This window comes from Aotus nancymaae, unplaced genomic scaffold (genome assembly GCF_030222135.1).
Source record: "Aotus nancymaae isolate 86718 unplaced genomic scaffold, 86718_ANA_hifiasm-v0.15.2.pri h1tg000016l, whole genome shotgun sequence".
Lineage (NCBI taxonomy): Eukaryota > Metazoa > Chordata > Mammalia > Primates > Aotidae > Aotus > Aotus nancymaae.
The window spans coordinates 38967977-39040065 of NW_026988428.1; the positions used below are offsets into that span (position 1 = coordinate 38967977).

Here is a 72089-nt window from a genome sequence, read left to right on the forward strand (position 1 = left end):
TGGAGCTTCAAAAATTGTTTCTAAAAAAAAAGAAAGAAAGAAAAAGGATACACATGGAGGATCTCCATTTCTCATTTCAGTGGCCCATTTCAGCTCCAAATTAACTTATACTCTTTTGTATACAGTAGGCTCCAAGATTCAACCGTCTTTTTAAGATCAGGAGGGAAGCAAAATTCTAAGCACCAGAGATGAAGGAGTAGGAAACTAGAACTAGAGATTTCAGGTCAAAGCTTTACAGAGAATGATTCAGGAAAGCTCAATGGGAAATGGCAGTGACTTTCAGTAATTTCTGAGAAAGCTCTAATCAGTAGTCTTAGCAGTAAAGTATGTAGTTTTTAAACAGTGAGAAGTTACTGTGGATCTCACCTTGCTCTCCAGTTTGACTATAATACCTCTGAAAAATAACAGCCTCTGCTTCTCTTACAACTTCCAAATTTTAAGCAAAGTACTCTCACTGAAAAACTTTACGTTAGAACTATACTGATGAGATTCTGGAAAATGGCCTCCCAGTATCTCCTCTGCATTTACAGAACAATTAATAAGGTAAAATATGGGAATACTATGCAATCATTAAAAAAAGAATTAAATCATGTCTTTTGCAGCCACACAGACTCAGCTGGAGGCTGTTATCCTAAATAAACTAATGCAGGAACAGAAAATCAAATACTGTATGTTATCACTTACAAGTGAGAGGTAAACATTGGGTACACATGGACATAAAGATGAGGTCAATAGCCACTGGGGACTACTAGAGAGGGAAGGGGGAAAAAGGAGTGAGGGTTGAAAAATGACCCCTCAGATACTATGCTCTCTACCTGAGTGATATGATTATTTGTACCCCAAACCTCAGCAACATGCAATTTACTCATGTAATAAACCTGCACATATACCCCCTAAAACTAAAATAAAAGTTGAAAGAAAAAGGCATATGTGGTATTGAGTTGGCAATACACAATTCAAAGCAGATTCTTTGAAAAGAACCAAGGTCATAGTCTCAGAAATTGTATTCCATGATATATATGAACCAAGTTTTCTTTATCCAGTCTATCATTAATGGGCATTTAGATTGATTCTATGCCTTTGCTATTGTGAATAGTGCTTCAGTGAACATACACGTGCATGTATCTTTATAATAGAATGATTTATATTTGGGGGGTATATACCCAGTGATGAGATTGCTGGGTCAAATGGTATTTCTGCCTCTAGGTCTTTAAGGAATCACCACACTGTCTTCCACAATGGTTGAACTAATTTACACTCCCACCAACTGTGCATAAGTGTTCCTTTTTTCTCCACAACCTTGCCAGCATCTGTTATTTTTTGACTTTTTAGTAATAGCCATTCTGACTGGTGAAAGATGGTATCTCATTGTGGCTTTTATTTGCATTTTTCTAATATCAGTGACGTTCATATGCTTGTTGGCTGCATATATTCTTCTTCTGAGAAGTGTCTGTTCATGTCCTTTGCCCACTTTTGCTTCTTTTCCATTTGATATTTTATTTGGTAAATTTACTACTTAAATATTTGCCCATTTTTATGTTTTGAAAAATGGTTAGTTATTTTTTGACATTTTTAATGTATTCTAGATACATGTTCTTTTTCAGATATGTGATTTGCAAATATTTTTCCTAGCCTGTAGCTTATCTTTTCATTCACAAAGCAATGTCTTTTGAAGAGCAGATGGATTTTTATAAATCATGCTTTCACCTTGCCCAGGGTCAGGAGTATTTTCTCTTATTTCTTTTTCTAGGGTATTTATACCTGTATGTTTATTTGTATATCTATGACTCACTTGGGTTATGTTTTATATGTAGTATGGGATATGAATGGTGCTTGATAACTTTGTACACAGTCATTTTTTTTGTCAGCATCACTAGCTGAAAGACAGCAAATAAAACAAGAAAATGTCCATAGCATTAGGATGAGAAACTTCAATCTACACACACTAGGTTTTTTCAGCTAAAAGCATTTTCAAACTTATACAAGCATGTAATCTGTAGAGCCCCTAAAGCCTTGGTTGTCTTTCAACTAACAAATTCTATCTGAGCGTTTGCAAGGTCTAATCTAAATCAAAACTACCTCATGTATCACCAAGGAGAGAGAGAGAGAGTTACAGATCTGCTATTAACGCTTTCATTCTCAGCAATTATGCTATTGTACAATGATCATTCCCTTTCAAAACTGATAATTTGTTATATGGAAAAGTTACATTTGGAACCATTAGAAACATTACAATTGAACACTTAATTTTTTCTTTAATTTTCAAGATGCCAGTTTGATTCTGTAATTGAAACAGATCCATAAAAATATTTTATTAAATGTCATCATCTATATGATTAAGATGTTATCATATCACTTCATAATTTGATAGCAATGCATTATTAAAACTGAGTGGTAGAATAAAGGAATTGAACATAAATTAAGATTTAATATAGTGTTGTGGTAAACAGGAATAGCTTTTGCTTGCTTTTGTCTACATACATGAAACCAAAGAATGAATAAGGATGATAACAACGTTTTTTATGTCAATAAGAAATATAAATCAGTTCTGTTCACACATTTGAATGTCTTAGTTATGAGATCACAACAATGATGACAATGACAAAGAAGATGAAGATGGTGATGAAAATGAAGACACAATGATGGCCCTGGGGATGAAAGTCTTACATCATTAACCAATTACATCATCTGAGGAAAGTTATCTGAGATCATGAGGCCTCAGTTTCCTCAGAGATAAATGAATACATGAAAGGATATTTTCACACTGAAAATCAAAGATACTATAATTTTGTATTATGAAGATATATTATAGGATTTCAGAAAGTGGAGATGAGATTTTTTAAAGAATGAGAAGAATTAATACCTGTTAGAATTAGGCTGTTTCAGAATTTCTGAAAAAAATCTCATTTAGTTGGAGTCAAATTTCTCTCTCTCTCTCCCTGTGTGTGTGTCTCTCTCACTATCTTCCTCTTTCTCTCCCTCCTTATCTCTCCCTACACTTTTTTATCCAGATACATGAATGTAATAATAAGATTAAAACTTGTGGGCAAATTGTTTCTCTGGAGGACATGAAAGGATTCTCTTAATTCAAAAGCAAAATACAATTGTCAGAATTTCTATATACTGTGGAGTGAAATGACAAAGGTCAAAATAATGAATGATCTGAGATCTCATGCAATTCTCTTTTGATATTTGGAATATAGTGTTGCAAAGTCCACTTGAAAATGTACAGTAGTGAGCAAATTTACTGAGGACGTGAAAATATAACTCTCCTAATCAATTTAACCAGGCAATACTCCTTGATAGAGTTACTGGGAAATTAAGTGGATGAAATCCCAGGGCCTGAGATACAAGAACAACAGTATTCAAGGTTCTCACTTAAACAGAGTAAAGATTCTACGTTGTAGAGAAAGACTTCAAAGATTTAGGACTGAGAAGCAGGAAGCTCTGATTATTATGTTACAGTAGTTAATAAAATATTTAAAAATAAAAATCTGGAACATTTATAATTAATTACTAGTTACAGACCGGTGGCACAATTCCCAATGCTTATATAAAATAACATATGAAATAAAATATGAAATCAGGTAAATATTTTAAAGGCTTGCATCCATATAGATTTTTTTTAACATTAAACTAGCACCCTAGAAAACTGTACTGATAGGAGGGGAGAAAGTCTGTAAGGAAGAGGGAATATGAGAGGTTGAGGGTAAAATATGACATTGGAACATTTTCCTATGGGATAAGTGGATGACTTAAGAAACTGTAAAAAACAAAAAAGAAATGAAATGAAATCTAAGTCATATCTATCAAGCCAGAAATGCAGCAGATAATAATTACAACAACAATAAATCATCCTAAAATATTTGTGTCTTGTTTCATCTTGATTTAACTAGACTCTCTATTTGTTTGTGAAATCTGGTTCTTTGGATAACTATTCATTTCAGTGATTTCTGTGTGCCTGAAAATTTTTATTAGATGATTATAGAACACTTCCTTAAAATCATTTACTGTGTATGTGCTGGGAGTAAAACTGGAAAATTAACCCAATCTCACACATTCAATTATTCTCACAACTCAAAAATTTATTAAAATCTCTTCTTTATTCTAAATATCTTTGACTCTTTACCTGTATTCTAAACCCACTGTCACATTTATACACTAAGATTCAAAATTTATAAATAGTTTAAAGCAAAGTTCCCCTCACCTGCTCCCTGATAACACAGCCTATATTCCATATCATTTCCAAGAGTAATCTCCCTAAAAACAAAAGGTTAACATTAAATTTTTCATCTTAAATACATTTTCAATGGTTTCTCTCTAGTTGGAAATGTCAGTGAGATTGTAGTCTTTACTTGACATTTAATGTAGAGGTTATCTACGATAACCTGGGGTTCATATTAAACAAGGGCTACATTAACACTATCTAAAAAATATTGACTCAAAAGCAGTAAGAATGATAACTCAAAATTACATTTACAAAACTATCTAGGTCAAGCTTGTCCAACACACAGCCATGGGCCATATTTGGCACAGGACAGCTTTGAATGTGGCCCTACACCAATTTGTAAACTTTCTTAGAATATTATGAGATGGTTTTGCGATTTTTTTAAACTTCATCAGCTATCATTAGTGTCAGTGTGTATTATGTGTGGCCCAAGATAATTCTTCTTCTTCTAGTGTGGCCCAGGGATGTCAAGAGACTGGACACCCCTGATCTGGATGATTCTTGAAAAACTGAACCTTTGAAAATTACTGATATGATAGATTTAAGTCCAAAATACTATTCTGGCAAACAGGGCCCTTTATGCTTTCACCCTTCAACCTCCCCAAACTTATTGTTGACTTGACTTTCATCAGCACATCAAAAATATTAGTTGTACCACATTCTTGAATTGTTCAAAAATGTAAGTGCTATCTTTTATTGAATGGCAAATAGTTCTAACAGCATATATTCACTGAGCAATGAAGTATGGGTTTCATTTTTCCCACTTTACATATGAAGAAACTGAGGCATAAAAAGTGTGTATGATCTGCACAGTGTTCCAGAGTGTGTAGCAAAGCTTTTACTGAACTTAAATGAATAACTTGAAGGTATTTTCTAATAATGAGATATACTAATTCTCCAAATGCATGTGGTTATCTAATACTTCTGTGTTATTTACATATATTTGTTTCTCAGTCATCTTTCCTTATGCATATTTTTAGTCTTAGAATAATTATTACTTTCTCCTGAAAGGCCTCCCTTATCTCCAAAATTTCACAGAAGCCATCCTTTCTGCCCCATAAATGCTTTTGTAGCCCTTTATTACAGTACTAATTCCACACTGTGTGTCAATACAGTCATGTGCCACATAATAACATTTTGGTCAATGACAGACCGCATGTACAACGATGGCCCCATAATATTATAATACCATATTTTTACTGTACCTTTTCTGTATTTAGGTATGTTTAGATGTATAAATACTTACCATTGTGTTCAATTGCCTACAGTATTTAGTACAGTAACATGCTGTACAGATTTGCAGCCTAGAAACAATGGGCTATAATATGTGGCATAGGTGTGTAGTAAGCTATGCCACCTAGGTTTCTGTAAGTACCCTTGGATATTTGTACAACAGAATTGCCTAGCCATACATTTCTCAAAGTATACCCATTGTTAAGCAATGCATGATTGTATTTTGTTTATGTGTTTGTGGCCTTTAAAACATGAAAACTTCTTAAAGGTAATGACTGAACCCTTCACAATGTCTGTAATAACATAGATTACAATAAATATCTGGTGAATAGTTATCGAATTACATACGCCAAATTACATTTATACAAGTCATATTTTATTCAAAATCATGGTTTCTGGAAACTGATATGCTATAAAGAGATGTTATTTAAAAGTTGGATTAAAGAATCAAAGAAAGTTATTGTAGTAATGTGAAACATTTCATGAGAAAGAATATGATGTAAGAGTGGAATGGAGCTATCAGGTTCTTCAAGAGACTTTCCTATATGAGATAACTGATAAGGTAGGAAAACATGATCAAAATAAATGTATAAAACATGTTTTCCAGTTTTTATGGTAAAGTTGTAACTTGTAGCAGATTCTTAAAATGGTCTTTTAGAAAAACACAAATTCTTTTGTAATATATCCCAGAAGACCTCTTTTACCTGCTGGTTTCTGAGAGTATAAATGAAGGGATTTAGTAAGGGGGCAATTGAGGTATACAACAAAGCTACGCCTTTGGATACAGTCACTCTTTCTTTTGCAGATGGTTTAATATACATAAAGATACAGCTACCATATGTCATGGAGACAACAATCATGTGGGAAGTGCAGGTGGAAAATGCCTTGCTCCTTTGCTGCGCAGAAGAGAATTTCAGAATGGTCTTTATAATGCAAGTGTAAGAGAGAATCACTAATACCAATGTGATCACAAGTGTCACCACAGCTAAGATAAAAGACATCAATTCTAGGACATGTGTATCTGTGCAGGAGATCTGAAGAATAGGAGAAGTTTCACACATAAAATGGTCAATAGTTTTGGAAGCACAGAAATCCAGCTTGAGTCCCATGACCAATGGGGGAAATATTATTAAGAATCCAGTTACCCAAGAGCTGAGTACAAGTTGGTAGCACACTTTGCTGCTCATAATGATTGGATAACGCAGCGGTTTGCAGATGGCAACGTAGCGGTCATAGGACATGGCAGCCAGGAGGTAAAACTCAGTAACTCCCGGTAAAAGAATAAAAAATAATTGAGTTACACAATTATTATAAGAAATGGTTTTGTCTCTAGTCACAATGGTTATCAAGAATCTAGGAATGCACACTGTTGTGAATATTATTTCCAAAAAGGAGAAATTACGGAGAAAGAAATACATTGGAGTCTTGAGCCGAGGATCCAGCAGGGTGAGGATGATGATGACTAAGTTCCCCATCAGGCTCAAGGTGTAGTTGAGAAATAGAAATAGGAAAATCACAATTTGCAATTGTGGGTTATCTGTCAGTCCTAAAAGAATGAACTCTATTTCCATCGATCGATTCTTCATTTCTTCTTTGTAATCCTTATCAAATCTTCATAGAAAGGGAAAAACAAAATTTATACATATATATACATATATGTATTCCTAAAGCAAAATATATATATATATATTTAAATGTATCCATGTGCAAACAGTTTCTCCAGCCTGAAGTTGCAGATGACATACATGCCACAGGTAAATTCAAAATTTGTTGTAATCTACTAGTTCTCTTTATAATATTCCTCACAAATTTTCTTCCAGAACTTGAATAATATATACTTTTGGTAAATATGAATTTTAGCTTGTTACTGTCAGACAAACTCTACTCACCATGTGTAATTTAAACTATATCATATTAATATTTTAAAATTTATTTCTCTATTATTTCTATCATATGTGTACAAGTTATATAGTAAGTTAGTTTGTATTTTTATAATGAGTATGAGGATAGTGAATCAAAACCAAGATTTAGGCTTACATTACAATTCATGTGCTGATCAATGATCCAATAAATAGTTAAAGATGTTCATTTCATTAGTTTTGAAATTTTCTTCGCACTGAGAATACACCATATTATTAACAGTTTTTTTATTGGCCCTTTGCTACATTCAAATGAACAGTTATTTACAAGCTTATGGGACAAATAAATAAAAACATGATAAAAATGAACAAGTTATATATTTTAATTTAAAAATTGTGTTTTCTTTTCAATTATCCTTTTTGAAATGTCATTTTATTAGTGTGGCTACATAATTTTGGCTATTTTTTTACTTCCTCCATATTCTTCATAAAACCATTGAAAATCCCTTTCTATCATTTCTATATATAAGAATTCTATTTAGTCCCAGTTTGTACTATTTTTCTGTTATCTTTAACATGTCAGTCTACTTCATTATACTGATGCAACAGTATATGAATAAAATAGATTACTTACTAGTATATAACTATGAAATTAATGTACTATTAAAACACATTTATAAAGCATGAAATTTCAGTAGCCAAATTTAATTACCTGAATTTCATTTACTGTGCACTTGCCTTAATTTCTGATTTTAGACTAAGTTACAATTACAGTTGACTTACCTTTTCGGATCTATTATTCATTTCTTTCTGTGTGCATGGAACAGATACATGCTAGCATAATTAATGACAATTTTACTCATTTATGACAATATTTTATTATCCAATAGGCAGATTTATTTCCAATGATTTTTGTGGGGAGAGGCAATGTGTACATACTGTGTTTCTGTAGAGAATTTCCACATTTCCTCAAGTTAGTCCTCACTATGAAGATTGAGACTTAGGTATTAATAATTTTAATGGACTTCTATCTTTCATTCCATGTAAGTTAAACTTGCAAAATTCTGTCATTGCAATTGAGATTGCCATCACTTGAAGCCTCAAACTAGATAGATATATATTCTTTAAAATAAAATAATATTGGGAAATGAAAATTAAAATCAAGGAATTATTTGATGAAAGATAACTCTTACAAGAAAGAGATATTGTATCACCAATTGTACATTTATAAAATGCTGCAGTTTTATCGTTTTTTACTTAGTACAGATTCAAGGGCATCTACTGAGATAAAACAAAGACAAATTTTTCTCTAGGGATCAGTGTTACAAAGGCACTAATTATTGGCAATAAAAGGCACCACTCTAGGCTACTTTGAATAAAAACTGAAGAGAAGGTATCCCAGAGGAGTATTGTAAGTGATTTAGGAAAATCAATGAGATATTTAACAGTAACATCAGCAGTTCACTGTCCAGGGCAATATCGGACAATCATAAACTGATTTACACATAAAATGAAATAAACTACTGTTACATAAAAAACATGAATCTTAAAAATGGTATGCTAAGTGGAAGAAGCAGATACAAATGATTTATAATCATATAAAAGTACCATATGGTTTCACTTATATGATTCTGGAAAAGACCAAACTACAGGAACAGATATTTGATCAGTAGTTCCAGAGGCAGAAAATACAGAGATTAGCTGTAGAAGTGTCCTAAGGGATGTTTTTTAAGATAATGAAAATTTTTTATATCTTGATTGTGGTAGAATTGCACAACTATATATATTTGGCAAAGTGCATCAAATGATGTACTCACAAAAGGTGAACTTTTTCATTAAATCCAACCTCAATCATTAACCATTGAAATTGTTTTGATATTATTTGTCTCTTTTTTAACAGGCTATTTAGAAGACTACTTAGGTCTACACTGGCCCATAAGATAGATATAGATTAGATATAAATATGTAGATATAGCTATATGGAGAGACAGAGAAAGAAGAGAGTTAATTTTATACATGCTATATAAACAGTGGTGCAATGAACATGAGGGTGCAGCTATCAATTTGAGATCCTGGTTTCAATTCTTTTGGATGCATACCTAGAAGTGGGATTGCTGGATCTTATGATAGCTCCATTTTATTGTTTTTCCCCATGGCTGCACTGTTTGACATTCCCACCAAGAGTGTACAAGAGTTCTAATTTCTACACATTCTCATGAACAATATGTTTTATTTTTTTAAATATTTTATTTTAGGTTCAGAGGTACATCTGCAGGTTTGTTATACAGGTAAATTGCATATTATGGGGGTTTGGTGTACAGACTATTTTGTCACCCAGGTAATAAACACAATACTCAATAGGCAGTTTCTCAATTCTCACCCTCCTCCCACCCTTCACCCTCCAGTAGGCCTTGGTGTCTGTTGTTCCCTTCTTTGTGTCCATGTGTACTCAATGTTTAACTACCACTTCTAAGTGAGAACATAAGGTATTTGGTTTTCTCTTCCTGCATTAGTTCGCTTAGGATAATGACCTCCACCCATGTCGCTGTAAAGGACATGATCTTGCTCTATTTTTATGGCTGTGTAGTATACCATGGTGTATATGTACCACATTTTCTTCATCCAGTCTACGTTAATGGGAATTTGGATTGATTCTGGTATTTGCTGTCAGAAATAATGCTACAGTGAGCATACACATGCATATGTCTTTATGGTAAAAAACAGTTTGTATTCCTTTGGGTATTTACCCAATAATGGGAATGGTGGGTCAGTGCTGGGATAACTGGCTAGTCATATGCAGATGGAAACCAGATCCTTTCCTTACATTATATACTAAAAACCACTCAAGATGGATTAAAGACTTAAATGTAAAACCTAAAACTATAAAAATCTGGAGGCTAACCAAGGAAATAACACTTTGGACATAGACCCTGGCAAAGAATTAATGATGAAGACACCAAAAGCAATTGCAACAAAAACAAAAGTTGACAAGTGGGACATAATTAAATTAAACAGCTTTTGCTTAGCAAAAAAAAAAACCTCTCTTGCTCTTTAATAATAGCCATCCTAACAGATGTGAGGTGATATCTCATTGTTGCTTGGATCTGCATTTCCTGATGATTGTGATGCTGAAGATACTTTCAAATATTTCTTGGTTATTTGTGTGTTTTCTTTGGAGAAATGTATAGTCAAGACCTTTGCCCATTTTTAATTGAGGTTTTTTTTGGGGGGGTTTCTACTATTCAATTGTAGAAGTTTCATATATTTTTTGAAGATTAATCTTTTATCAGGGTTTTACAATTCACAAATAGTTTCTCCAATTCCATAGGTTGCCTTTCCACCTTATAGATTGCTTTGCTGTTCAGAAGATTTTTATTTTGGTGTAATTCCACTTGTCAATTTTTTCATTTTAGCACCTGTGCTTTTGGTGTTATATCTAAGAAATTATTGCCAAGACCAATATCACAAGCTGTCTTCCATGTTTTCTTCTAAAACTTTCTTCTAAAAGATTCAGGTTTTATGTTTACATATTTAATTTATTTTGAGATGATTTTTGTGTATGGTGTAATATATAACTAATTTCATTTATTTCTATGTGGATATTCACTTTTCCCAACACTATTTTTTGAAGAAACTATCCTTTCCACATTGTGTGTTTTTGACACACTTGTCAAACATTGACTGTATATGTGTGGATTTAGATCTGGGCTCTCTATTCTGTTCCATTGTCTACATATCTCATGTCTGTTTTTATGCCAGTCCAGTACTCTTTTAATCACTGTAGTTTTGTAACATATTTTAAAATCAAGAAGTGTGATGTCTCCAGCTTTGTTTCTTTTTTTCAACAGTGCATGACTATTTGGGATTCTTTGTGGTTCTGTATAAGTTTTAGGATTTTTTTTTTTTCTATTTCTGCAAAAACTGTCATTGAAATTTTGATAGAATTTGTTTAGACTGTATAAATAATTTTGCATTAGTATAAATTGTATGATGAAATTTTCCAGTGAAGTTATCAGGCCCTGACCTTTTTTTCATTGGAAGAGTTTTGAATACTGATTCAATCTCCTTAATCATTACTGTTCTGGTCAGGTTTTCAATTTGCACTAAAAAACTATGATGAAATTTACATGGGCAATAAGCACATGAAAAGATGCTCAAAATCATTAGTTATTAGGGAAATGCAAATCAAAACCACAATGACATACATACCACTTTACAGCCACTAGAATGGCTACTACACAAACACACACACCCATATATATGTCTTGTGTGTGTACATATATATATACATATCTATATATACAATTTCTCCACCAACGATATATGAGGGTTCCAATTTCTCTGCATCACAAATGCGTGCACACACACAAATATATTTCTCTACATCACCAATGCATGCACACACACAAATATATACAAATATATATCACATATATGATTATATATATGTTTAGCCATATAATATATGACCATATATTATATATATGATTATATATACCTGTGTGTGTGCACGCATTGGTGATGTAGAGAAATTGGGACCCTCATACATTGCTGGTGGGAATGTAAAATGGTGTCAATGCTATGGAAAACTGTTTAACACCTTCTTAAAAAGTTAAATATAAGGGTCAGACATAGTGACTCACACCTGTAATCCCAGCACTTTGGGAGGACAAGGCAGGAGGATTACTTGAGCACAGGATCTCAAGACTAACCTGGGCAACATAGCAAGACCTCCATCTCTACAAAATATAAAAATAATTAGCCAGGAACAGTGACATGAACCTGTAGACTGTTACTCAGAAGGCTGGAGTGCGAAGATTCCTTGAGCCAAAAAGCTTGAAGTTGCCAGGAGCTCTGATCACACCACTGCACTCCAGCTTGGATGACAAAGTGAGACTCTGTCTCAAAACAGAAAAACCAACAAAAAGTTAAATGTAATCTTACCTGTGTCCCACAAATTGTATTTCTAGAAATTGAAAACATAGGTTCACACAAACATTTGTACATAAATATCAATATTAGTATTGTACATAATGGCCAGAAAGTGGGAACACCCATCAAGTGATGAATGAATAAAAATTCTGGTGTGTGTATATGTATAGATATATATTCATGCATATACACATAATGGAATAGTTTCTACCCATCAAAGGAAATATACTAAATATACTAAATATTGTGAATGTACTAAAAACCACATATTTTACATTTGAAAATAATCAAATGCTGAATTTTATGTCACATGAATTTTATCTCAGTTAAAACAAAAAGTGCTGCCAAAGGGAAATAATCAAGCTTCCTCTTTACTATGGTATTCCCAAACAAATATTTCAGGACATTGAAACAAAACAAAAAACAGAAGAATATACATAAAAAATTTTTCTTGCTTGGTTCAGGAGAATTTTTAGCCATAAATGGGTTCTCAGTGTACATCTTTCTTATTTATTACACTCTACAAAACTCATCTCATTCTCTCTTTTAATGGTGTTAAGTTTAGCCTAGATTTAAATCCTTAATCCATCTTGAGTTGATTTTGTATAAGGTGAGAGATGAGGATTCAGTTTCATTCTCCTACACGTAGCTAGCCAATTAGCTCAGCACCATTTGTTGAAAAGGGTGTCCTTTCCCCGCTTTATGTTTTAGTTTGCTTTGTCGAAAATCAATTGGCTGTATTTGGGTTTATTTCTGGGTTCTCTATTATGTTCTGTTGGTCTATGTGCCTATTTTTATACGAGTCCCATGCTGTTTTGGTGACTATGGCCTTATAGTATAGTTTGAAATCAGGTAGTGTGATGCCTCCAGATTTTATCTTTTTGCTTAGTCTTGCTTTGGCTATGTGGGCTCTTTTTTGGTTCCACATGATTTTAGAATTGGTTTTTCTAATTCTGTGAATAATGGTGGTGATATTTTGATGGAGATTGCATTGAATTCGTAGAATGCTTTTGGCAATATGGCCATTTTCACAATATTGATTCTACCCATCCATGATCATGGCATGTATTTTCATTTGTTTGTGTCATCTATGATTTCTTTCAGCAGTTTTTGTAGTTTTCCTTGTAGAGGTCTTTTGACTCCTTGGTTAGGCATCTTCCTAAGTATTTTTTGCAGCTATTATAAAAGGGATAAAGTTCTTGACTTGATTCTCTGCTTGGTTGCTCTTGGTGCATAGGAGAGCTACTAGTTTGTGTACATTAATCTTGTATCCAAACTTTGCTGAATTCTCTTATTAATTCTAGGAGCTTTCAGGAGGAGTCTTTAGGGTTCTCAAGGTAAACAATCATGTCATCAGCAAACCGTGACAGTTCGACTTACTCTTTTCCTATTTGGATGCCCTTTATTTCTTTCTCTTGTCTGGTTTCTCTGGCTAGAACTTCCAGGACTATGTTGAAGAGGAGTGGTGAGAATGGGCATCCTTGTCTTGTTCCAGTTCTCAGAGGAAATGCTTTCAACTTAAATCTAAGGCCTGAAACTATAAAAATTCTAGACGATAACATTGGAAAAATCCTTCTAGACGTTGGCTTAGGCAAGGATTTTATGACCAAGAACCCAAAAGCAAATGCAATAAAAACAAAGATAAATAGTTGGGACTTAATTAAACTAAAAAGATTTAGTTTAATTAAGCAAAAGGACCAGTCAGCAGAGTAAACAGACAACCCACAGAGTTGGAGAAAATCTTCACAATCTGGACATGTAACAAAGGACTAATAGCCAGAATCTACAACAAACTCAAACAGTAAGAAAAAAATCCAATCAAAAAGTAGGTTAAAGACATGAATAGACAATTCTCAAAAGAAAATATACAAATGGCCAACAAACATATGAAAAAAATGACCATCAATGATAGACTGGATAAAGAAAATGTGGCACATATTCACCATGAAATACTACGCAACCATAAAAAAGGATGAGTTCATGCCCTTTGCAGGGACATGGATGAAAATGGAAACCATCATTCTCAGCAAACTGATACAAGAACAGAAAACTAAATACCATATGTTCTGACTCATAAGTGGGTGTTGAACAATGAGAACACATGGACACAGGGAGGGGAACATCACACACTAGGTCCTGAGGTGTGGGGGGCCAGGGGAGGAATAGCAGGGGGTGAGGGGATTGGGGAGGGATAGCATTAGGAGAAATACCTAATGTAGATGATGGGGCAGTGGATGCAGCAAACCACCACCGTGGTACATGTATACCTGTGTAACAAACCTGCATGATCTGCACATGTGCCCCAGAACTTAAAGTATAATAAGTAATTTTTTTAAAAAAACTGTGCTCAAATAAGGCAAAAGTTGACTGTAACCAATCCAGCTGTTTCTGTACCCTGCTTCTATTCCTTTTTCTGTCCATTAATTTTATTCAACCACCCAGAAGTGCTCTGAACTTATTCTCATTCTGGGGTTTACCCAATATTCAAGTTATTCTTTGCTTAATTAAATGCTGTTAAATTCAATTAATGTAAAGATTTTTTAAAAAATACTAGAAACCATTGGCATTTTAACCCATGCCATTCTTTCCTTCACTAAGTGTTGCTATACCCTTGGACATGGTCACCTTAGCTCCTTCCTTGCTCGATGACTCAAAAAAACTAATTTTTTTCATATTTTGGTCATAATAATCAATGGATAAAGTCACAAGGAAGTTATAAAGCTTAGAAAGTATATTTCATTTGTTATGAGAAATATCTGTGAGGTCATCCTGAGATTGCCAGTTAAAATCTCTGTGCCTCTTTTTCTTCATCTGTTTAATGGGAGTAAGTGATAAAATTACCAAGTTCATGTCACTTAGAAAAGTGCCTGGTGCATCTAAATATGAAGAAAATATGTAGAATATAAATATAGTTTTCACAATGTTTGGCACATTGTCAGTGGTTACTAAATGGGAGCAACTTATGTTGCTGTAATTTATTTCTTAATTGACATAAATCTTGAAATGTCTTCGCTCATGAAGAAAGTAACAGAAATTTAAAAATAATTTTATTTGACCATTTTTTATTATTCCCCATGATACAATCTTTCTCGATAATGATTTGTATGTATGGAAATAGTAATCTTTGCTTTTTATTATAAATGGCATTCAGGGTGTATTATTTTTATCTGAAGTATAATTTCCCATGTTCTTACTCTGGTAAATACTTAATTTTCTTTTAAACCTGTATGACACTCTAAAACACAGTGACTAAATCCTTTCCCTGGGGTCTAATTAATTATATACCATATCTGTATATAAATGTCAAATGTAATTTATTTACTGTAAAATTAAATGATCTATACAATTTTAAGATGACTTTCTTACTTGTATTTACCCCAGTGTACACTTGGGCATCTTGCAGAATATATATATTATTTATAATTTAATAATTCAACATAATTTATTATCATATTAATAAAGTAATAAAATGAAACTACAAATCTATGAATACCCTTACTACCAAATAAAAATATAATGGAATTAATCAATGATTAAATGAAACTTTACCACCTTTTAGTCTATCACCCTAAACATTTCCACTGATGTGACATAGGTAACGTTCCCAGAAAACAATTTACTTAAAATACATGGATATAATTAACAATTAATTATAATACTTAATTATCATAAAAATTATTTTTATGATAATTAAAATAACAATTAATTATAATATATTTTTATAAGTAATGTAATATTACTTAATTATATGATATAGTTAGGCAACCATTAACACGTGCTTCAGTCTTTAAATTAGTTTGAAATAAGGTGCTATTAAAGTTGTTTAACACTTTTAGGCAAAATGACTGAGAAATTAGTGAAATTTGAGATTAATTAAAATGCTTAGCCATTACCAATAGAATAGAATAAAATCAGAGTGCAGGGAAAGTAACAAAGTTCTTTATTCATTTCATGCACTATATGACTTTATGATAAAAAATGTATATGTGTTTTTACATGTGTATATAAGAGATAGTGATGTTAAGTTTATTATATAGTGAATGGGGATCAAATAAGTTTGAAATTATAGACTATCAAGATTTGCATGATTTTACATGTTATATTTTGAATAAAGTTGGAACTCTTCATAAGGGCAAAAAAATAAATTACCTTAGTCTATAATTCCTATGCAAAACAGGAAAGGGACTGGTCAAAAGAAGAAAAGTATTTTCTATTTTGTATAAAGACGGCTATATATCCTAAATTCTTATGGGTTTTGATAGTAAATAAATAATCAAGGATGAAATATTTGATAATGAAATTGTAATGATAAGAAGAATGTGTCAGCTGTCTCTGTGTATTTTAAGAAATTTTAGTGTAATCCCAGCACTTTGGGAGGCCGAGGCGGGTGGATCACGAGGTCAAGAGATTGAGACCATCCTGGTCAACATGGTGAAACCCCGTCTCTACTAAAAATACAAAAATTAGCTAGGCATGGCTGCGCGTGCCTGTAATCCCAGCTACTCAGGAGGCTGAGGCAGGAGAATTGCCTGAACCCAGGAGGCGGAGGTTGAGGTGAGCCGAGATCGCGCCATTGCACTCAGCCTGGGTAACGAGTGAAACTCCGTCTCAAAAAAAAAAAAAAAAGAAAAGAAATTTTAGAGCTTTAGTCATTGTGAATTTAGGAATATGATTCTACACAATTCCATCATGAACAGATGACCCTGTTTTGAACAATACAAAGAGAAATATACATCTTACCATTTCACCAAAATGTTTGATTGTAATAAAAACAACCCTGGACTTTCAGTCAATGAACTCAGTTAAACATATTGATTCCCCAAATTTTGGTGGGCAATTATTACTAAAGTTAAGACCATTTCCTATAACAATTGTTTAGCTCAATTATTTTTCTTCATCTTCGTGGGTGCATCTGAATTTTTTCTTCTGGCTGCCATGTCTTATGATCATTATGTGGCCATCTGCAATCCTCTCCATTACACCACCATCATGAGCCAGAAAATTTGCACCCTGACTGTCTTTAGTTCGTGGCTGGGGGGATTTCTGACCATTTTCCCACCACTCATGCTTATCCTCAAATTAGGTTTTTGTGCTTCCAATGTCATTGATCACTTCTCTTGTGACTATTTCCCCATTATATATATGTTATTGTATTTTAGGTTTTGGGGTACATGTGAAGAACATGCAAAATTGTTGCATAGGTACACACATGGCAATGTGTTTTGCTGCCTTCCTCCCCGTCACCTATATCTGGCATTTCTCCCCATGTTATCCCTCCCCAACTCCGCACCCCATGGTGTCCCTCCCATAGTTCACCCCCACAGACGCCAGTGTGTGATGCTCCCCTCCCTGTGTCCATGTGTTCTCATTGTTCAACACCTGCCTATGAGTGAGAACATGCGGTGTTTGATTTTCTGTTCTTGTGTCAGTTTGCTGAGAATGATGGTCCCCATTTTACAACGCTCGTGCTCAGACACATGGCTTTTAGAGATGACTGGTTTTTACTTTGCCTTTGTTACTCTGCTGTTCACCTTGGCATTAGTAATTCTGTCCTATGTATGCATCATTTGAGCCATTGTGAGAATCCCATCTGCCAGTCAGAGAAAAAAGGCTTTCTCCACTTGCTCCTCTCATATGATTGCCATCTCCATCTCTTAAGGGAGCTACATATTCATGTATGCCAAGCCTTCAGCAAAAGAAACAGCATCATTGACCAAAGGAGTAGCTATTCTCAACACTTCAATCGCCCCCATGCTGAACCCTTTTATCTACACCCTGAGAAACCAGCAAGTAAAAAAAGCTTTTAAAGATTTGGTCCACAAAGTAGTGTTCTATAGAAACAAATGAAAGTATTTACTAACATGAATGAATGTCATCATAAAGATACAATAAAGGAAAAATAAAATCTTAACTTGTCCACTCTCCTCCTATACCCGTCTCACAACTACCTGCAATGCTGAGTTCATTTGCTTCAGTTTTCTTTCTAACTTGAAAATGACTATGTTGTGTCTTCCTTTAAAACTCTATAGGTTTCTTGTAACCATTGATTTCCAATTTTGGTTTAAAAACCAGTGGCTATAGCACATAAATCACCTTGTTGATTATTCTGAATAATAAAAATGGTTTATACCTTAATGACTTAAAGAAGTAAACAGTTTTAATCAACTTACTCTTAAAATTTGTCTTCTTGGTTACTAATATAACAGTTTCTTTTCAAATGTTCTATATATGATATATTAAATGATATGTGATATAAATTAAATATCTACAAGAAACTTTTTTTGCATTCAGTATCTGTCCAATTCTTCCCACTCATCTGATGGACTTAAGTACATATTTTCCTACTCACAAATAATTTGAGGTTCATAATATATTCTATTTTCTAGTTATGCTGAAGGTACGCACTATGTCTAGTTTATATGTTCTCCTTATTCATCATGTTTTTGTTTTTGAAAATGTATGAAAAGATAAATATTTAGGCAGCCATCATTGTTCTTAGGCACCCTGAGAGTCTGATAGAAATTTCCTAAATAGTAATAGCTCCTCTATAGAGAGTACTTATTCTGTTCCATATGCTGGGGTAGGTATGTTCTATCCCGTATCTTATTTAATCATTATAGCTACCTGGCAAAACAGACATGGTTATCTGCTTTGTACAATTGTGTAAATTGATGCTCGGAAAAGTTGTATAATTTGCCTAAGGTAACAGTTACAGTAGATAACATAGTAGCCTACTTTAAGAAACAAACCAAAAAACTAGTCTTTGCTCTATATTTACACATAGTGGAAACTCCACTAGGGTCTGAAAATTTTGCATAGCTTTTACTAAGAATCTACACAATTTTATTTCCTTTTTCAGTAACATTATCTCATTTGGGCATGATTATACTATTATAGTCTAGAACGACACTAACTTCTAAAAACATATTTGGTATATAAATTGTAACATTAATCAATCAATGCAAGAAACTCTTCAACTGCCATTGCTGGTGAGCAATACAGTGAGCAGAGGAAAAATAGTGTAAAGTGTGAGCAGTATTACAGTAGTAAAAGTTATTGGAAGGCAGATTAAAAATAATGGGGGTAAGGAACGTATTTAGAACAGTGTAGTAGTTTCCCAGTTTTAAAAATGGCATAGAGTATTGAGTAGAGATCTGCATTAGGAATTAAGATACTTGACTGCTATCTCTATATGACAAATAATGTCAAGGGGGAAAGTCTTCAAACTTAGCATTATTTGTTTGTTGTTATTTTGTTTTCTGTCTCATTGGACACTGTCCCCCAAGCTTCTTTTTCCACTTTAAATACTAATGTGTATTATGTTTCATATTCCTTAGTGTTTTGTGTGTATCTCTCTTCCAACAATTTTGATTCATGGAATTGGTCCCCTTGAGCCAGTGGCAGAGAGACTAGATAAAACATTCAGTACCTTGTGCCATCTAATATCTACGTAGAAAGCATGCCAGACAGTTCTAAAACACTTTCAGTTACTTTTTCTATTTTATATCTTTGCTCTTTTCTCATTCTCTACTATCAAAGAAACATGTCCCCTCCTGATAAAATGGGAAAATTAAGACAAAAACATTGAAAATAGGAAGAAAATGTGTTCAGTGAGAAAGTTAATGTTTTCAGAAATCCTGGTTTTAGTGGATAGCAATGGCATTTGCTAACACCTTTACTAATCCAGCCATTCTGAATGCTAGTGAAACTATATGAAAATCAGAGGTAAGTAAAACTTTTATGGAGGTCTCTCAAATCATAGCATTGAATCATTACTTAACAGCTCAACTTTTAATCAAAGTACATAGGTGTTATACTTTGAAGTTTGACGTATTAAAATGTATAAAAAGGATTAGCATGTCCTATTATATCAGTTTATTCATTCTCTACTAATTAAAAGCAGGAAATTACTATCTATGTCTCTGTGTTTTTAATCAAATATAGCTATATAGTACTGTGCTTAAGAGAACAGATTTTAAGCCTAAGTAGTCTGAGATTATATTTAATGTTTGCTAGCCACATGTATTAAGTTACATAATTTCTTTGAGCCTCAGCTCTACATTTGGGAGGAAGGATAAAAACTTAACAAGTATGTTACAAAGCCTAAATGAAATAAAGAAAAGAAGCCCCTAGTTTAGAATAGATAGTGCCTGTAATAAATCACAACTACTATAAATATTTTCCCCAAATTAATTTCTAGTAAAGAAAAAATAAATAATATAGCTATTCCTAGAGACTACTAAATGATGCGTGATTTATGGAACACTTATTTATAGTATTTCAATTAATTCTCAAAAACACCCTTGAAATTTCGCCTCTGTTTTAAACAGAGAAAGCTGAAGTTTAAAGAAATTAAGTAACTAATCCAAAGCCACAAATCCATTAAATGTCTTATTTGTATCTGTCTAATGTTAAAGCCCATATACTTTCTGTGATAATAAATTGGCTTTATAAGTCATAAATAAGAAATTAATAGTGTGTTAATACCACAATTTTCTGTTAATTTATTTCCTTTTCCTATCTTGTTTAAATTATAAATGGGCTAGTTAATGAACTGAAGGCATGAGCTTATGAGTGTTTATTTTCCAGAAACCTTTGCAGAAATCAGTGTTACTATTTATGAATTATTATTAAGTGTGATTTGGTGACATCTCTTTTCCTTTTATTTGCTTTTGTACACACTTGTATGAAGGTTGAGAATTAAAGCTGTCCATCATTATTGAAATGAAGAAATATAAATTATTCATATTTCTCCAGGGAAATAGTTGTTTATAATTATTATAAAAACAGTAAAATAAATCTAATAAAATAATTATTTCAGTCACTTGATGAATTTTCCTGAAGAGCTTCTGTTTTATTCAGGCCTACAGAAGTTCTCAAAGTAACCCTTGTGTCATGGCCCACAGGCTGGAATGACTGAATAGTACCAAAGTGTATTTTAGTATAATTATAAAACTGAGCTATATATTGCCCACAACATTGAACTAGACAATTTTCTTTTTCATTAGTATATTAACCTAAACTCCAAAAAAATCTTAAAATTTGTAAAGTTAAAAAAAAACAGGATGATACGATTAACATAGTTTTTGATGATACACGCTGCGAATTTTTTTCAGTTATTTCTATTAAGGTGAAGAAGAAAGAACTGAGTAAACATAGAAAAATTTAAAAACTAGATTTTCAAAGTATTTGCATTACTAAGGGAGGTCTCAACTCGGTGTAACAATACCTTATTAAAAAGCACACAGACACACAAACAGGCACATACATACACACACAGTGAGAGAGAGAGAAAGAGAAATAAAATGGAACCAGTCAGTCTCTTATCTCAGTCTCTTAAAGGCACCTTCCTAGATTCTTCAAACTGATTTACTCACTAATAGTCCCTTTCTTACCATGTACATCAAATAACCGCCAATATTTAACCTGGTTTATTTAAAGGGTCATCATTAATATTTACGTGATGGCAGGGCAAGATATGTGGTTATTTTAGAAAGCTCTGAAGATGCTTTGTAGCCATTTTATTTAATAAATATTAAACATCACTGTCAATTTTCATTTTAAATGGCTCAAAGAATCTGTTGCAGGAATCTTTAGAAGACAAATAAGTAATTTTGTTGAAATGGTGGAAGGAAATAAAAACTTAACAACCTAAGCCATATTCTCCCAAGAGAAAATAGGGATTTGTATTCAGATATGAAAGTCCAAGATGAGTTAAATGCTTGGAGCTATTCCTCATTATCTGTATAATATGTCCTGAGATCTTTAGATTCTCTAGGAATCGCTTGTAACTGGTTAAACATTGAGGTTCAATCCTCTCAAAGGACTATGGCTTCTGATAAATTTTATCAAGCTTATTTTATGTTGACAAATGAGCACAATTCATTAAAGTTTCATAACATTTCTACATAAAAGCATAATATACCACACCCAGTTCTTATTATTGGATCACATACTACTAGAGTTTCTTTAAGCCTGTTTCCATTGTCTTTGAAGACCAGCTATAGAAGTGTCTATTTTTTTGTGAAGTCCCTCATGAACCCTTTAAATAATGAATTATACCTTCCCTCATAGCTTTTCCTACGTTTCCTCACAGCTTTCATCTGAAGCAGAAGAATGAGTCATGGTATTGTTATTGACTAAAGAGTTAAAAATTAGCAGAGAATTTAAGAGAAAAAATAGATATACAAAAAAAGTTGAAATAAGGTGAATAATACAGTGCAGTGATACGTCATTCACTGTGGACCAGTAATAATATAATATATATTTTTAAAAGCCTGAGTCTCTCGTGTCGGTAAGTTGCTGAATAAACATCAATCTTCAGATTGAACCCAAATCTTGTATATTTGATATGAATGTATTTTGTGACTTCAAAGTATTACAAAAAAACTCATACTTTTAATAAAAAAAAAAAAACCCTGATGAAATAAGAGTGATGTTGCTGGAGCTGGAGTAAAGTAAATTGAAATGATTAATAGTAAAAAAATTTAAAGACAGTAATACAGAAATACTGATTCATGAAGTTTTCTTTAAACTTATGTATCAATGAAGTGTTGTTCCCTTGACATGTCTTAGGTTTAAAATTTAGTCAATACAGGAAATTTAATCCAAATACGTAAACGGTAAAATATGTAAGAAAATACATCTTGTGAAACAAAGATAAAAAAACTAAGTAACATCCAGGCTAGAATATCAGCATAAAATAGCAAACTGCACTGATGGCAGCATAAGATGCAATAACAAACTCAACATTAATTAATTAATTAACTGGATGAGTATTTCCTTTAAACCTACATAACTATACTAAATACTGGACTATGTTGAAATAGCTTTGAAGATGATACTCTTCTAACTCTCTAGAATTCATAGAGTAATGTAGGTGTTAACAGGAGATTTCAGCCTGTTGTAACCATGATGAGTAGGGAAGAATGAGCATAAGATTCTCATGGAATGCAACAATGGGTATTAAACCTAGTGTTGTAGAAATAAGGACAGAGGTAATTTGAGATGTCATTACAATATATTACCCACAATGCTAGTGTGCTAGTATGTTTATTTATGTAAATATGTATATACACACACACATACACACATAAATACACGTGCACATTTATATGTAATATATATGCACATACAATTTACTGCAGGCTTCAATCACTTTCAGGAGGGTTATTACTAATGAAGAGCAAGGAAAATAACTGGCTATGAGTAGCAATGTTGACAAGCTATGATCACAACGATCAAATCCTGGTTGAAGATAAGAGAAGTGGAGCGTGTGTGTGTATGTGTTTGTGTGCATGTGCACGTGTGTGTTTGGTGGTGGTTATGTGGTGGAAGAGGCAGATACACCATGGTGGGAGAGGTCAGCACCATGTTGACAAAGAAGAGCAAAGATTTACTTGCCTAGAATGCCTGACAGGTACTATGCAACCCGGTGACTTTTTTCCTATTTTGTTGTTGTTGTTGTTGTTGTTGTTGTTGTTGTTGTTGTTATTGTTCTTATGTGACTCTCTTGGTGCCAAATATAATTATTACTATTTATTTAAGATATAACCTTTCGAACAGGACACCATCCCATTCCCAAGGATTTTCAGCTCAATGGTTAGGAAATACTTTCTCCATAGAACAAAGCCTCACAAAGTTTTCACTTTAGCATTTAGAAAAGTTGTAAGTAAGTTTATATATATTAAATTATATAAAAATTATTAAGTTAATATATATTAACTTAATGCTCAAAACAACTCTATAAGATAGACTTGTATACAGTGGAGAAAACTATTTATAGGTGAGGATACTGAGACACAGAAGTGTTAAGTGATTTTCAGACGTAGTAAATAGATTGGATTCAAAACTAGATAACCTCACTCTTTTCTACAGAAATGTTTATGATAATATCATTTGAACTTTATTTTTAAAAAGAAATAATTAAAACTGACTATTTCAAAGTATGAATAAACAAATCTTCTTAGAGAATACTTATCTATCATCTCTTTAACTGATGGCATCCTTCTCAAGTTAATAATATTTTATTATTTATTTATTTCAACTAGAAATCAAAATGGCTTCTATAGAAATAAAAGTCATAAAATGACACATAGGTAGGCTGAAGTATCATGAAATATTGCAAGGGATTCACACGCAATAAACTTCAGTTTTGGGCTCTTTCAGCTTACATTATTCTATACTTCTTCCTCTCCTCTATTCCAAACATCTGAAGTTGTTCATGGCAACGGCTTAAGTATTTCTGACTTCCAATAAAGTGGACATGGGAGTTGGAAAATCTGAAAATTCACAGAAGTTAATTGATGGCATTAAGGTTAAATAAAATATGAAGACAAATCTCTAAAATTTTAAAACATCTTAGTTGGTAAGCAAAAACCTCAACTCAAGGCATACACACAGACTGAGTGGTTTTTCAGTATTTCCAAAGAACAAAGAGAAGGTCAGAAGTTGTTTAGTGGAGCTGGCAAGTTTTGATTGGTAAGTGAAGGCATGAGTAAAACTATCCACAGGATCACAGCAGGTGATTTCAGCAGCTATTAGATAACATTGATTTCAGGTTACAGCAGGCAACTTCAGCAGTCAGGCTTACACAGAATTACATTCTTAGGGAAATATTATGTGCCCTGTGTGCTTTTTTGCCCCTGGCATCTTGACCCTGTGTTAGTTGGGTATGACAAAAATGACTCAGCCCAATCCATACAATCAACTTTCACAATGGCTAAGGACAAAGCAGTCACTTTAAAAAAGAAAACTAGTCCAGGCTTGGTGGTTCACATCTGTAATTCCAGCACTTTGGGATGGGTGGATCACCTGAGGTCAGGAGTTCGAGACCATCCAGGCCAACATGGCGACACCCCATCTCCACTAAAAATACAAAATTTAGCCAGGCATGATGGAAGACACATGTAATCCCAGCTACTCAGGAGACTGAGGCAAGACAATCACTTGAACCCACGAGATGGAGGTTGCAGTAAGCCAAGATCGTGCCACTGCACTCCAGCCTGGGTGACAGACTCCACCTCAAAAAAAAAATAAAACAACTAAAGTGTCTTCCCCATATTGAGAATTATCAAGGTAATCAAACTTTTACATAAACAGAAACCTTATATAGGGATTGATGTAAGGACACAAAGATGGTTCTGATTAGGAAGGAAACTTGTAGGCATGTCTCTGAAAGATAGCAGGTATTACATGGAGTCAGAAAAGTCTGGTGTCAAACTCCTCCTTACCAATTCCAACTGTGATACCAAATTTTTTTTTTAACCTGCCTAATGTGAAGAGTTTTCACCTGTAAAAGAGTGGAAATTAAAGGACCACTGTTAGCATCAGGCGGCATTAAATTTCCCCTTGAAGTAGAAATGGCATACTATGTCAGCCAAACTCCAGCTCCGTATTTGGATATTTGTTCATCCACAACTCTTCAAGTTTGTTCTTTGTGCTTTCTCCTATAGGTCTGGTAGGAAAAAAGTAATAAGCAACTGAAGAATGAGAAACCATACGGAAATAACAGAGTTTATTCTTCTGGGGTTGACAGATGACCCAAAGTTTCAGGTTGTGATCTTTGTCTTTCTGTTCATCACCTATATGCTCAGCATCACTGGGAACCTGACCATTATCACCCTCACCCTGCTGGATTCCCACCTGCAGACTCCCATGTATTTCTTCCTCAGAAATTTCTCCATATTAGAAATTTCATTCACGACTGTCAGTATACCCAAGTTTCTGGGTAACATTATTTCAGGAGATAAAACCATTGCCTTTAATAACTGCATAGCTCAGTTATTTTTTTTCATTCTCTTGGGAGTCACAGAGTTTTACCTTCTGGCTGCCATGTCCTATGACCGCTATGTGGCCATCTGTAAACCTCTGCATTACTTGAACATCATGAATCAAAGGGTCTGCACACTGCTTGTTTTTACTTCTTGGCTGGTTTCATTCTTAATCATATTCCCAGCACTCATGTTGCTCTTAAAGCTTGATTACTGTCGGTCTAATATTATTGACCATTTTACCTGTGATTATTTTCCCCTGCTGCAACTTGCTTGTTCAGACACAAAATTCCTAGAGGTGATGGGATTTTCTTGTGCTGTGTTTACTCTAATGTTCACATTGGCATTAATATTTCTGTCCTACGTATACATCATCAGAACAATTTTGAGAATTCCTTCTACTAGTCAGAGGACAAAGGCCTTTTCCACATGTTCTTCCCACATGATTGTCATCTCCATCTCCTATGGCAGCTGCATTTTTATGTACATTAAATCCTCAGCAAAAGATAGAGTGTCCTTGAGCAAGGGAGTGGCAGTACTAAACACCTCAGTAGCCCCCATGCTGAATCCCTTTATTTACAGCCTGAGAAATCAGCAAGTCAAGCAAGCTTTCATTAACATGGCAAGAAAGACTGTATTTTTCATAAGCACATGAAATGGTATGTAGTGATGAATTAGTCAATAAAAAAACTGAAAATCATTATTTTTAAAAATCCAGTTACATTTCAAGATGTATAATTAGTTTTGATTATTTGACTTTGGGCAAATATTAGTATTTCATCATTACAAATGCATTAATTGTTTTAAAATTCCTGAAAAATGAAACATAAGTGAATTTAACATAATAAACTGTGTATTAAGTTGGTGAAGTAATCACCTGAACAGAATTATTCCAATTGGTTTTAAATACATCAATTGGTCTGTACTTCCGTGTGGGATTTAATCTAAGGGCACAAAGAGAAGAGCTGAAAAAAAATCTGAAACTGTTCTCAGGAATGACATTGTGGGTGGCAGTGGCATCATTGTTACTCTAATAATGTTGTATGTGCAATGTGAGGAAAAGAAAAAAAAATGAAAATTTATGTGATAGCCAGGGTTCTCAATATGAGAGAAAGAAGATACAAATGGATGAAAGATAGAAGGGATTATGTAAAAATCATGTAGTCCTAAATTCGAAAATATTAACATGTTTTCATGATACAGGACCTAGAAAGAAATTATTTAGGTAGTGGGAGTAAGAGAGTCCTTGGCAAGTTTCCCTTTTAATAAAAAGCAGCCCCCAAGTCATTTCTTTTCTCACAAAGAACAGCCTGAAAAATCAAGCTGCAGACATAGAAACTCAGGCTCCATGCCTGAACAGGTGAATGCCAGCCACTGTGCCAATGGGAAAAGGCTACCTGGGGACCAGGCATATTGAGCATGGCAGCCCCATCTTCCCTTTTGTTTGTCAACCACATGTACAGTAAAGAAGCAGGCAACATGGCCAGATAGAGAACCCAGCTGCATAATAAAAGATTAGGATGGGGAGGCCAGTTTCTTTGTGCGCTATGCAAATGACATATGTGGTCTGACCAATTTCTCATCCTGTATGTAAATCAGACACTGCTTCCTCAAGCTCATCTGTAAAACCCTGTGCATTTCACCATGAGGCCAGAAGACCCATTCCGGACCCCCTCTCTCTGCGGAGAGGGAGCTTTTCTCTTTCACCTATTAAACCTCCACTCTTAATCTCATGCCTTATGTGTCCACATCCTTGATTTCCTTGATATGAGGCAACAAACCTCTGGTATTATCCCAGACAAATAATGTTGTTTCATTAGTATGGACTTGTAAAGATTTTTTAAATAACCTGTTGTCCAAAGAATATTGTATGTTAAAAAAATAAGTGTGCTTGTCCTTTCCACTGAAAATACCTAGAAAAGATGATCAAACTTCCTGGAAGTTATAACTAGTGCTCAGATTCTTATCTTGATTTAATATTTTCCAATCAATGCAAAGAGGACTTTTTGGAGAAATGATTGATTCCAGATGCAATACAGGAACGTATAAGTAACATGAGCCTGTAAAAATATATTACTTAAGAAGGAATATTATTCAGCCATCAAAAACAATGAGTTCGTGTCAGTTGTAGGGACATGGATGAACCTGGAAACCATCATTCTCAGCAAACTGACACAAGAACACAAAATCAAACACCACATGTTCTCACTTATAGGCGGGTGTTGAACAATGAGAACACATGGACACAGGGAGGAGAGCATCACACGTTGGGGTCTGTTGGGGGGAAATAGGGGAGGGACAGCAGGGGGTGGGGAGTTGGGAAGAGATAGCATGGGGAGAAATGCCAGGTATAGGTGAAGGAGAGGAAGCCAGCAAATAACACTGCCACTTGTGTACCTATGCAACAATCTTGTATGTTCTTCACATGTACCCCAAAACCTAAAATGCAATAAAAGAAAAAAAGAAAAAAGATTTTTGTGTAATACTGAGAAACAGTGAAAGATTTTCGTTTGCCTTTTGAGTAAACCCCCACTCCCCCCCGCCCACACACACGAAAATGGAGGGGAGAGAAAAGAGACAGATTCAGTTGGCCTCATGCTATCTTCAAGTCTTGTTTGGAAAGTTAAGTCCTCTATCATAATAAAGGTTTTTATTTTTTTTTAAAAAAAAAAAAAGAAGGAAGCAATCTAAAAATATAATGTCCATTAGAGTCAGAAGCCAACTTGAAGACTTTCTCCCTGACTAGATAACTCCAAAGAGGTAGGGTTGTTAATTTAAATCTTCCTTGAAATACATATGTCAAACACTAACGTGACCTAAAGCTAATACAAAATTGTGATTCTGACCGGGTGCGGTGGCTCATTCTGGTAATCCCAGCACTTTGGGAGGCCAAGATGGGTGGATTGTGAGGTCAGGAGATCGAGACCATCCTGGCCAACATGCTGAAACCCCATCTTTACTAAAAAAAAAATCCAAAAATTGGGTGGGCGTGGTGGTGCATGCCTGTAATCCCAGCTATCCAGAAGGCTGAGGCAGGAGAATCGTTTGAACCTGGGAGATGGAGATTGAAGTGAACCAAGATCGTGCCACTGCACTCCAGCCTGGTGACAGAGTGAGGTTCCTTCTCAAAAAAAAAAAATGTTATTCTGTGAGTTTATAATGATATCAACAAAAAGATACTGGAGAATCAATTTGGAATACTGAATGAAGAACAAAGTAAACATTTATCTGAGATTTTCTATATAATTGTAACAATGTACAAGGAAATGGTAAACGTTAGATTAAGAAGATAATCATTTTGTAGCACATAGTGAACAAATGAATCCAGCCATTGGTCACCAATGAAACCACCACTGCAGGATTATAACTGAGACAGTGAAGCAGATCTGACCTACACAATGCCATCTTGCTTTTAACCTCCAGGCTGTCCTTGTTCATTCTGGGCAACTCAACTGACTTTGGGAGGAACTTGGTTTTCCAGAGCAGATCTTCTGCTTGCCTGGGGACTAGACTGCCTTTGTAGGACTTACGAATTAGCCACAAGATTAGCAATTATGTTTAGGAGTCATGGAGCTGGAGGCTACAGGATTCGGACCCTCTCTAAACTACTCCTAAGATAGTGCTTGAGATATTTTGCAGACCCTGCACTTGATAGATCAGCTGGCACCACCCAGATCTATAAAGTGGCTCATCTGATCTTGTGGTCCCCACCCAGAAACTGACTCAGTGCAAGAAAACAGCTTCGACTCCCTGTGATTTCATTTTGATCCTGACCATTCAGCACTCCCAGCTCACTAGCTTTTCCCCACCCACTGAGTTATCTTTAAAAACTGATTCCGCACCAAGGCAGGGAGATCACCTGAGGCCAGGAGTTTGAGACCTACCTGGCCAAAGTGCTGAGACTCAGTGTCTACTACAAATGCAAAAATTAGCCTGGCGCGGTGGTGCGCACCTGTAGTCCCAGCTACTTCGGAGGCTGAAGCAGGAAAATCGCTTGAACCCTGGAGGCAGGAGGTTGCAGTGAGCTGAGATCCTGCCGCTGCACTCCAGCCTGGGTGACAGAGGGAGCCTCTGTCTCAAACAACAACAGCAATAACAACAACAAAGAACTCTGATCCCTGAATCCTCAGGGAGACTAATTTGAGTAATACTAAAACTCCGGTCTCCTGCACTGCCAGCTCTGCGTGAATTACAGAATTTATTCTTTGGCTATTGCAGTTCTCCTGCCTTGATACATCGGCTCTGTCTAGGCAGCAGGCAGGTGAACCCACTGGGTGGTTACGCTAATAGCTGCTAATTATTTTGGATTAGTTTTGAAAGGGAAAAAAAAGCCTAAACCTAAACCTCAATTAAGCCTTTAAATCTAAATAGCAACAACAGAATATTAATAGGACAAGGAGGCCATCAAGCGAGGCATCATTGCATGTTTCCCTCCATGAATAATGATAAAATTTCCTGTGTATTAGTTGAGCTTTTATAGTAAAAACATAACATCATTTTTACAATAGTGACAAGTGATCAATAAAAATTAAGTGGTTAAGGGTAACACTCCCTATGATGTGGAAACATATCTGCCAAAATGTTCTTTACTAAATGCGCCTTTATAATAGTAAAATAATTCACAAATTTGCATCCCAGCTGTGATTGATATAGTTCTGTATTGGCTAGTGTATTATTTTTTAATGCAAAAAAAAATTTATATCAAAAATCACATTGTATGTCTTAAGTATACAGTATTTTTGATTTCTTAATTATATCCCAATAAAGATGGAAAAGATAAAATAAAACATCATTTAATTAAATAAATTTATTATTGTGTTTTATACATTAAATATACATTTTATAACTGTATTAAAACATATAATGTTTATTTTGTGTTAAATAATCTGTATTATGTAATATGCATTGTTAGTTTAAATTATATATTAATTAAATATATGGCTTATCTGATTACATATTTTTATGCCAAAATATTTGGGAAACATAAAGAAGAATATTAAAGAGAATAATTAGTTATAATTCACTCACCAGAATTTCACATAAATAAGAGCATAGTTTGTGGTATTTCTTATTAGAACATTGAAGGGATAATAAATATAAAGGCCAAGATGAACAATAAGATGGACAAATTGGCACCAAAATTAAATGTTGCAATTTATAATGAAAATTGAATTAGTTAACCTGATAGCATTTTTTAAAAACTTGTGAGCACAATACTTGCATTATAACAGTTATTTTTTACTTAGCATTATGAAATAACTTTTTGCTTCTTTACGCCCTAACACTTAAGGTGCCTTAACACTTTATGCCCTAACACAAACCCTAAAGATAAAAACAAAACCTATATAACAAACCTGCACATTCTGTACATGTACCCCAGCACTTAAAGTAAAATTTTTTAAAAAATGGGATATGTAGAGAACTTTCTATCTTAAAAAGATGATTAAATACCTCTTAGATTGAGCTCTAGTTTTGTAAGAAAGTAGATGTCATAGCTATTTTTATTACTCATGCAATATTAAGTATGCATAAAATATTGATTACAATAATGGAAGTAAATATTTCACAGAAGACAATGTTTGAGGTCCCCTTTGGACTGAAAGATGAACCTAATCACTCTCAAGGGAGATCAACTATAGATAAGAGTTAGGAGGCTACTGAGAAATCCAAAGGCAGCTTCCAGAAATCTCTCATGGTCTATAACACAGCAGAGATGTGGCCTGGACTTTGCTTTGTTCCCAGGAGATCAAATCTTTCAAGGTCAAAACAAAAAACTTGAAATATTTTAGATGTAAGTACAACCAGAGGAAAGCCAGATACCACAATCTAACTTATAATACTCAATGTGTCATGCATTTACCTGTTTTTTCTTTAGATGTTATTTTTTGAACTTCTAGCTCAACATTATTGCAGAGGAATATAATGTATTTCCACAGCTTCCAAAGGTTTCCAGCATTCCACTTTTATTTTTCAAAATATTTCCCTTAAACCATTATAAAATAGAAAAACAAATAAAATAGAATTTGATTAGTGTGAATTTTGGTAGTGCCCAGAGGAGAAGCAATAATTCTATATTCTATCCTTTATAGCAGAAATTTGATTATCTAAAATATGGAGGAGATGACTTTCAGGATTTTAGCAGAATCCATCTGTAGAATAGAATATCCAGCAGTGTTTGAATAGCTGGAAATTGACTGGGTTAGAATGAGAGAGGGTTTCCTATAAAATTCTGGATATCCTTATGAATGAATGATTGCATAAGGATGAATGGTCTTATGTGGGACAAAATTTACTAGGAAATAAAACTTTTTTTTGTAAAGCATAATAGCTCAGGAAGGAAGATTTTTCAAACAGAAGATGCACTAAGCTATAATCCAAGTGAGAGAGCTGCTGAGATCTAAGGCAAGTAGTTACTTTTCCAATTTATGCTTCAGAGCAAAATGAAAAATAGATAAATACCATGTTTCCTTAAGCTCAAAATTAAAAATGTCTGTATATATGATATATATATGTACATATATGTACACACACATTTCTTATGAGTCATAGAAAACATCAAACATTAAAGATTTTGATGGAATTATGAGACAAACCAATAAGTAAGTGAACACGTTCCCTATTTGTTAAGTAAAATAGTTACATTATTTACTCTATCTTATAGTAAATATAATCATATATATAGGATGTTCTTATATTATCTTGACAATTAGATCAAAATATTAATATTAAAAATAAAATAACATTATTAAAATAAAATGTATATTTTATTTGCTAAAAATCTTTGTTTCTTATAAAAAGAATAATGGGTTATTAACAATGTTCTAATTTTCACTTTTATCTTTTGATGCAATTAAGAGCACCCATTTTGTTTTTAGGTGGTAATACCCTTTAATGTATAGATGATGGAAAAAAAGAAAAATGTATGTTTCAGGTGATTGTTTCAACAAAAACGATAATGATATTTTGCATTAATGGGACATGAAGCAGGAATTACACATTTTATTAGCTGTTTCTCAATGATGTGGCTTACTGTATAAAGATATAGTAACTTCTAGATTTAAAGAAAGAGGACTAGTAAATAGGCTGGATTTAGAAAAAAATACTAAAGCATAGTTCAAACAAGGTAGTCAAAATAAAACAGTCATTGTAGAAGATTTTTAGAATTGTATTAATGATGATTATATGGGTCAGGATGATTATATGGATCAGGATGAATTATATCTTTTATCTATTTTTCTTAATTACCTTTCCACCAAAATATCTTTAAAAGAAGAAAAAAGGAGAGTGGAAGAGGGAGAGAGAGAAAGGAAAAGGCATGAACCACACAATGGTCACCGAGTTTGTCCTCCTGGGCCTTTCTGATGATCCTGACCTTCAGATTGTGATTTTTCTCTTTTTATTTATCACGTATATATTAAGTGTTAGTGGAAACATGACTATCATCACCCTAACCTTTGTGGATTCCCATCTGCAGACACCTATGTATTTCTTCCTCCGGAACTTCTCTTTCTTAGAAATCTCATTTACAACTGTGTGCATCCCCAGATTTCTGGGGGCAATTGTCACCAGGAATAAGACTATTTCCTATAACAACTGTGCAGCCCAACTCTTTTTCTTTATCTTCATGGGGGTGACTGAATTTTACATTCTCACTGCCATGTCCTATGACCGCTATGTTGCCATCTGCAAGCCCCTTCATTACACAACCATCATGAACGGGAAACTCTGCACCTTACTCGTGCTGTGTGCCTGGCTAAGTGGGTTTCTGACCATTTTCCCACCCCTTATGCTTCTCCTCCAGCTGGATTACTGTGCTTCCAATGTCATTGATCACTTTGCATGTGACTATTTTCCCCTCTTACGACTGTCTTGTTCAGATACATGGCTCCTGGAAGTAATTGGCTTTTACTTTGCTTTGGTTACTTTGCTGCTCACTTTGGCATTAGTGATTTTATCTTACACCTACATTATCAGGACCATTGTGAGAATTCCGTCTGCCAGTCAAAGAAGGAAGGCTTTCTCCACTTGTTCCTCTCACATGATTGTCATTTCCATTTCTTATGGAAGCTGTATATTCATGTATGCTAATCCATCTGCAAAAGAAAAGGCATCATTGACAAAAGGAGTAGCTATTCTCAATACATCTGTCGCCCCCATGCTGAACCCCTTCATTTACACTCTGAGAAACCAGCAAGTAAAACAAGCCTTCAAAAATGTGGTCCAAAAAGTTGTGTTTTATGCAAATAAATGAATTTTTTGGTCAAAAATAAATAACACTATTAAAAAGCAATTAAGTGAAATTTTGATATTTCTGAATATCTCTGTAAGTAGCCTTGGTCTCCTAGATTCTTTATATGCTGCGTTATAGTTAATTTTATATTTTGCCAGTCCATTTCTTCCACTGCTATACAAGTTTCTCCACTGCATTGTTTATTGACTTACTTAAAAATAAAGTAAAATTTATTTTCTTTACAAAACTATCTGGAAATTATATATATATTTGTTTAAAACTGAATTTGTGTATAATTTTATAGTAATTTTACTATAGTAAAGTAATTTTAATTCTGTATATCAGTTCCTAAAAGGCATATATGTCATGTTATACTTCAAATGTAGTTTCAAACTTTAATTTCTTCTATATTTTCAAGATAAGTATCAATAATGTCATAACACTTTTAGAGTCTACATGCTCTCTGTCACTGTTCATTAAATTCAGTCCCTAGAGGTATTATGTTCTATTGCATTGTACTTTAAATGTAGAGCTTTACTTTATGAAATTTAGTGCATTCCACTTTTATTTTCTTTGTAAATTAAGTTCCTTATTTAAAATACAAGAATAAATTTAAAAAGCACTAAAATTATTTTATTTATACAATTATCTATTCAATTGTTAATCATTTGGCTTGATGTATGTGATCGATGGCTGGACTACAGGGGAATGGCATCCTCAAATTTAATTTTACTTTCATATTCTCCCAAATAATGTTGATAAGAAAACTTTTGGTAGCACACTTTATTTGTAAATTTGTATACTGCTGTAACTTACAAAGTAAAATGTAAAAAGAAAAAGATTTCAAATATTTGTAAAATAATGAAAACTTCAATTTGACAGATTTTAATATATTTCAAATACTGTTCAATCTTTTACTGCTCAATGATTTGCTGGTAAGATCTGGAAACCAAAACCTTCCAATATGAGCGATTAACATGGAGACATCTCTGAGGAACTTAATCTTTAGGAATCTGTGCTACTTTAAAAGTTAACGTGTACCTATGTTTTAAATAATTTTAAATACCTTTCACATGTGCCTTTTTAAAATTCATTTATTTATTTATATATGTGTCTACTAAAGAAATGATTCAGTGATTGAAAAGATTTGTTCTTGCTTTCACACAGATCTAGTAAGAGAAAAAAACATAAGCAAATAGATGATCACACTGCAATTTTATTTATGTCTCTATGAAGAATATGTTGTATAGATATGTACATATGTATAGATATGTACATATGTTGTATAGATATGTACATATGTATAGATAATAGACTTACAACATTAATGATATTAATAATTTAAAAAGACATACTAATAAGTAAGTTAGAATAATCGTTATTTTTATTTCTTACATCAGGATAGCCATGATGAAGATAACAGGTAAAGAAAAAATACAATATCAAAAAGCCTCAGATAAATAGATATGCCACACAGATCTAACAGTTATTACTTACAATGTCAGACATATTACAAAGTGCATAAACTTGATTATTTCTTTGCACTCTTATGACATATACAGTCCTATTTTTTTCAGTTACTAAATGACTTGATCGATGTTGTCACATCAATTATATCAATAGATTTTATTCTTTTAAACTCTCCTGGCTTATCCAAACAAAAGCTGTAATTCTGATCAACTTCATTACATTACAATATTTTTATAAGTGTAATATTTGGTCTGTGCAACTCTAGCAAAAGGAAAAAAATAATGTTTATATATGTGTATTTTGGTGCCATCAAAATACTAGATTTTAATATTGTGGATTCATATCTATAATTACCCAATGAATTATAACCAATGAGAAACATGTTTCTCTTTGGTTAAATGAGTTGAGGACTAGTTGTTGAATTTTTGGGTTATAAGGCTTGACCTTCAATTTGCCATCAGTAAGAATTTAAGAAAATTAGACATGCTAGCTTTTTGAAGCTAATTCTTCAATTTTCATATTATTTTCTAATTGTGAGATAAATTACAAAATACATGGAAACTATTTTATTTTTACTAAGAACTGTTATTCAAATGCAACATTAGTATCTGAAGAGCCTGTGATAGGAACCTCTTAGATTTTGTTGCAAGTCCATGGCTTTGTTTGGCTGTCAGGAAGGTGGAACTGCCTCTCTAACAGGTAGAGACAGTACTCCTTGCAAGCAGTCATCAATCAAGTTGCCAATGAAATTTTTGGATAAAATAAATATTAACAGTAAAGAGAATAGTGCCAATTAAATTCATATTGATGCAATGTGTCTTCTTTTCCATTTATTTGGGTATATACCAAGGTAATTTGCCACTCAACAAGGAATTGAGACTAGATGGATTCATAGTGAAAATGATGGCTTCACTCTCGTGGTGTGGGTGTTTGACGTTAACATGTCGAGTTACTCCTGTAATAAGAATTTTGGCTACAGGAAAAACTCTGTCTCTGAGAAAGTTATTTTCTGTGTCTCGTTTTCATCGTAAACATGAATGTTTCATGGCCTAATACATATAGGAAGCTTCCCCCTTGTATGCAAGGCAGGGTGGTTTTTCTGTTGTTATCGGTTTTTTGGGGGTTGTTTTTTGTCAGGATCCGGCTCAGTCCCCCAGGCTGGAGTGCAGTGGCACGATCTCAGCTCACTGCAACCCACGTCTCCCCGACTGAAGCGATCCTCCCACGTCAGCCTCCAGAGTAGCTGGGAATACAAGTCTGCCCGAGCCACCCACCTGGCTAATTTTTGTATTTTTTGATAGAGACCAGGTTTTGCCATGTTGCTCAGTCTGCTTTTGAACTCCTGACTCAAGGGATCCACCTGCCTCGGCCTCCCAAAGTGCTGCGATTACAGGCGTGAGCCACTGCACAGAGCATCAACTTTTAGTCCTTTCCTTTCTTTTTTTTTAGGTTTTGGGGTACATGTGGAGAACATGCAAAATTGTTGCATAGGTACACACATGGCAGTGTGATTTGCTGCCTTCCTCCCCTTCACCTATATCTGGCATTTCTCCCCTTCACCTATATCTGGCATTTCTCCCCATGCTCTCTCTCCCCACTTCCCCACCCCCCATTTTCCCTCCCCTATTTCCCCCCAACAGACCCCAGTGTGTGATGCTCCCCTCCCTGTGTCCATGTGTTCTCATTGTTCAACACCCACCTATGAGTGAGAACTTGCAGTGTTTGATTTTCTGTTCTTGTGTCAGTTTGCTGAGAATGATGGTTTCCAGGTTCATCCATGTCCCTACAAAGGACACAAACTCATCGTTTTTGATGGCTGCATAATATTCCATGGTGTATATGTGCCACATTTTTCCTGTCCAGTCTATCATCGATGGGCATTTGGGTTGGTTCCAGGTCTTTGCTATTGTAAACTGTGCTGCAATGAACATTCGTGTGCACGTGTCCTTATAGTAGAACGATTTATAACCCTTTGGATATATATCCAGTAATGGGATTGCTGGGTCAAATGGAATTTCTAGTTCTAGGTCCTTGAGGAATTGCCACACTGTCTTACACAAACAGATTTACAAGAAAAAAACAAGCCCATTCAAAAGTGGGCAAAGGATATGAACAGACACTTTACAAAAGAAGACATACATGAGGCCAACAAACATATGAAAAAATGCTCATCATCACTGGTCATTAGAGAAATGCAAATCAAAACTACATTGAGATACCATCTCATGCAAGTTAGAATGGCAATCATTAAAAAATCTGGAGACAACAGATGCTGGAGAGGATGTGGAGAAATAGGAACACTTTTACACTGTTGGTGGGAGTGTAAATTAGCTTTTAGTCCTTTCTAAAACGAGACTAAAGAGAATCTGAATTTTAAATTCTTGCTAATTTTGTGGATTTTATGCTATCTTTAATTACTGAAATAAATCCAGTATACCAATCAAAAAAAAGAAATCTTCTTGAAAGTAGATCCTTTTCAAAAATTAGCACCATTACTGTTATGGGCAAATAACTTCAAATAATTCTTGAAAAAGATTAAAGTGTTCAGTGGCTTCTTAATAAAAACATTCTCATAACTTTTAATAGGAATTCACTGAGTATTGAACTCTATCTCATTCTGGTTTTTATTGCTGTATAATCAGTGCTTTTGAATAATTGTTTGATAGATAATAGTTTAGTCACTTTTATGAAAACATTTTTTTGTGTGTGGGGAAGGAAAATGTAATGGTTACATATAAAAGAAAATCATCGAGTATTTTACTCAGAAAAAAAAAAAAAAAAAAACTCAGCCAAAAAAAAAAAAAGTCTATTCTTCCCAGAAATACTGATTTAGGAAATTCAGGAACCCTCTCCTAAAACCTATCCACATTTAGACTTTTTAAAATTTGGGAGTATTGTATCTTCTTTACCCTCCTGACCTACCTCCTTTCTACAGCTTTGGACATTGTCCCGCAAGTTTCCTGTTCCAATTTTGGTACAAATGTTGATAACGTTTTTGTAAACCTTAGTATATTTTTCTCTCAGCCCTTACTGGCATGTTTGTTTTCCATGTGAGCCTTAGGTATATAGTGTAGATAAAATGGCATGTGGCTTATGCTGGTTAAAATCCATGTAGAAACCAAGCCTAGAAAGGTCCGAAGTGACTCTTGCTTCTCTTCACTATTTTCCAAAGGATATCTGATACTAACAGATCTCTAAGAAAAGAAGTTGAACTTCAAAATATGTATCCAAACTAATTCTTCTATTTAATGAATGTTGATGAGTTAGGGAGGAGTCCATCCTCCTCAATTTTTAAAAATAGTTTTGGGAGGAATGGTACCAGCTCTTCCTGGTACATCTGGTAGAATTCAGCTGTGAATTCCCCTGGTCCTGGGCTTTTTTCATTGATAGGCTATTTGTTACTCACTCAATTTCAGAGTTTGTTATTAGTCATTTCAAGGATTCAATTTTTTCTTGATCCAGTCTTGGGATGGCATATTAGTCCAAACATTCATCTATTTCTTCCAGGTTTTCTAGTTTATGTGCATAGAGGTATTCATAATATTTTCTGATGGTTTGTATTTCTTTGGGTCAGTGGTAATATCCTCCTTGTCATTTTTAATTATGTTATTTGAATCCTCTTCCTTTTCTTCTTTATTATTCTAACTAGTGGTCTATTTTATTAGTTTTCCCATAAAAACATCTCCTGGATTTGTTAATCTTTTGAATGGTTTTTCATGTCTCAATCTCCTTCAGGTCAGATCTGATTTTGGTTATTTCTTGTCTTCTTCTAGCTTTGGAATTTGTTTGCTCTTGGTTCTCTAGTTCTTTTAGTTGTGATATTAGGTAGTTAATTTGAAAACTAATTTCAAATTAGAAGATGTGGACATTTAGTGCTACAAATTTTCCCATTAACACTGTCATAACTGTGTCCCAGAGATTCTGATATGTTGTATCTTTGTTCTCATTCATTTGACAGAACTTCTTGATTTCTGCCTTAACTTCATTATTTACCCAAACATTATTTAGAAGCAGGTTATTGAATTTCCATGTAATTGTATGCTTTTGAATGAATTTTTTAGTCCTGATTTCTTATTTTATTGCACTATAGCCTGAGAGATTGTTGTGATTTCAGTTCTTTTGCATTTACTGAGGAGTATTTTATGTCTTCAGTTAATTATAAAAGTGATTAATTTTAGAGTATTTGCCATATTCTGTTGTTTTGGGGTAGAGAGTACTGTAGATATTTATCGGGTGCATTTGATCCAGTGCTGAGTCCAGGTTCTATATATCTTTGTTAATTTTTTGTCTTTATGATCTGTCTAATATTGTCAGTGGCATGTTAAAGTCTCCCACTGTTTTTGCATGGGAGTCTCTCTTTGAAGATCTTTAAAATCTTGTTGTATAAACTGAGTGCTTCTGTGTTGGGAGCATATATACTTAGGATAGTTAGATCTTCTTGTTTACCATTATGTAATGGTACCTCTACTATTACCTTTTGTCTTTTTTTTAATCTTTGTTGATTGAAAATCTGTTTTTTCCGAAACTAGGATTGCAGCCCCTGCTTCTTTGTTTTCCATTTGCTTGGCAGATTTTTCTCCATCACTTTATTTTGAGTCCATGTGTGTCACTGCAGTATTAATCCTTCTGCCATTTGCCTTAGTTTCATTGTTCATATCATAGAATGGTTCATGTCTTAAAATAAGTCAATAGAATTATTGAATAATCAGAACCCTTCTGCCAGATTGTCTAATGTCAATTTGTTTTCTGGCACTACTTCTTCTATATCTTCTTCTTCATCATCTGGCACTGGTTTGGCAGTGTTTATCTCCATTGAGTTATCAGCTGTTTTCTCCTTTAGTATGGTGTCTATTAGCTTTTGAATCCTCCAAGATGCATATCTGGAAATCTTTCACCCGCCTCCTTTTTTTTGTTTTTCCATACACACAGTCCCTTCCATGATTTTCTTGATTGGTTCTGCCTTAAATCCTGTAAAGTCATGCACAACATCTGGACACAGTTTTCTCCAGCACAATTTTCTTGCTTTGGGTTTGATGGCTTTTCCACCTCTTTCTATAACAATAACGGCATCTTAAATGGTGTAGTCTTTTCAGACTTGAATGATGTTCTCAGATTCTCTTCTATGGTATTGACAATCCTTTCCATAGAGTACCATGAATAATGGGCCTTTACGACCCCTAATCTAGAGGCTGAATTGGAGACTTGTGTTTGGGGTCAAGTAGATTACTGCAATGCCTTCTGCACTGAACTTACAGGGTGTTGGTGGCCAAGGGCATTGTCCAATATCTAAAGAACTATAAAAGACAGTCTATTACTGGCAAGGTACCTCCTGACTTCAGAGACAAAGCACTGACAAAACTGATCTAGAAAAAGGGTTCTTGTTCACTCCTTCTTGTTGTACAACCAAGACTGGCAGCTGGTGTTTATCTTTTTCCTTCAAGGATCAGGGATTGGAGGTTTTATAAATAAGAGCAGTTCTGATCATAAATCATACTGGATTTGCACAAAAATTAGAGTTATCCTTCTTGCCTTAAATCCTTGTTCTTATTTGTCTTCCTAATAAATGCCTTTTGTGAATTTTTTTTTTTCCAGAATAGTGCACTTTTGTCTGCATTAAGAAACTGTAAAGGCAGCCAGGCGTGGTGGCTCACTCCTGTAATCCCAGCACTTTGGGACGCTGAGGCAAGCAGATCACGAGGCCAGGAGATCGAGACCACCCTGGCCAACATGGTGAAACCCCTTCTCTACTGAAAATACAGAAATTAGCTGGGCATGGTGGCGTGCACCTGTAGTCACAGCTACTTGGGAGGCTGAGGCAGGAGAATCACTTGAACCCAGGAGGCAGAGGTTGCAGTGATCCGAGGTCAAGCCACTGCACTCCAACCTGGAGACAGAGCGAGACTCCATCTCAAACAAACAAACACACACAAAAAAAAAAAAAGAAAGAAAGAAAGGAAAGAAAGAAGAAAGAAAGAAAGAAAAAGAAAAGGAAAGAAAGAAAGAACTGCAGGGACACATGTCTTTTCTCCTCAATAATTTTCTTAATAGTGTCTGGGAACTCGTCTTTGGCCTCTTGATCAGCAGAAACTGCTTCTTCTGTTGATTTATTTATTTATTTATTTATTTATTTTTTACAATGGTCCTTACATTGGATTCATTTATTTTGACTAGTGGGCCACCACAGTGCAAACTTCAATCTCTGGTACATATTAAGCAATTCAAGTTTTTCTTGTAATGTCATGATTTATTTCTACTTTTTGGGAGGACTTCCACCATCACTAGTGACACTTCTCATGGGTCTCATGGTGTTATTCAAGCTTTACAGTATTGCACTAAACATGTTGCAAAATAATGAGAACTCCAAGAGATCACTTTTCTCTGTAATGGGCAATTTACTGGAGAGACAAAATGCTCACAAAGAGAGGGTTAGAATCAGCTGGCATTTTAAGGAGATACTTCCAGCATTTTTGGGCTCACAGCAAAAACAAGAGGGGGTGGCTATAAAATTAATACAGTAGTACAATATTAACTACAGTCAATTTTAAACAGTTATGATTTAATACTGATCTTTACATATGTTTATATTTCTCTCAACTGGTAATAATACCATGTATGGTTTGTGTTTGTAAGTTTGATAAATTTTAACTCTTTATAGTAGATTTGTATATATTTAATGGTAGTAAATGGTAAAACAGAATAATATCTACATATATTTTATGCATTCATAATATGCCTAATTTTTTCCATGTTTCTAAGCCACATAGATTATCTGCAAGTTTTTTTTAATTGTTGCAAATCTCAAAAAGTTTTACCAGTATAGTTACTGAAAAGAAGTTCATTTAGAAGTAGACCTGTGTGATATTGGCTGTGGGTTTGTCAGAAATAGTTCTTATTATTTTGAGATACATTCCATCAATACCTAGTTTATTGAAAGTTTTTAGCATAAAGGGTTGTTAAATTTTGTCAAAGGTCTTCTTGGCATCTATTAAGATAATCGTGTGGTTTTTGTCTTTGGTTCTGTTTATGTGATGGATTACTTTAATAGATTTGCACATGTTGAACCAGCCTTGCATCCCAGGGATGATGAGAACTTGATCATGATAGAGATAAGCTTTTTGATGTGCTGTTGGATTCGGTTGGCCAGTATTTTATTAAGGATTTTTGCATCAAAAATGTTCATCATGGATACTGGTTTGAAATTTCCTTTATTCATTGTATCTCTGCCATATTTTGGTATCAGTACGTTGTTGGTCTCATAAAATGAGTTAGGGAGGATTCTCTCTTTTTGTATTGTTCAGAATAGTTTCAGAAGGAATGGTACCAGCTCTTCTTTGTACCTCTGGTAGAATTCAGCTGTGAACCTATCTGGTCCTGGACTTTTTTTGGTTGATAGGCTATAAATTGCTGCCTCAATCAGACCTTGTTATTGGTCTATTCAGGGATTCAACTGGCACAAGACAAGGATGCCCTTTTGCACTACTCCTATTCAACATAACATTGGAAGTTCTGGCCAGAGCAATAAACATAGAAAAAGAAATAAAGGGTATTAAATTATGAAAGGAGGAAGTCAGATTGTCTCCATTTGCAGACGACATGATTGTATATTTAGAAGACTCCATCATCTCAGCCCAAAATCTCCTTAAGCTGATAAGCAACTTTAGCAAAGTCTGAGGATACAAAATCAATGTGCAAAAATCACAAGCATTCCTATATACCAATAACAGACAGAGAGCCAAATCACTAGTGAACTCCCATTCACAATTGCTACTAAGAGAATAAACTACCTAGAAATACAACTAACAAGAGATTGAGGGCCATCTTCAAGGAGAACTACAAACCACTACTAGAGGAAATAAGAAAGGACAATTAACAGATGGAAAAACATTCCATGCTCATTGTCAGGAAGAATCAATGTCATGAAAATGGCCATACTGCCCAAAGTAATTTATAGATTCAATGCTATTCCCATCAAGCTACCACTGACTTTTTTTCACAGAATTGGAAAAAACCACCTTAAACTTCATAGGGAACTCAAAAAACCCCACATAGCCAAGACAATCCCAAGCAAAAAAACAAAGTTGGAGGCATCATGCTACATGACTTCAAACTATACTACAAGTCTACAGTAATCAAAACAGCATGGTACTGGTACCAAAGCAGATATATAGACCAATGGACCAGAACAGAGGCCTCAGAAATAATGCCACATATCTACAACCATCTAATCTTTGACAATACTGACAAAAACAAGCAATGGAGAAAGGATTTCCTTTTAATAAATGGTGTTGGGAAAACTGGCTAGCCATATGCACAAAGTTGAAACTGGACCCCTTCCTTACACCTTATAGAAAAACTAACTCCAGATGGATTAAAGACTTAAACATAAGACCTAACACCATAAAAACTCTAAAAGAAAACCTAGACAATACCATTTAGGATACAGGTATGGGCAATGACTTCACAATTATAACATCAAAAGCAATGGCAACAAAAGCCAAAATAGACAAATGGGATGTAATTAAACTAAAGAGCTTCTGCACAGCAAAAGAAACTATCAATAGAGTGAACTGGCAACCAACAGAATAGCAAAAAATGTTTGCAATCTACCCATCTGACAAAGGGCTAATATCCAGTATCTACAAAGAATGTAAACAAATTTACAAGAAACAACCCCATCAAAAAGTGGGTGAAAGATATGAACGGATACTTTTCAAAAGAACATTTATGCAACCAACAAACATATGAAAAAAAGCTCATATCACTGGTTATTAGAGAAATGCAAATCAAAACCACATTGAGATACCATCTCATGCCAGTTAGAATGGTGATCATTAAAAAATCAGGAGACAAAAGATGCTGAAGAGGATGTGGAGAAATAGGAATGCTTTTACACTGTTGGTGGGAGTGTAAATTAGTTCAACCATTGTGAAAGACAGTGTGGCAATTCCTCAAGATAGAAATACCATTTAACCCAGCAATCCTATTAATGGGTATATACCCAAAGGATTATAAATCATTCTATTATAAAGACACATGTACACATATGTTCATTGCAGCACTGTTCACAATAGCAAAGAGTTGGAACCAACCCAAATGCCTATCAATGACAAATGGGATAAAGAAAATGTGGCACATATACACCATTAAAAAGGATGAGTTCATGTCTTTTGCAGGGACATGGATGAAGCTGGAAACCATCATTCTCAGCAAACTGACACAAGAACAGAAATCCAAACACCACATGTTCTCACTCATAGTGGGTTTTGGACAATGAGAACACATGGACCAGGGAGGGAAACATCACACACCAGGGCCTGTCAGGGGATGGGAGGCTAAGGGAGGGACAGCAGGGCGTAGGGAGATAGGGGAAGGATAGCATTAGGAGAAATGCCTAATGTAGGTGATCGGGTGGTGGATGCAGCAAACCACCATGGCACCTGTATACCTATGTAAGAAGCCTACACGTTCTGCACATGTACCCCAGAAGTTAAAATATAATTTAAAAAAAAGAACGAAAGAAAAGAAGTACACCTGTTCAATTAAAACCCATGTTGTTCAAGGACAAACCATACTATAAAATTATGTATAATTTATTTTTACTTTAGATTTAAAATTTTCCTTACAACTCCATGAAATATTATTTTGATTTAAAGAAGTGAAAAAAATTAAAATTCAGAAAGATTAAATAATTTGTTCAAAGTCACAATATTGTATGTGACTAAATTACATTTATTAATCCAAAACCCATAAGTTGCTCCATTAGTCCCACAAACTATAAATTGATATTGTCATGGTTTTCATAAGAACATCTTAATGTCCTACTTTTCAAAATAACTTCTTTTTTAAGTAAAAAATAATCTTCAACTATAGATAGCTAGTTAACAAATTGAGACAGTTGAAATATAAATAGAATATATCTGAAAACCTACAGATTTTGAGAGTGATTTGGATAATTACTATTTTTCCTTTATTGTTCTCATTCATACTTGTCAGTGCTTTGATCTGACTTGGGATTCAAAGTCACCAATTTCTGTTAGGAAAAAAAATCAAAAGTAGTTTTTTCTCCCCTGAGGACTCCAAGGAAACGGTTCTGGACTAATTATAGGAATGTCATAAGACAATTCCAAAGTAATAATCTGTAAGGTAAAAATTTTTTTTAAAGTTTAAAATGATTCTTTTTATGAACATTTTTGCATTCAGTCAGATTTTATTATTACACTCTGTATGTTTGTGTGTACCCATTGTTTAACTTCCACTTATAAATGAGAACATATGGTGTTTGACTTTCTGCTTCTAAGTTATATTACTTAGTAAAATGGCCTCCAGTTCTAACCATGTTGCTGCAAAAGACATGATTTTATTCTTTTTATGGCTGAGTAGTATTCCATGGCATATTATATATATATATATATATAATATACCATGTATATATATATTTTATATATATATAATATACCATGTATATATATATAATATATCATATATATGTATGTATACACACACACACACACACATATATACACATATATGTTATATTTATCAAACATCTGTTGATGGACACTTACATTGATTCTATGACTCTGCTATTTTAAATAGTGTTGTGATGAACAAATGAATGCAAATATCTTTTTGTTTAATGATTTTCTTTGTGTAGATACTCAAAAGTGGGATTGCTGGATCAAATAGTAGCTCTATTTTCAGTTCATTGATAAATCTCCATATTGTTTTCCATAGGGGTTGCACTAATTTATATCCCCACCACAGTTAACAAGCATTCCCTTTTCTCCCCATCCTTGCCAATATCTGGGGTTTGTTTTGTTTTGTTTTGTTTTGTTTTCTTGTTTTCTTGTTTTTACTTTTTAATAGTTATAAAATGCAACTTTTAGCAAATATTGCTCTGTGTTGGTCATGGGATTTGGCAAGGGTTTTCCTAAATTCAAAGGACCAATACAGGGACAAAACTCCTTATAGGTCCTTAATATTGTGCATTTCAGAAGACAATTAAGTCATACTGGAAGTCCAAAGCCATGTTTTCTACCATCTCATAGTGAAATAGAAAAGTATCTTTTCTGGGTTGCCAAAATTCAAAAGATGTATTTATATAAGTATGCTAATTCTCCTGAAGATAAGTCCAGTTTTTCTGGAGGAAATGTGTGGATTAGTACAATTGCAGAAGAATCAAGAATTAAAGCTTCATACATTCATTATCACATGTGGTTTATATATTTGCCTCATTTGCATCAATAATTATGTTTTTATACTTACTTATCAATATTGATAAAACGACTAATACCAATGACTCATTTGTAGTTTTTACTGATGCTTCACCTTGGCACATTTTGCTTACATAATGAATTCCCCTGAGCCAACAAGAAAGACACATAAAATAAGTCTAACTCCATTTGTATAGCATACATAGACAGGGACATTCGTTATTTTCTATTGTTCAAATCAGCACCTTCAGGAAAATGTAACATTCTCTGAAGCCTAAGGGAAGCATTAATTAGATTTTATGAACATATAATTATAAGGTTTTAAAGTATTATTTAAAATGTTTTCATAAATTCAAAGAAGAATGTTTTAAAAACTGTTCGTATATTACGCGGAGAGGAGAAAATGGAAGACTGCTTTACTAGTCAATCCAGGTATAACTATGTTTATAAATGGATCTTGTGTGAGAAAGGAAAAGCAGGAATTCATTTTAATATAATACAATGTTCCAACTATTTTATAATCTCAGGAAATAGGGATATTGTGGGTCAAATATTACTAGTCTAGAATCAAGGAGAACTGTAATTTCTAAAACCCATGAGAAAGTTAAATAACCACATATGTTTTACAAGTACAAGAGAAACCAAAAAAATTGATAAATCAGTTTTCCAGCTCTGAAATTATATGGTTATTTAAGAAAGCTAGATGGTAGAATTTGAGATAAAATTATTAAGAAAAACCAAGGAGTAAGTTTGTTACTTTTATATTTAATACACATTATTCCACTTTACTTACATGTTTTAAAAGATGATTTGCACATATGATTGTGGGCTTACAACCCTTCTAATAACAAAAGTTGTATAGTTGTTTACTACTGAGAAAATTATAAATGGAGTCAAAGCAGAAACACGGCAGTAATTTTTAGTTTGTTTATTTCTCTAAACAAGTTTAGATGTTATGCTGTGTTAAAAATAGCATTTTTTGAAAGGCATTTGCTATTTGAAATACATGTTTCCCAGTAAGTGTTATTTTGACCATCTATTTGTTTCTTTGCTATAGCAATATTGTTTAAAAAAGAAAAAAAACCTACAAAACAAAAATACCAAATTATGTATTATATGAATTAAAATGCTTTTAAGCAATTATTTGTTTTAGCAACAGAAGTTTTCCTTTACTGTTCTTCTTATCTTTTTGTTAAAACAGAAAAAAAAAAAAGTGGATCAGGGAAGGTGATAGCATCAATCAATATGTAAGTAATACCAGGAGACAGTGCCAGCAAAGCATTCCCATGAATAGACATGCATCATTTTTCTGAAGTGAGATGGTTTACTATGGTGACCAGTTGTTTAACCTCAAGTTTCCTAACCTACGTAAGACAGTTTCTCAAAGTATAACATTTCAAGATAGAACTAAATAATATCTGTAACTTTTAAACTCTATATTTAGATTATGCCACAATCCAGGTTGATTTTTCATAATATTGAGAGAAGAAAAAGATAATTAAAATATTTTCAAATGTTTTGCCAAAGGAGCTAAATGTTTTTTAAAGTAACTGGATGATTCGTTTTGAAGAACTATTAGAAGAAATGGCTTCTGTTTAAATGTTAGCATCATAATTTTTCATTCCTGGCCTATAATAATATATTTTTAATGAAGAAAGACTGATATTTAACTTCTTATAATATTTGTTACTTGAATGAAAGGTAGACTGGAAACCACAGAGGATTGCTAATGTGGAACTGTGGTTAAAATTTTATAGATTATTCATTCATTTTGTATATTTTAAAAATATTATGACCTATCTCCAACAGCTTTAATTTTTTTAACATTCTACAGGAGGAACATATATTTTCTCTTCTAAAGGGTGAAGATAAAGATCAGCAATGAAAAACCACACAGTACCCACAGAATTCATTCTTCTAGGGCTATCAGATGACCCAGAGTTTCAGATTGTGATTTTTCTCTTTTTAATTATTATGTATATATTAAGTATCACTGGAAACTTGACCATCATCATGCTCACCTTGGTGGACTCCCATCTACAGACGCCTATGTACTTCTTCCTCAGGAACTTTTCTGTATTAGAAATAACCTTTACCACTGTCTGTATCCCTAGATTTCTGGCCACCATTATCACCAGAGACAAAACTATTTCATACAATAGCTGTACAGCTCAGTTGTTTTTCTTCATCTTCATGGGTATAACTGAATTTTACCTTCTAACAGCTATGTCCTATGATCGTTATGTAGCCATCTGCAAGCCCCTGCATCATATGGCCATCATGAGCAAGAGAGTCTGCATATTGCTTGTCTTTTGTGCTTGGTTGGCAGGGTTCTTAAATATCTTCCCGCCAGTTATTCTTTTTCTCCAGTTAGATTACTGTGGCTCCAATGTCATTGATCACTTTGCTTGTGACTATTTCCCCCTATTGCAATTATCCTGTTCAGATACATGGCTTCTAGAAGTGATTGGCTTTTACTCTGCAATAGTAATTCTGCTTTTCACTTTGGCATTAATCATTCTATCGTACATGTTCATCATTAGGACTATTTTGAAACTTCCTTCTGCTAATCAGCGAAAAAAGGCATTTTCTACATGTTCCTCTCACATGATCGTCATTTCCATTTCCTATGGAAGCTGCATATTCATGTCTGCTAATCCTTCTGCAAAAGAAAGAGCATCATTGACCAAAGGAGTAGCTATTCTCAATACCTCTGTTGCTCCTATGATGAATCCATTTATATACACCCTGAGGAACCAGCAAGTGAAGCAAGCCTTTAAGGACACCATCCAAAAGGCTATGTTTTTGTCTGGTAAATGAAAGTATTAATAAGATTTTAAAAAATCAAGTTACAGTAAATGCTTTCCATTATGTATATCCTCTCAATACTCTCTTTCCTTTGTTATAGTTACACATGCATTTTTTAATTTCTATATTAAAATTTCCACCTCATTGTAGTCAACAAATTTGATAAAGCTGAATATTGCTTCATAGTTTTCTGAAAATTAAAGCATTTTATTTATGTGTATTTGGATGAATTAGAAAATCTGAATGAATGAATATGATTTTGAATGGGAGTGGCTAGCTTTGGAAGAGACTACACATTTACTTTGATGATGTAAGTGTCAGGATGGAGAGGGACCTGGGAAATATTCATTCTTACCAGGTATTAGATATGAATGTTCTTAGGAAATGTGATTCTACTTGGCATTTCTGTTAAATCAAATATTCACGATCACCAAGAGTTTGAGAATAAAATGTAAATATCCACGTAAATATTTTAAAATACTAGAAACTCATATGTATACAGCATTTTTATGATATTAATGATAAGTATGGTAATAATGAGGAGAAGTAATAAGAGGAGGAGAGCAGAAGATGAACTAAAGTTTTTTAGCAATTACTATATTGCAGGCTTATTCTAATTGTTTTCTATGTATTGGCTCGTTTAATTCTGCCAACAACTTTATGAGGTACCTACTATTATTATTATCTCTTCTTGTTCAGAGGTATTTTTAGGTAGATTAAATAATTCTAAAATTAATAACAAAAACCAGAGAACATAAAATGAAAATAATATCAGGAAAATGCATGAATTATGGTAATCTGGTGAGAGATCAACTTGTATAGAACTGAGTTTTAATCTGAAGGTCTAAAAATAACTTTGGAGTTTCTGGACTGGAAGTAGAGAAGTGAAATGAAATCTGCTGTGATAATGTCCTAAAATTCTACTTTGTACTAGACAAATCATAAGCAATAGCATTATACAAAACCCCACAGAGAATATTATACACTGACTTCCATTTGTAATACTAATAGTTCATCTTAAACTGTTAAAGAACTTTCTAATGTACGATTAATTCATTCAGGTTATACTTAAGTATCTTATGACACACATTGGGGATATAGAGATGAAACAAGATGACTCTTACCCTAAGTTTTCTAAAATTCCAGTGAGAAAAACAACACATAATTAAAATTTAATTTGATAAATGCAACAATTTGGATCTAAACTGCCTATAGGTCAAGTAACGTTACTATGATTGCAGAATGTCAGTTTTCCTGCCTTTTCTCTGAGCAGAATTGTTTTCAATTTCACAATAATTGGTAAATATGGGTTCATTTTAACTCTAAAATCACAAGCATATGAAAAATCTTTGGCTGTCACCTTATTTTTCACTTACTATCTTTCTTGATTACTTTGTGTGCTATAAAGAATGGCATTGTTTCCTGATTTTTAAGTTACTGAGAATGCGATTATGATGGTCTCCAAGCAGTGACAAAACTCTCCCTAGTAGCTCTTCATGGCTCTGATCAGTATCATTAATCATGAATACATCTACTCAGCTTGACGTGTGTACCTTGCCATATCTATTATGCTCTAAGTCTATTTAAAGAAGTTGTATATATACAACCATGCCCTAGATTTCTAGAAGATGCCAAACTGTTTCAAGCACTTTTGTTTCGCATCCAGAAAACACTGAGGTTTATATCTCATCTTAAATGCATGTGCAAACAAACAGAAAAACCATAACAATTAATACATATTGAATATTCTAAGATAATATCTGGTAAAAAAAAATAAGTTATTATGTATACACTATTTGTTTCTAACTCAATATCTGTATGTGAACATTGTTTTCTGTAAACAGAATAAGAATCTCCCAAATGTAAATTCTTCCCAATTCTTATATTATGAAAATTTATTCATATATTATTCTAAAAATATTTTTTAAAGCAACTAGATTGCAAATATGTGCTAGCCATTTGGGTTAGTAGAATAATACTATCTTCACCTGATGGGATTTCAGATAACAGTTAAAAAGGTAGATATTTACATATAGAAAAATTTTTTTCATAGAAACATATACTACGTGCTATATCAATGTAAAAGATGGGGTTGCTCACAACACCTGCATTATCCAAAAAGACTTCCAATAAATATAAGAAATATAATTATATGAATATTCTTGGCAAAAAGAATCATGATTGCAAATAACACAGAGTTGTAAAAGTGAAGGAAGAAGTGTCTGGTGAATGATGATGAAATAGAAAGCGACAAATAGCAATTGTTTCCTTTTGTATGCTTTTCATGAAAGAGCTAATTTTATTAGTCCAATTTATTATGTAAAGCAACATAATGCTATAAAACAATTGCCCAATTATGTCATGAGAATATCATGTTCTAAACTCTATTAAATTCTTTATCTATCCCTCTAAGATTTTAACAGTCACTTTAAGCAGATTTGTTTTTCTCCTCCTTCTAAAGAATGAAGCATGAAGAGTCATAAGAAATAAGTAATCACATATGGCCAATACATGTCAGAACAGTGATTCAAAGTAGGGCTATGTCCCAGCAAATAAGACACTGTAGCAACTCCTGGCAGAGGGGAAAAACCTTGCAAAATAAAAATATCCAAGGGAATCTTAGAATTTCAGAGTAAGTACTACGATATCATTTATTCCTTCATAAAAGTACTAAGTGAGCCATCAAAATTGCCAAGCTTGGCTTATGGGGATTTCTTTCCAAATTATCATACTCTGAAAATTAAACATTCAAGAAGCAATTACTTTTTTGGAATTAAACTTACATCTCTTGGACAACAAAGAAAACACTTTGGCCAAGGACACTCAGAGTCCTCCAACTCTTCTATTTCTAATTTCATATATAACATATACCTGCATGACAACCGTGGTGTACTTTCTGTGTATCCTATTTTCTTTAGTGTTTTATGAGCAAGACTCTATTATTTTTTGATTGAACACCGAATTATCCACACCACCAACATCAACCATAGCTATAGAATTTGTGGTTGATAATTTATTATCTCATTCATAGACATTACTTAGTCATTCTCCATCCAACTGATTTAGGTCACAGTAAACCTTTGTATCCTCAAATAATTAAAGGATTATGTTCATTATGTCCTACATCTCTTTCTGATGTTAGGTCTCTTGTGCTAAATTTCCAAAGCTCAAGTTGCTTTTTTTTTTTTTTTGCCACTTTATAATTGGATTTTTATTGCTATATTTTATGGTCACATATGATCACATAAGCATCTTGGAATGGAGAAGTGTGCCTATCCATATGATAGCAATTTTCACAATATACTAGAACTTTATTTTTCTTGGCAATCTCTACTAATAACTCATAAACATTCTTTAAGCAAAGGGAACATTTTGTTCATTATTGCCTACTAAAGGGTTTATTGTAGTGTAGCAATTCAGTAAAATATTTGTTAAATTAATCAACAAATGGATGGAAGTCTCAAAAATATCTACTTTCTATTTATGCTATCAATATATTTTGCCTTTAAATTATCATTGCTCTGCTCTGACATCTTTTTGGAACAAGTTTTTACATCAGGGCTTTCTAGGACTTCTTGCTTTTTAGAACTGTGGATACAAACCACTATATCCCATCAACAATGCTGGCCATCTCTTAAACTCCTTATTCACCCAACTGAAACTCTCACTGATTTTAGGTCTACTTCCCAGGATCTCCACTGTGGACACATCTGGGGCAAAACGCTGCCTCTTACTCATTAAGCTACTAGATAGACATCTGTGATCAGATATCCATGGCTATCACACTTTTGGAGTTTTCTTAACTTCAAATGTTTTCACATACACAACTGTGAAATAGTACAGTAATTCTCAACAATATTACTAACTTAGGGAAGTTCTGTATCACTCCTTGATAACAATGACTTCTATGAGGTGGAGTTATTCAAGTATGAGTAGCAGCTTCTGTACTCCCTCATTCACTCTATATAATCTCAGAAATCAGTCTATTTGTGTGACCTTGGGAAAATTAGGGAAACTCTCAATGACTCAATTTCCTTATATGAAAATTAAGAGAATAAAAGTAATCTTCTCAGAGTAGTCATGAATATTTATTAAAACAACACTTAAAAAATGCTTACAAACATGTCTGATACCTTCCAAACACTTAATAAAGTGTGACTATTACTATTATTATAATGCTAATTTTAGTTTAATAACATACAATCATCCACATACAATTTATTCGAAAATAATTCAGCTTTATGCAGCACAAGAATGTCAATAGGACAACTGCCTTGTACAGTATATTATGTGGAATTCCCTTAATCACAACTAAAGCATCCCAGTTTTCTCATCTATAAATTGAGCATTACAGTTAATTTTAGTTAATTTATTGATATAAATTATTTAAATTTCTCTTCTGGATATCATTACTCTAAAAATGTTACATATTTGCTCATTTGGCATCTTTCAAATACCGACAAATATGCCTATCTAAGTGCAGAGACTGTAAGCACCACATTTTCAGTTGCAATGTGATTTGGTTCTACCAATCCGACACATTTATAAAGGAACTTTTAACTCAGTCATCTATACTGCTGATGCAGGTGACCCTAAAGCCTGCAGCAACAGTGCTAAATTCCTGAGGAGCCATTCTCATGGAGGCTCATGACTTATGCATTAGGCTATGCTTCCAAATGCATTAAAGAGCTCAGAGAAAGAAAATGTAACTTTAATGTTTCAGTTATCTCATAACTGTAGAGATGACATAGCCAATATTAAATCCTGATCCTAAGTTTCCTTAATTATAAAGTTGATTTAATTCATAATGTCTACACCTACGTAAATGCAAGCGTATTGACTGGGAAAAAGTTGGGATTGAGAATTGGAATAAAAAACTGGTTTCAGAAGATTTTGAGTACCTGAATTTGAAAGTACCACCAGTTTCCCTTGTCAATACAAGGATCCATATTTCTCTGCCTCATGAAGCTGGCTACACATTGTTTAGAAACCCTGTAGTTACCTGACCTGTAGATGTTAGTTTTAAATTTATCCTTAGGTCTGTATTCACCATTCTTAGACTATCTCCAGACTCATAACATGTATCAGAGTCAGATATTATCTGAGAGCTGATAAGCCAGTCAAACTCAGAAGGGAAAGTCTTGCAAATTAAAGTTTTACACAGTTTTGCTAGTTTACCTTAACAAAAATATAGCTAATTACATCGAGATGAATACTTCATGAGACGTGTTTAAGGAAGTAGAAATTTTAAAGTAAGCCGAATTTATTGAAATGAGTACTTGTAGCAGAAATTCAGAATTTGTTATGCCACCTTAGTATGTGGAAGAGACTCTACTGGAATCACAAATGATTAATAAACTGATGACTCGAAGATAACTTGGAACAAAATAAGTTGAAATACTAAAAATTCCTTAATATAAAGTAGAGTTTTGAATTAATAGATTGATGATATAGGTATGTTGGAATTCATTCATGATGTTCAAGCTATTCGTTAACCTTCCAGTTATATACTTAAAGCAAATAGAAGTGTCTTTAAAAAGTATTTTTTAAAAGCTGAGGAAAAGGAGAAATGAGGCTGATGATTAAAGTAGAAGGTGCTGCTATTGAAATACCTTAAATCTCAAAATGATAAAAATCAAGCTACACTGCAACTCTCGGGAGCAAAGTTGTACTATTAATACAACCTCCAGAAGTACGTCAAAGGGTAATAAAAATGATAATCCACCAAGATTTACCATTGTTATAGTAAGTTAACCATGAAAATCTAGGAAATAATAAATGGGCAGCACACTGTGGTAATTCTTATTCAATAATAATATTAGTAGGTCTTAGAAACTGAAGCCTGACTTGAGTGATCATGATTAGTCACAGACTTTAATCCAATCCATATTCAAATCAGATTCCAGAACAAGAGCACCTTCTGTGAAGCAGAAAGTATCCTGTTACCACTTAGACAACACTTTGTAGTTTCACCTCCTGCATACAGTGAATCTCACAGTCAGTTTGCAAAGACCTGAAACTGGTATCAGATAATTCTGCATCTTATATTACAACTAGCTACATATGGTCTACTAAATCATTACATACCAACCCAGGAATGGCCCTAAATCATAGTTAGAATAAAGTATTTTTTTCAGTGGAAGAAATTCAACCAATGTGTCTAGTTATCTTTGTGGCCAAGAACTTATAGCTGGCTAGATATAAGATTTTAAACTGAATTATGGATATTAGTTACTGATATGTTGGGTAACTAGGGGCTTAGAGAGAAAGATTGAAGTATCTATATTAAAGAGTTTTAGAAAGGCACTTGAATAAGTGTCATACAGTAAAACCAGAATATTTAGGTGTTTGCTTTTCATGTAACCTTTTACCAAAATAACCACCTGTAGAGGAGATTTATAATAACCAGGAAGATAAGATTACCCATTTTGTGAAAGGTTTTTCATTTCTTTGAATCAATTACAAATATTTGATTAATAGACTCATAAAAAATGTTGCTGTGTGAGCAAGGATTAAATTTATCTATGAGTTACCTGGATACCAAACCTGCCAATAGCAGAGACTGGTGTAAGCTTTTGTTATAGCTCGTATGCTAGAGAGAGAAACCAAAAATCAGCTTCCTGGCAACAAATCATTAATTGCTAATTTTACATCCTCTCTTTTATGTAGCGGTGATGTAGTTTGGATGTTTGTTCCTCCAAATCTAGTGTTGAAATGTGATTCCCAATGTTGGAGGTGGTGCCTGGTGGGAGTGGACTGTTTCATGGGTAGTGGATCACTCATGAATGGCTTAGCACCATCTTCTAGGTGATAAGTGAGTTCTTACTCAGTTCATGAGAGATCTGGTTGTTTAAAAGTGTGTGGCACTGGGTTAGGCGTGGTGGCTTACTCCTGTAATCCCAGCATTTTGGAAGGCTGAGGCCGGTGGATCACAAAGTCAGGAGATCAAGACCATCCTGGCCAACATGGTGAAACCCCGTCTCTACTAAAATTACAAAAATTAGCTGGGTGTGGTGGTGCATGCCTGTAGTCCCAGCTACTCAGGAGGCTGAGGGAGGAGAATAGCTTGAACCAGGGATCAGAGGTTGCAGTGAGCCCAGATCGTACTACTGCCCTCCAGCCTGGTGACAGATCAAGACTCCATCTCAAAAAAGAAAAAAGAAAGTGCATGGCACCTCTTCCCTCTCTTGCTCCTGCTCTCATCATATGACATGATAGCTCCACATCACCCTCCATCATAAATGCAAACTTCTTGAGGCCCTCATCAGAAGACGCACCATGCTTCTGGCTACCCAACATATCATTAACTAAAAAAAAAAAAACAAAAAAGAATTACTCATCTTGCACACTCCCTGTTGAAATTTAAACTAGACAATGCTCTGTCCTTTTGTTTCAGCTCCCATTCCTTTAAAAAGTGCCCTTCTCATGGTCTATTCAGTGCCACATTTTTGTAGGGTTTTTTAAATTGGTGATTTCACTGCTTAAAATGTCCACTAAGCAAAGTACTAAAATGCTAAGTGTCTTAAAAGCAAGAGAAAATGCATGTTAGATAGGCTTTCTTGAGGCATGAATTATAAGATTGTTAGACATGAGTTCAATGTTAATGAATGAATAATACTGTACATCCAGAAAAAGGACAGAAAATTAATCAATCTGCCTGTGAGGCCTCTGCTAAAAGTGCTACAGTAACATCTTTAGTATGTGCAGAAGCTATGGAATAGATGAAAAGCAGTTAAATTTGTGATTTCATGAGATGAAAATTATTTTTTAAGAAAAGCATCGGGACAGCATTGTTGTAAGGCTGAAAACCAAGGAAATTTATGATTATGTTACCTAAAGTTAGGAAAATGCTAAACTCTTTGCAGCTGGTGCTTATTGGCTTACATGTTTCAAAAAGTGATAAGGTGTAAAAATTGCAGGTGACCATTAAAAAGTGGGCAAAAGACATGAACAGATATTTCTCAAAACAAGACATACATGTGGCCAACAAGCATATGAATAAAAGTTCAATATCAGTGATCATTAGGAAAATGCAAATCAAAACCACAATGAGATACTATCCCACACCAGTCAGAATGGCTATTATCAGAAAGTCAAAAAATAATAGATGCTGACAAGGTTGTGGAGAAAAAGGAAACTTACACACTGTTGGTGTGAGTATCAATTAGTTCAATCATTGTAGAAAGCGGTATAGGGATTCTTTTAAAGAGCTAAAAGCAGAGGTACCATTTGACTCAGCAATCCCATTCCTGGGTGTATACCCAGAGGGATATAAATTATTCTATCATGAAGATACATGCACACAAATGTTCATTGCAGCACTGTTCATAATGGCAAAGACATGAAATCAAACTAATGCCCATCAATGACAGAATGGATGAAGAAAATGTGGTACATATATGCCATGGAATACTATGCAGTCATAAAAAAGAATAATACCATGTCTTTTGCAGGTACATGGATGGAGCTGAGGCTATTATACTTAGTGAAGTAACACAGGAACAGAAAACCAAATAATGCTTGTTCTCATAAGTGGAAGCTAAATGATAAGAACTCATGAACACAAAGAAGAGAACAACAGACACTGGTCTACTTGATGGGGGACGGTGAAGGAGGGAGGGGAGCAGAAAGAAAACTATTGAGTATTGGACTCAATACCTGGGTAAGGTAATAATATGTACAACAAATCTCCATGGTGTGTGTTTACCTATGTTACAAACCTTCACATGTAACCCCAAACCGAAAATAAGTTTAAAAAATAATAATAATAAAAACTGCAAGTGAGGCAGGTTCTCATCTACAGATGAGGAGGCTAGAGAATATTTTTTTTAATACCTACTATGTGTCATATAGGAAAAGGGTTATATAGAAGAGCAGGTTTTCAACCCTGAGGAGATTGGACTCTTTCATAAGGATGTTGGTAAACTAACCTATATAACTTAAATTAGAAATGACCTATATAACAACAAATGGTTTTGATTGATGAAAATGCTGGGACCAGAGACTTGCAGAAATCTGACCTTCTGTTTCTTCTAGTAGCAAGAGTTCAGTGTTTGTGGAGAATATTTGTTGTAATTATGTTCCACATAATTACACATATGTACACATATGGAGCGTATTGATTCTCATTATTTGTTGTAATTATGTTCCACTTATGTAATAATTCCAATTATGTAATTATGTGTTGTTCCACATAATTACAACAAATAATGAGAATCGACACTCTCCATATGTGTACATATATGTATGTATACATAAACCTATTGATACATAAATGCATATATGTATGTATTAGTGTGTATACATAGATTTCCCATCTCTGTCCACTGACAGGTCCTAAGAACACCTCAAAAAAAAAAAAAGTAGAGTCAGACTGAAAGGACTTGAGAGCTAACCTGAAAGAGCAGCCAATGCTCTTTCTAACTGGAGAATTTGAAAAATGAAATAAATTGTATAATAAAATAAAAAATTAATATTTATTAATGCATAGTTATAAATAAATGATTGAATAATTAAATAAACAGTGGAAAGGGGATAATTCTTTCTCATCAAAAAATACCAATTAATAGATACAAAAGAAATGAGGGAAATACAAAAACACCATATAAAAAACACAGTAATGATTGCTTCAGGCAAGATTATTGTAGCATGTTAAAATTCATGGGTGGAAGCTTAAAAAGAAAGTGGATATTTGCATACTACCAAAGTATTTCCCTCAAAGACTTAGAAACAATCACAGATTGAAAGAAAACTAAGGAACATGGTATTTAAATGTAATATAGATTTGGGATTTGATCCACAGATATATAAGACAGTAATAGAAAAAATGATGAAATCCAAATAAAGTCTGTGGTTCAGCTAGTAGTATTATTTCAAAGTTCATTTCCTAGTTTGATAATTATACTATAGTTACATAAGATTTTTTATTTAGTGGAAGTTGAACAAAATGTTTACAGGAACTCACTGTACTATTTTTTGCAATTCTGACCTATGTTTAAAACTATTGCAAAATAAAATGTTTTAAACAAAACCTGATGCTTAATTTTATCTTCCTAAATGCAATAAACCATCCTGGTAACCACGAATGACTTCATAAAATGATGCACTCTATGGCTATACCATTTCCCTCTTATTCAGATATGTCCATTGACTGCTTGTATATGAAAAATGATTTAACTTACACAGACATCATCATCACTTGATTTCTGATCAGCTCATAGTTTTAACACAGTTTTGCAGTGGCATCATTCAGTAATACTCATCTTACAGAAACCAAGAGCAATTTTACCTAATAGGGTCTAGAGGAATACTTCCTTTGTAGGACTAACAATAAGACTGTCTCATAAACATACCTTGCAGAATCAATTTTACAAGTCAAGCTAAGCCAAGATTTCAAACTACAGATTTTAGTCACTAAAGTAGTCTGCCTTTTTAGGTTATAATTACTTTTCAATAAGTATAAACACAGAGAAGTCAAACTATAGAATAAATCTGTAAATATACAATATAACTCTCTGTTTAACTTTTCCATATATATAAATATGTACATATATAATCATAGTTTTTAAATTTCTTTGTAAATATTTTATTGCATAAGAAAATCCTCTATAAATTCTGAGTATTTATCTCCTTAAAACTCTGTGGAGTTTGGGCACAGTGGAACACACCTGTAATCCCAGCACTTTGGGAGGCCAAGGCAGGTGGATCACCTGAGGCCAGGCATTTGAGACCAGCCTGACCAATATGGTGAAACCCTGTCTCTACTAAAAATACAAAAATTAGCCAGGCGTGGTGGCAGGTGCCTGTAATCCCAGCTACTCAGGGAGCTGAGACAGGAGAATCACTTGAACCTGGGAGGTGGAGGTTGCAGTGAGCTAAGATTGCTCCACTGCTCCACTGCACTCCAGCCTGGGTAACAGAGTGCTCCATCTCAAAAAAAAAAATCTATGGATTTTTAGACTAATTATCTCATCACTAATATAAACATAGATAAAAATATCATATTACATTTCTTGGAAATTTTCTATTTCCACCCAGATAATTAACTTACTTTGTGTCCTTCAAAATAGAGGTATGTGAGAAATGCAACCATACTAAGAGAAAATATTTTATAAGCCATTATGCTCATATCAGTTTGGCAGAGAAGCCAATGGAATACTAAGGAATGTTGCTTTGTTTACTATAGAAGATTAAAATTACATAAATTAGATACACAAAAGAGAAAAAATATATTAATATTCTATACGTTTTATTTACCAATTTTTTTTATTTCTCACTTGTTTCTTGTTTTTAGTTTTACATATTTACTTTATTAGGTTTCACTGTCTTTTGTATAACAAAGACAAATACTAAATATTCATATATTTTATTTCCTTTACTATGCCTATTAGATATTAACTAACAAATAGAACCACTTTAACCAGTGGAGAAAAAATATAATCCCAGGTGTGAATTTTGAAGTCAACTAACGCTAAAATACTAACAAATAGATTTTATTACTAGTAAACTCTATGTCTAGCAAACTATGACATATCATAGCTTTAAGATAATCTTCAGTCTTCAATACATTTGTGTTTACAAAAATGTTTTTGGAAAAGTAACTTCTTCTTAATTTATTAAATTTTAACTTATATTTTAACAATCTATACATTGATCTACAATACATTACTGAAAATATTGATATAAATGGACATTTTGTAAAAATTTTAAAATACTTTTGTTGTACTCACTGGAGATATATGTCATTGTTTAAAATTGTTATTAAGAGTACTTGTTTTGGGTAGAGAACTAGGTTGATAATGCTTTTCAAAAATTCATGTCCACCTGGAATCTGTGGATATGACCTCATTTGAAAATAGGGTCTTTGCAGATATGATCAAGTTAAGATGAGGGCATATACATTAAAGCACTTTCCCATTTGTCTTTATTTAATAGCAGGTTCTTCATAATATATAATTTCAAGTAATATTTTTGGCTTATTGAGAAGAATCATATAAACATGGTTGCAATAATGTAATTAAATATGAGCATGTTTGTGGCATATTACTCGTTTTTTACTTTGATCATTGATAAATTAATATACTTTGAATTTAAAATGACTGTTATCCTTTAATAGTTTTTTCTTCAACTTGCATTCAGTATTGCCTAATCCTTTCTTTATTGTAGTAATTTTATACTTTGTGCAATTTTATACTTTGTATAAGTTTGTCTTCCAAGGAAACAGTAAAAATTATCTTAATATATTTGTTGAGAAAGTGTCCACCTTCTTAAGATCCTTAAATTCCAATCTCCATTTAGTTTGAGCTATTTGTATGGTTTATAGAACTCCTAAATTAAATACCAACTAAATATAGTCTTCAAAATAATAATATAAAGAGGCTGTTATAAACGTCTTTTCAGATCAAAGTGGTGAATAATAAGTTGACATATGTAAGAGAATATTGTTTCCATTGGATTTGAAGAAGCTTTTACTAAAACTCCATGGGTTTAGTCTAGATCCTGCTGCCAATTGCACAGAAAGCCAATCACTGAGACAACAAGAATTGTCAGGGAAGAGGGCTTATTCAAGTGCTGCAGCCAAGAAGACAGGAGATCAGTCTCAAATCCATCCCCCCGTGCGTTGAAATTAAGAGGTTTATATGGCAGAGAAGAAATGTAACCATGTGTGGGAAAACTGGAATTAGGGAAGGGTAAGGAAGAGGAGTTGAATAACAGAAAGCAGGAGTGGTTGGTTAGGCAATCATGATGGGTGAGGGATCTGGCATCTCATTGTCCAGATGCAGTCTTCTGGCAAGGTTCAGTTCCTTGGTACTATTGGGAGAACTGATGGTGGATTTTCTGAGAAAACTCAGATAAGACTATTGTAACCTTCTCAAGTTTTAAGACTAGGAGGGTCAATTTCTATGTTTATTCCAAAGAAATCATAAATATCAATTCTATAAAACAATAGCGCTGATTTCAAAGGGACTCTGAAGCTTCAAAAATAATGTAGAATTTTCACACTTTTCTGCAATAAGTAAAAATTATGCAAAGAGCTGTCTTTATCATCTCTGCATTCTCACAACCTAAGGCAGAGTCCAACACATAACAAGTTTTAAAAGGTAAATATTGAATAAATAAATGTTAGTGATTATAATCACAGTCTGATTTTCTATACTATTAGTCAATGGGAAAATTTAAAGCCTTAAACACAAGTCTGACACCTTTTATGATGTGGAATAATGGAGACCACTGGCCCATTCTAAAACATCAGAATAAATTCTTAACATTTCCCTAAAACAGAAAATCAACTCATTCACAGTTTAGTAGTTTACCATTTAAAGACTACTGATCTTTTTTGTTTTTACTTCATTATTTATTTTTGTATATTACTGACATCTTAGATTATTATAAAAATATAAATTCTTCTCCAGCATCTGTTTTCTCCAGATTTTTTAATGATCGCCATTCTAACTGGCGTGAGATGGTATCTCCATGTAGTTTTGATTTGCATTTCTCTAATGACCAGTGATGATGAGCATTTTTTCATATGTTTGTTGGCCTCATGTATGTCTTCTTTTGTAAAGTATCTGTTCATATCCTTCGCCCATTTTAGGATGTGGAGAAATAGGAACACTTTTACACTGTTGGTGGGAGTGTAAATTAGTTCAACCACTGTGGAAAACAGTGTGGCGATTCCTCAAGGATCTAGAAATAGAAATTCCATTTGACCCAGCAATCCCATTACTGGGCATATATCCAAAGGATTATAAATCATTCTACTATAAGGACACATGCACACGAATGTTCATTGCAGCACAGTTTACAATAGCAAAGACCTGGAACCAGCCCAAATGCCCATCAATGATAGACTGGACAGGAAAAATGTGGCACATATACACCATGGAATATTATGCAGCCATTAAAAAGGAGGAGTTCACATCCTTCGTAGGGACATGGATGAACCTGGAAAACATCATTCTCAGCAAACTGACACAAGAACACAAAATCAAACACCACATGTTCTCACTCATAGGCGGGTGTTGAACAAGGAGAACACATGGACACAGGGAGGGGAGCACTATACACGGGGGTCTGTTGGGGGGGAGGGGGGATAGTGGGGGGGGTGGGGAGTTGGGGAGGGATAGCATGGGGAGAAATGCCAGATATAGGTGAAGGGGAGGGAGGCAGCAAATCATACTGCCACGTGTGCACCTGTGCAACAACCTTGCATGTTATTCACATGTACCCCAAAACGTAAAATGCAATAAAAATAAATAAATAAATAAATAAATAAATAAATAAATAAATAAATTCTTTTATATATTTTTCTGCTCTAATTTCAGGATACTCTATCACCTAAATATTTTATTCTAAATTGCATACCAATTTGGATATTATTAAGTGGTTGGTGTCATGAGAACACCAATCTTTTTTTTTTTTTTTTTTTTTATTGCATTTTAGGTTTTGGGGTACATGTGAAAAACATGCAAGGTTGTTGCATAGGTACATATGTGGCAGTGTGATTTGCTGCCTTCCTCCCCTTCACCTATATCTGGCATTTCTCCCCATGCTATCCCTCCCCAACTCCCCACCCCCTCTATCCCCCCCTCTCCCCCCCAACAGACCCCAGTGTATAGTGCTCCCCTCCCTGTGTCCATGTGGAGAACACCAATCTTAATGGTGCCTTTTATTTATTCATTTAGCTAATCCCCCTGAGTCCATTGCAAATAGAGCAGATAAAATCATGGCTAGCTTGAATAACATTGCTTCTGCACAGAAGATTATTTCTTCTTATCCATCAAGCTTGGAAAGACACTACATTAGCCTTCGTTTCAACTAAAATTTATATCAAGATAATACTTTCCGAAGTGGCAATAGGTAGGATATACTGAGACCTCAGATCCTTGGTGAAATTTGGGTTGATATATAAAAATGTGTTTATGTATGCCCGTCTTGTAAACGTTATAAAGAAGCTCTTGAAATTGTTCTTTATCATCAATAGTTTGGATATTTTGTTACAAATACAAAATGATAAAGGAAAAACAGATTGCAAAGCTCTTGAAAAATCCAACAGCATTTATGTTAAAGCAATGAATAAGATAAGATACACTAAACCATTCATATTTACCAAAAAAGTAAGTATGTTTTTTCAGGAATATAATTTTTGCTTTAATATCTTATATTTATGTTTTATATAATTTCAGTTTTTACATTATGTGTAAATAAAATTTAAATGAAATATATAAAGAAAAGACAATGTAAAGAATATGCTACATCAAAAGTTTCATGCAATATTTTTGCCCATTATAGTGTAAGTATTTTTTGATTGATAGGACTACATGACTTTTTGTATTCTTATCTAGATATCTGGTAATAATGATTTATAATACAACCAATATCAAAAAAACATGAGATCATTTTTGTACACAATTCAAGATAATTTATTTCATGTGCTTTCATAGTGAGCAGATATACTTTGTTTTGCAGTTTTGCACATGTAAATATTATACATAGCCAATATTAGCTCCCATCATACAAAAGCAAAAGGCAAAAAGCTGCATATCATATGACCACAAAAAGATTAGGTAATGAAAAATAGGGTTACATTCCTCCCAGAAATTTTATGAATAAAAATTTTGGGTAAGTTTATTCACATGTTAAATTAGTTGGCTAATTCAGATAAATTGTTATTCAATTAGATAGCTCTGACACCTATGAATAATACAGAAATCAAGTGAGGTATAACAGACTTAGATAATGGCATATTTAGCAAATAACAACTTTCAACATGAACAAACAAGTAAACAAATTTTATATTACATCGTGAGTGATATCAGCAGTTAAGATTGGGAAGAAAGAAAATAATAATAATTTTTGCCTCCTAAAAAATACCTTGAATGTTAAACTATGCCACTCATGATTCCTCAGGGAGAATACTGGCAATATTGTGGAAAAGCACCATATCATTCTAGAAATAAGAGAAATAAGGGCACTTAGAGTTTACAAATAAAATGAGCACTTTTTCTTTAAGTGCTGTTTTATATATCAGAGAGTAGACTCACGATAGGTGTGTAGTAAATAGAAATATATTCAGGAAGAGTATATTTACAAGAGACCATTATATCAGATTGGTAATTAAAACTACAATGTCTTGCAGTAAAAACATTAATACTAGACTGAGTCTACTCTTCTGTCCACTAACCATTCTGTATACCATTATCAGAGACATGTCTCTGGATGACTGAGTTGTCTTTGTAGATTATAAAAATTTGAATGAGGGAGGAGAAAGAGATGCTTATTCAAAATAGAAAAAGAACAAACAGATGAAGAAAACAACAACAAAAATTTTTCAGAGTACCGTAGTATGCTGGCCATGAATTCTCAAGGGCTTCATTTGAAAATGTCTTAATCTCAGAAGTTTTAATTTCTTTTTTCTTGTTTTCAGGGAATGTGATGAAACATTTAGAAGAGAGAGATTTATTCTGAAGTGTATAAACATATAATAAAGGAAATACAGAAATAATTAATGAGGTAACAAATAACAGAGTTTTAAAAATGTGTTTGGTATCTATGTACTACAAAACTGTTTTTCTCTATAAGCAAAAGCAACAATTAGGTTTTTTAAAGCTCTTTTTTTTTTTACAGTTAGGTTTTGTTTTTTGTTTTTTGGCTTTTTTTTTTTTTAGATGGAGTTTCACTCTTGTTGCCCAGGCTGGAATGCGATGATGCAATCTCAGCTCACTGCAATCTCCGCCTCCTGCGTTCAAGCAATTCTCCTGCCTCAGCCTCCTGAGAGCTGGGATTACAAGCACCCACTACTATGCTCCACTGATTTTTTGTATTTTTAGTAAAGACAGGGTTTCACCATGTTGGCCAGACTGATCTCGAACTCCTGACCTCAGGTGATCCACCTGCCTCAGCCTCCCAAAGTGCTGGGATTACAAGCATGAGCCACTGCGCCCAGCCTACAGTTAGTTTCATTGCATATATTTAAGGTATATAACATAATATTTATATGTATAAATATATATTTTATATACATAGAGAGAGAGAAAGGATTACTACATCCAAACAAAATTATTTTATCACATCCCATAGTTTTTTTTTTATACATTATTAACTGTAGCCTTTGTGCTATACATTAGCTCTCTAGATTTATTCATCATAAATAACTAATCATTTAAACCCTTTGAAAATATTAAAATGTACACATATGTATTAAATAGATAGATGCATAGGTGGATAGCTAGATACAATGGAATGTTATCCAGCCATATAAAAGAAGAAGATACTGCCATACTGCCATTTGTGACATCATGGATGAACCTGAAAGGCATTATGGCAAATGGAAAGATCCAGACAGAAAAAAATTACTCATTTTCTTTACTGATGTCATAGATTTCTGGTTTCTTCACCTATTTTACAGCTAAAATACAGAATACTTTTCTAAAAAAAAAAAAAATATGAGAAATTCAACAGCAGTAACAGACTTTATTCTTCTTGGATTGACAAGTGACCCAGAGTGGCAGCTTGTACTTTTCATATTTCTTCTTGTTACCTACATGTTAAGTGTGACTGGGAACCTGATCATTATTACCCTCACCCTTACAGATCTCCATCTACAGACTCCCATGTATTTCTTCCTTCGGAACTTCTCATTCCTGGAAATTTCATTCACATCTGTTTGCATTCCTAGATTCCTTGTCACCATTGTGACAGGAGACAGAACCATTTCTTATAATGGGTGTGTGGCTCAGCTATTTTTTTTCATCTTCTTGGGGGTGACAGAATTTTACCTTCTGGCTGCCATGTCCTATGACCGCTGCGTGGCCATTTGCAAACCTCTTCATTACACAACCATCATGAGCACCAGGGTTTGTATCCTTCTTGTCTTTAGCTCCTGGTTTGCAGGGTTTCTGATCATCTTTCCACCAGTAATGCTTCTCCTGCAGTTGAATTTCTGTGCGTCCAATATAATTGATCATTTTATTTGTGACTCTTCTCCAATTCTGCAGCTTTCTTGCACAAACACTCACTTTCTAGAACTCATGGCATTTTTTTTAGCTGTGATAACATTGATGGTCACCTTGACATTAGTTATTCTCTCCTACACAAACATCATCCGGACAATTCTGAGAATTCCTTCTGTGAGTCACAGGAAAAAAGCCTTTTCCACTTGCTCCTCCCATATGATAGTTGTCTCCATCTCTTACGGTAGCTGCATCTTCATGTATATTAAGACTTCTGCCAGAGAAAGGGTGACTTTAAGCAAAGGAGTAGCTGTGCTCAATACCTCAGTGGCTCCTCTCTTGAATCCCTTCATATACACACTAAGAAATCAGCAAGTGAAGCAAGCCTTCAAAAGCATGATCCAGAAGATGATCTTTTCTTTAAATAAATGAATGTGATTATATAAAAAATGTACCCTGGAAGGCAAAGCTGAATGAAAAATTCTCTATCCTTCTCTACATAAACTCTTTCTCAACACCTTATTTCATTCCTTTATTTAGATATAGTTACATATCATCAACACTTCTTTATCTAATTAGCCTAAAAACCAAGATTTAACTCTTTTAAACTGTATAGAAAGTGTTTGATCTCTCACCTATGTAACTGAATTTTAGGTAAATTAATAATCACTATTGTTTATTATATAAAGGCCAAATAGATTATAAATTCATTTGTAACATACAGATAGTTATAAATTAAGATGCTTTCTAAAAACCACATTCAACTACGAAATGAATTTTATATGAAATATATAAATGATATATTCTAATTAATATGTCTAAAATTATTTCTTCAGTGTCACCAGGAAAAACATGTTATAAAACTAAAAGCATTATTAAAATGTCTCCTTGTATTTGTCAATAAAATGTAGTTAAAATATGTGTAAACATTAAATAGAAGTGTAAGATAAATGTGCAGTCAGAGATACTATCTCTGCTGTTTGAATTAACGCTGTATTACTTTTTGTCTTAGCTTTCTCAGAAAAAAAGAGCAAAGTGCAATCAAACAATTGATATTATTTATATTTTCCTTCAGCAATATTTCCTTAAAATAAATTATTTAACAGAGAACTTTTCTGTTTTTGCCAATATTTTAAAAGAAAGACCATGGTCGATAAGGCAATTCATATTTATGTTCAGATTCCTTAAACTAACGCAAAATTGCCTTTCTACTGTTGGATGAAGAAAATGACAAACCAAGAGTCTACAATAGTGTGATACCGCCTTTTCCTAAGTTATTTGGCAAATGATGACATGTGAATTGTTAATGTCTTGGTTATCCTTTATAAGAAAACCTATAATATTGTCTTTATCTTTGTGAAAGTTGTATGTCTCTTTCACAGAAGGTTTTACTCCTCTCACCTATATCCAAGAAAATGACTTTTAGAGGTATTTGAGAACTGTAAAAAATGTGTTTAATCCCAGTTGCTACAGTTAATGAGTCCCTCAACTCCCATGTATCATTAAGAAAATTGGTTGTTGAATCCAGCAGCACATCAAAAAGATAATTCACGACCATCAAGTGGGCTTTATACCTAGATGCAAGGATGGTTCAACATACACAAATCAATAAATGTGATTCACCACATAAACAGAATTAAAAACAAAAACCCTATTATCATCTCAATAGACACAGAAAAAAGTCAATAAATCCAACATCCCTTCCTGACAAAAATAGTTAACAAGCTAGGCAGTGAAGGAACATAGCTCAAAATAATAACAGCCGTTTATGACAAACCCACAGCTAATATCATACTAAACTAGCAAAAGTTGTATGCATTCCTGTAAAAACTGGAACAAGACAAGGATGTCCCCTCTCAGCACTCCTATTCAACATAGTACTGGAATCCCTAGCCAGAGCAACGAAGCAAGAGAGAGAAATGAAAGACATCCAAAAAGAAAAAGAGGAAGTCCAATTATCTCTGTTTACTGAAAATATAATCCTGAACCTAGAAAACTTTAAAAATTCCTCCAGAAAACTCCTAGACCTGATAAATGACTTGAGTAAAATTTCAGGATATAAAATCAGCATAGAAAAATCAGCAGTATTTCTATACACCAATAACATTCAAGCTGAAAATCAAATCAAAATGCAATCTTGGCTTGGAGTGGTGGTGGCTTATGCCTGAAATCCCAGCACTTTGGGAGGCAAATGGCTTGATCTTGTCTTACTGAAATGTCCACCTCCCGGGTTCTCCTGCCTCAGCCTCACAAGTAGCTTGGATTACAAGCATGCGCCCCCACACCCGGCTAATTTTGTAGTTTTAGTAGAGACGGTGTTTTGCCATGTCAGTCAGGCTGGTCTCAAACTCCTGACCTCAGGTGATCCACCTGCCTCAGCCTCCCAAAGTGCTGGGATTACAGGAGTGAGCCACCCAGTAGTGAGATTATTGGATCATATGGTAGTTCCAGTTTTAATTTTTTGAGGAGCCTCCACACTGTTTTTCATAATGGTTGTGCTAATTTATATTATCACCAACAATATGCAAGAGTTTTCTTTTCTCAAAATCCTTGACAAAACTTATCTTTTGCCTTTTTTATAGTAGTTATTTTAATAGGTGGAAGGTGACAACTTATTGTGGCTTTAAGTTGCATTTCCCTGATAATTAGTGATGTTGAGTACCTTTTTAGATTCCACTTGCATGTCTCTTCAGAAATGTCTATTCAGGTCATTTTTTAAATGTTTTCATGAGGTTGCTTTCTTGCTGTTGAGTTGTTTGAGTTCCTTTTATTTTTTGCCTATGAACCCTGTATCAAATATACAGCTTGCAAATATTTTCTTCCATTCTATAGGTTATTTCTTTATTTTGTCGATTGTTTATTTTGCTCTGCAGAAGCTTTTTAGTTTTATATAATCCCATTTGTCTATATTTGCTTTTGTTGCCTGTGCTGTTGGGGTTATACCCAAAGACCAGTGTCATGAAGCTTTCTCCTCGCATTTTTCTATTTATTTATTTTGTATTTTTCGATAGATTATTGGAGTACAGGTGGCATTTGGCTACCTGAGTAAGTTCTTTAGTGGTGATTTGTGAGATTTTGGTGCACCCATCACTCGAGCAGTATACACTGCACCATATTTGCAGTCTTTTATCACTTGCCCCTTCCAAATCTTCCCCCAAGACCCCAAAGTCCATTGTATTATTTTTACGCCTTTGCATCTTCATAGTTTAGCTCCCACATATCAGTGAGAACATACAATGTTTGGTTTTCCACTCCTGAGTTCCTTCTCTTAGAACAGAAGTCTTCAATCTCATGTGATTAGGACTCTGATTAGGTATATTGCACAAAATATGAAGTATATTTTGTATAATATACTTTAATAGGGATTACATAATATTTTTATCAGATTAGATTAGTGTTACATGTTTTGGGGAATAAGAGAGGTAAAGCACCATTTTCATTCAACCATATCAAAGATCCATACTGTCAATATGACTTAGCGCCAGAGGCTACTGTATTATCTTGAATATTCCTTACCACAGTCCTGTAATTAGGCATTTCTCCAGTTATGCCTGGATTCTTTTGTTGAAGAATAATACTAAGATCTGGGTTCTGGATACGCTCATTGCTAGAGGGCCTAGAAGCAGTGGGGCAGACCCAAGATATGCATATGTGCCTGTTAATATTTGTGTAGATACAGATATGTAAATATTTTTACATGTAACTTTATGAATCTATATTAAACTAAAAGTTCATATTAATATTTTCATCATGATATGGATCAATTTAGACTACTTCTCTTGCTTTTCTGTAACTTCCCATTCCAGCAGTGAGAATCCTGGTTCAACAATCCATCATCCATTTATTTAATTGCTCAATTCATGTGCATGCTGCATATATGCACATATAGCACTATCAGAATCATTACACTATCAGAACTGTTAACCTGTACCACTATGGGAAACTATTTTATTAACAATGCTTATACAGTTACTTGGTTTTTTGTTTTGTTTTGGTTTGTTTTTGTCTTAAGTCTTACAGACTCCAGTAATTTCAAAGTTACTTAGGCTAGCAACTTTCAACCCATACCCTTCAATGAGATTATTTCATATATTTAAAATACAGTTTGGTGTTTTGGTCATATTTTACATTTTATTTTGTGATCCTCTGACCTCTTAAATTATTTTTTAAACATTCACAATAAGTTAAAATTTACTCTTTATACTGTAATGTTTCATGAGTTTTGGCAAATCCATAGTGCCAATATTCACCATTACAGTATTACACAGAATAGTTTGATTGCCTTAACATCCCTTTGCTTCATCTATGTAAGCATCATTTTTTCCACACCAATTCCTGGCAAATCACTAATTTTTATACATTTCCATAGTTTTGCCTTTTCAAGAATATCATA

The 72089-nt window shown here is 33.8% G+C and overlaps 5 protein-coding genes and 1 pseudogene across 5 annotated transcripts; 5 read left to right on the forward strand and 1 right to left on the reverse strand.

Moving 5' to 3' along the window:
* Positions 1-6102: 6102 nt before the first annotated feature.
* LOC105716022 (olfactory receptor 6C6) lies at positions 6103-7047 on the reverse strand. Its single transcript, XM_012450556.2, has one exon. The coding sequence runs from the start codon at positions 7045-7047 to the stop codon at positions 6103-6105; it is 945 nt and encodes a 314-aa protein (XP_012305979.1).
* A 6223-nt stretch (positions 7048-13270) lies between these two features.
* On the forward strand, positions 13271-18099 carry LOC105716023 (olfactory receptor 6C3-like; annotated as a pseudogene).
* Positions 18100-25740: 7641 nt separating this feature from the next.
* Positions 25741-26679, forward strand: LOC105716024 (olfactory receptor 6C1). The gene has a single exon (XM_012450558.2). The coding sequence runs from the start codon at positions 25741-25743 to the stop codon at positions 26677-26679; it is 939 nt and encodes a 312-aa protein (XP_012305981.2).
* Positions 26680-32369: 5690 nt separating this feature from the next.
* Positions 32370-34275, forward strand: LOC105716025 (olfactory receptor 6C3). Its single transcript, XM_012450559.2, has 2 exons — positions 32370-32430; positions 33298-34275. Exon 2 carries the CDS (start codon positions 33340-33342, stop codon positions 34273-34275), a length of 936 nt encoding a protein of 311 aa, XP_012305982.1. The 5' UTR covers positions 32370-32430; positions 33298-33339.
* A 14543-nt stretch (positions 34276-48818) lies between these two features.
* On the forward strand, positions 48819-49757 carry LOC105716026 (olfactory receptor 6C3-like). The gene has a single exon (XM_012450560.2). It carries the CDS (start codon positions 48819-48821, stop codon positions 49755-49757), a length of 939 nt encoding a protein of 312 aa, XP_012305983.2.
* A 17432-nt stretch (positions 49758-67189) lies between these two features.
* On the forward strand, positions 67190-68128 carry LOC105716027 (olfactory receptor 6C75). Its single transcript, XM_012450561.2, has one exon. The coding sequence runs from the start codon at positions 67190-67192 to the stop codon at positions 68126-68128; it is 939 nt and encodes a 312-aa protein (XP_012305984.2).
* Positions 68129-72089: the final 3961 nt, after the last annotated feature.

Bases quoted from the DNA above. Each gene is read 5' to 3' on its own strand.
- LOC105716026 (XM_012450560.2), top strand. From the start codon at position 48,819: ATGAAAAACCACACAGTACCCACAGAATTCATTCTTCTAGGGCTATCA.
- LOC105716027 (XM_012450561.2), top strand. From the start codon at position 67,190: ATGAGAAATTCAACAGCAGTAACAGACTTTATTCTTCTTGGATTGACA.
- LOC105716025 (XM_012450559.2), top strand. From the start codon at position 33,340: ATGAACCACACAATGGTCACCGAGTTTGTCCTCCTGGGCCTTTCTGAT.
- LOC105716022 (XM_012450556.2), bottom strand. From the start codon at position 7,047: ATGAAGAATCGATCGATGGAAATAGAGTTCATTCTTTTAGGACTGACA.
- LOC105716024 (XM_012450558.2), top strand. From the start codon at position 25,741: ATGAGAAACCATACGGAAATAACAGAGTTTATTCTTCTGGGGTTGACA.